General features: G+C 37.6%; 1 protein-coding gene across 5 annotated transcripts; it reads left to right on the top strand.

Annotated features, from left to right (window-relative positions):
• The first annotated feature begins 15201 nt into the window (after positions 1-15201).
• On the top strand, positions 15202-53210 carry LOC129887409 (uncharacterized). Of its 5 annotated transcripts, XM_055962494.1 has the most exons (6): positions 15204-15659; positions 15745-15938; positions 27673-27991; positions 40019-40114; positions 52775-52809; positions 52900-53210. In XM_055962494.1, exons 1-6 carry the CDS (start codon positions 15564-15566, stop codon positions 53063-53065), a joined length of 906 nt encoding a protein of 301 aa, XP_055818469.1. In that variant the 5' UTR covers positions 15204-15563; the 3' UTR covers positions 53066-53210. The 5 variants fall into 5 exon arrangements, with proteins under 5 accessions (XP_055818472.1, XP_055818469.1, XP_055818471.1 ...); XM_055962497.1 differs by lacking the exon at positions 52775-52809 and having other exon boundaries at positions 15202-15659; XM_055962496.1 differs by lacking the exons at positions 52775-52809; positions 52900-53210 and adding an exon at positions 51414-51662.
• The last annotated feature ends 18879 nt before the right edge of the window (positions 53211-72089 follow it).

The raw sequence follows: 72089 nt of genomic DNA, 5'->3' as shown, positions 1-72089 counted from the left end.
TTGTTAAGAGCATTCCTATCGTGACCCCAAGTCTATTATTACTTAATGGCACTGACTTTTCGGTTTAACGATTATTCTTTTGGGTTTTATGCCCATTTCCTATTTTGGATTTTTAAAATTTAAAAAGTTAATTATGTTCAAACTATCAGGTAATTGATCTCAGAATGAAATTCTGACGGTTTCATTAGCTTCCAAATTGTCATTTTAGGTTAGTAGCATAGATGGTATGAGTTTTGAGGCTTTTAGGGCAAGTTTGGACCATTAGACATTTTAGCCTTTGTAATTTGGCCTAAGTTTGAGTTTGGTCAATATTCTTGGAAAATGCGCTCGAGTGAAAATTTTGTAGTATGGTTACTTCTGGAATGTTGAGTTTGATCTATAACGACCTTTTATGTGCTTCCGGAGGCTTTCTCTATGGAATTAACTTAAAATGGCACCTGGGTATGGAATCAACTTTTTGTCAAGATGACCTCGTATGGAAATTTTTACTGCATTGTTGAGTTCAGAATGTCAAATTTGGTGGGGTAGCATAATTATTTTGCATGCATGGGGTTCAAACAAATCCCAAGTACCCCGTCAGAGGCTTGGAGCACTTCTAGAACTCAACTTGTGTAGTTGCGTCTAGTGCCTTCATTAAATTTGCCTTGGCTCACTTAAGCGACCCTCCCTTAAATGACTAGGGCATCGCTTAAGCGTAGGCACGCCCTAGGGTGGGTGTCTCTTTACAAATCAGGCCATTGCTACAGCGACCCTCATAGGTTGCCTTCATCGCCTAGCTATTAGATCCATATATAGCGTATGTATGACCCGCCTAGCGGGGTAGAGTCTACCTTGGAAAGTAGATTCTCATTTTTTTTTCATTGTATGAGGAGACAACGGGATTCCATGTTCTAGCTCACATAGTCTTATTATCGGTTATAGTTCGTATCCCACATATATATGATCTCTTATGTATGCTAAAGTGGTCAAGGACCCAAAGCATGGCTGAATATAGCTATGGACTTGAAAAGGATGTAGGTAGCAGTAAACTTGAACCACAGGTGCAAATAGTGGTGGACATAAACAACGACTCTAGAAGGCCTAAGACTCGAACTGAGGCTATAATACCAATGCATGGATTTGAAGCATGCCCGATGAAGTAAATAGGGACTCGAACAACAAATGGAGGCAAATTGGTTAGATATAGGATCAGAGGCCAAGAGAGCATCTTGGGGAGTACCCCCAAACCGAGTACCATCATAAATCACTCCAAGCTCAAACCAAATACAACCAGAATCAACGAATGGCTTTCGAATCAAGAATTAATACACCAAAACTAATGAAAATAAGGAAATTATGGATATACGCTTCCCAAAGAAGAATTACTATCTAGCTAAGGCCCAGAAATTAGGCTTGAGTCTGTTATATCATTCAACAGGGAGCTAAGCCATCCAAAGCGATGTTAGAGATTTCAAGGCCTATACTCTCCAAAAGTACGCAAGTATATGGAAATCACTAGTCTAAGCCTAGACTAAGGTCAAACATAATTTCAACAGTATACACAAGTCATGATAAAGGCACACCACAAGGTATGGATGATTAATAATACAAACAACATGCTTCATAATCTGAAATACCCAAAAATTGCCTAACACATGGATTTTATGAATCGAACATGGTCAACTACCGATTCACCCCTAAATTAACACAAGTCAACATATAATTACTCAATCATGCTCAGTCTAAGGAGAGGAAAGTTGCCACCACCCGACCTAGGGCCTAGTCGTAATATGAAGATTGAAACCCTGAAGGGCTCCAACCAAGCCTCTTGTATATATCATAAGCATACATAAGGTAAAGTAAAAATGAAAATATCATAATAGAGTCTAAACTATGAATAGAAATTTAAGAACGTCACATGACAACATAAACTCGAAACATTTGTCTAACTAGATGCCTTTACTCATGAATATGGACGAGGGCTAAGACATGTCCCTAGCTCACCCTCAATATAAAACATAGCAAAAGTCTTTAAAAATAATAACTAACTCAATAACAAGTCCTCGATAAATGAGGACTCACCATAAACACCGCTGGATAGGAAAGCTTAACTAGCTATGTAGATGAGTATGATCTTCAACCTCAACCCCTACATTATGAGATAATGTAGGCAAAAAGCATGCATTAGTACATTGGAATATACTAAGTATGAGGTCGTGATATGCAACATAAATCATAAAATACAATAGTCAAGTAAATCACATGATAAGATGAGGTAAGTAAAGTTATGAGAAAATTATATTGACCAAAGCATTTAAAAAGCATAATCCATGATTATCCTAAGCCTTGGTTCGAGCACTTATCTACTCCAGTCTTGGTTAAAATCCTTGAGGTTTCAGTTCAAGTCCTTAGATCCTATTCAGTTATGAACAAAGTTTCAGGCAATTAGTTGGTCTCAACTCTTCTGTACACCTGTCGAGCCTATGGGTGCCTGTTAGGTTTTTACTTAACTTGTAGATGAGTGTACCCATCGGGTTTATGGGAGCCCGAAAGGATTTAGTTAGTTGTTCTCTCTTTCTTTATGTGATGCACACATCCAGTTATATTTCTGTTCTTATTTCTGGTTGTGTTTTAAATTCTAGAATTTCATATTACTTTTAGTTTTCCTACTCAATCGGCCTATGATACTTACTGGGTACCTATTGTTTTGGTACTCATACTACTCTAGCATCTATTTTTGTAATGCAGGTCCGAGCACCAGCTACCAAAATTGATATCAAGCTACTACAGTCTGATCCAGCAGAGAAGATTAGCACACGATGTCCCGGATTTACCCATCTCCTACTGTATGTATATACTATGACTAGTCATTTGCTTTTTGAGACAATCTTGTTTCCGTGGTCCACTTTTGGGACTTTTATTCAATTTTTGTAGTATCTCTATACTTACAACTTCAAGATTCTAGGAGTGATCTTTTATTCTATGTGGTTTTTGGCTTACTTCTACTATTTCATTTGTAATTTCTACTATCTGCTTAATTTTGGTTTCGTTTTCTACCTTAATCCTATTATGTGCAGTTTCAGGATGTGGGTTGACTGGTGGGTTATAGTAGGTGTCATCATGACTCGAGGAATCGGGTTGTAACACTCTTCTTAGATTGAACTTGAATATGTGAAAACATGATGATTAGTTGGAATTTGGGTTGGAAAGGTTCTTGATTATTCTTGATGGTGTAGAAACCATGTTTTAGGCTATTTTTGGGTAAATTGGGAACTTATGAGCATGCTAAATTTGTTTATTGATCATCCATACCTTGTGGGCTAGTTTATTATTATTTCCTAATGATGTTGAGAATGTTTGTCCTTAGTCTAGGCTTAGGCTAGTGCTTGCCATAGACTTATGATATTTGGAACCTTTAGGCCTTGTTCTTACTATGACTTCGCCTGCAGACTGGTATAGAAGACTTGGGTCTAGTAGTCTAAGCCTTAGATTAGGTGTTTCCCCAGTTTTGATGACCTTCTACCTCTTCTCCCACTTTTTACAGACCATATGTTGAGATTTGAGATTTTAGGCGTCACATGAAGATTTGGGACTGGGTATGGTTTGATCTTGGAGTTCTAGGTTGATTATCTTAGAATGGATGTCGTTCCACAGTTGTTTTACGATGACAAGTTGACATGATATCATTTGGAAGCCATTATCATCGTGCAGTCAAGGTCTGATCATGTTAGTCTCTTATCGTCTATGTAGTTGATATGCTTCAGCTATAGTTATTTCCCTTTGATGACTGATCTTGGGCATATTTATGCATCCAATAGCCAACATAACCCATATTTGTAGGCGAGTTTGGGAATAAATTCCCTATGTTTATAGCATTTATAGAGTCATTTGGGTCTGTTTGAGCTAACTAACGTGATTAGATACTTTCAGGGCTAACAAAGGAATAATGGACCTTAAAAGGGCATTATCAAGTCACAAGATGAAAAGTACAAGCTTAAGAGTGAAGTTGGGAAGCAAAATTGTAGAATTTATACTGGCAGGGAGCAGTTCTGTATCGCAATGATGCTCCATGAGTGAAGGCCTAAAATTAAATGAAATCCCCGCTTAACCAATTGAGTCCACGCCAGGTCTATGCCTGAGCAGTCTAATTTCGCCTAGGAGTTGAAGATTAAAAAATGTGAAGGAATAAAACAAGTCCACATCTCAAACTTTTGTGTCAATTATGGATTTTCGCGACTTTAAATGGAACATTTGTAAATTTTATTATTCGTTCAGTATTTTCTTTGGAGAGAACAAACAGGAATGACGCGAGAGCGACTCTAGGGTTATTTTTCTCTTTCTCTTTCATATTAACTACAGTTAGAGTGTTATTAATTTCTATAAGACTGTCATTCAGACTATAAGTAGCTAAGTTTCCCTTTCCTAGGGATGTGTCTACAACATTACGGTATATTATTACTCTACTTTGGTTGATAATAGGACATTGTTCAGGATTACTTCTGCATTCTTGATTTTACTATTTTAATGTCTAGCCAACATTAGGATAAATTTGTTGTCTACCTTGAACTCGGAAAATAGATAGGAGATAGATCATGGAATGGAGGGAATATATTTTTTCTGGGGTTAACTAGGATGATTCGTGTATACAATGCTCGTGACACATACCTATACATCATATTTGGTTACTAAACTAGATGATAACATCAATGCATTTTTTTTGGCTCACATTTATCCCCACTTAATGATGTAGATAGTTTGTTAACAAATGTAGGCAATTAGATGTAGGAAGACCATGATTGTAATATCAACCTGTGAATCAGTAATTTAATGACTCATTGGATACCTAAGTAAGGAATATTAAGCCTAACATCTATAAATGCTACAAGCCTGAAATTCATTTTAACCTGATTAAATCTCCAATGAAATCATTGAATTGTCTTTAGTAATAGTTTTTACAATTGTTTGAAATTAGAAGTAACAAAATATCTCAACTCTTTACAACACACACATTTAATTTAGTTAATTGAAAAGAGATTAAAAGCCTAATTAAAGTCTTTTGGATTCGATAATCTAGCTCTAAAAAGAGTCACTTTACTACTTGTGAGACCCCATACACTTGTGTGTGCTTTGGTAGCAACAAGTTTTTGGTGCCGTTATTGAGGAATTTAAATTTGGCAATTCGATCATTTCAAAGATTCTTTATTATTTATGCTTATGTTGAAAACTTGATCTTAATTGTAATTTCTTGCAGGTATCCTTAAATAATATACTAGACAGGAGTGGGGAAATCTTAGAGCGGCTGGCTAAACCTAAAAGATTTTTACATCAATAAAGGAGAAGAGTGGTCTTCCAACCCTTTTCCACAAATCAAATAGGAGTTTGATCAAGAGGCACTTTTAGAGAGACCAAACGAGGCTCATGTGAATATGACAGCAAGAACATTTAGGGATGTGGAAATCCCTCAAAACCACAAATGTTATCAACAACATCCATAAACTGCCTGCTAGAGGTAGATTCAAGCTGAAGCAGAATATGGTGCAACTCTTGCACACTAATAGTCAGTTCACTTGATTGCCACATGAGGATCCCCAAGTTTATTTACAAAACTTGTTAGAAATCAGTGACACTTATACACCCACTGGAGTGTCACCAAACTATGTGATATTAACCTTGTTTCCCTTTTCTCTATTGTGGGATGAAAAACGTTGGCTAAAGTTGGAGCTGCCAAACTCAATCACTTCTTGGGATCATTTGGCCTGAAAGTTTCTAATTAGATTATTCCCATTAAGGAAGACAGCAAAGTTGCGAAGTGAAATTTTGAAATTCAAATAGAAATCTGGGGAAAATTTGTACCAAGCTTGGGATAGGTTTAAATCTTTACTCGTTAGTTGTCCTCACCATAATCAAGCTGACGAGGTATTGGTCCATACCTTCATTGAAGGTTTGGAACCCAACACCAAGATTCTTCTTGACTCTATTGCATGTGGGCAGACTTTGGAGAGGACATATGATGAGCTCTATGCACTGTCTAATCGTATATCTTAGGAAAATCCTGAGTGGAATGGAGAGAGCTTTATGCCTTGGTATAGAAGCAAGCAGGAATATGATGCCCAAACATTTTAACAACTTGGAATTGAGGAAGCAATAGGCTCCAGTAAATGTGGTACAACAACAACCAACATGGTGCGAGAGGTGTGGCAATAGTGAACACATGTCTGAGTATTGTGGAGTAAATCCAAAATTGGTAAACATCGTGGGTAATGAACCAAGGGGTGGAGGTTGTAAGAACAATGGTAATACTTACAAACCTAGTTGGAGGAAGCACCTAAATTTCTCATGGGATGGAAATCAGCAAAATCATCACCATGGGCAGACCCAATTCAGACCACAAGGAGGTAGACAACATTATAATCAGTAAGGGAGGGGTAGCCAACAAACATGCAAATAAGGAAACATGAGTGTCAAGAATATACTGAAACGAATCATGGATGACCAAGCTAAGTTGGCTCCAAAAGTTCACCAAAATCAGTTATCAACCCAAAACTTATAGAAACAGCTTAGGAAATTAGCTAGTGCTCAAAACTCTCTCTAGCTAGGTAGTTCTCTAGGTAATATTGACCCAAATCCCAAGCAGGTAAATATTATGGTTACCCATAGTGGTCATTCATTAGATGAGTTGGCTCCTCAAAACATAGTTGTTGAAGGGAAAAGGTAAAGAAAAGATTGTTGAAGAAGGTGAATCTAGCTTGCCAAGAGCTGATAGGGAACCAAAAGCGAAACCACCTCCTTCATCCCACACAAGTTCAAAAAGAAAAAGGAGGAAGAGTGCTTTGAGAAATTCATCGACTTGATGAAATAAGTACATATTAGCTTATCTCCGATTGATGTTTTTCAGGGTATCCCAAAGTATGCCAAATATGTTGAGGAGATTATGGCCAACAAGAGAAAGTTTGAATAATATGAGAAAGTGGAACTCACTAAGGAGTGTAGTTCTAGAAATCTGAACAAGGTCAAGCTTCTAGCCAAGCAGAAAGATCTGGGGAGTTTCACAGTACAGATAATTATTGGTAAGTGTAGCTGTGATAGAGGGCTCTGTGATTTGGGTGCAAGTATCAACTTGATGCCCAAATCTATGCTCAAGAAATTAGGTCTGGGGGACCCCAAGCTTACCACAATTTTGTTTAAATTGGCGGATCGCATTGTGTCTAGGCTAGATGGTATAATTTAGATATTCTAGTCCAAGTGGGATCTCTTATCTTCCCCTTGGAATTTGTCCTTCTAGACTTCGAGTCTAACCCAGATGTTCTTTTCATCTTGGTATGCCCATTCTTGGCAATAAGAGAGGCACTGATTGATGTAGCTACTGGAGATTAACTATGAGAGCACATGATGAGATGGAGGTGTTTGATGTCTATGAGGCATTGAAGTTTCTTTCTGTTTATAAAGAGTTGTCTGCAATAACTATGATAGATGAAAAGGTGGATGCAGTTAGCAAAAGAACCTTTGGAGAGAGTATTATTGGGTCATGATATTGAAGGTGATGTTGAAGCAAATAAATTGGCTAGTATGTTAGACATTCCAAATGTAAGTATGTTGAAGAAGCATGTGGTTCCATTGGATAGAATATTGGTTCATTCACCTAAACCATTAATTGAGGAAGGTCCTAAATTAGAGTTGAAACCACTTCCATCCAACCTAAGGTATGCCTTTTAGGGTGACAATAATACTTTACCTGCAATCATTTCTTCTTCTTTATATGAAGTTCATGTCACAACAACCTTAGAGGTGCTCATAAGGCGAAAGAAAGCCATGGGATGGAAAATGGATGATCTATATGGGATTAGCCCAGCTTTGTGTATGCATAGGATTTTCATGGAAGAGGGGCATAAGCCAGTTGCACTGCCACAACACATACTAAATCATGTGATGAAAGATGTGGAAAGAAAAGAAATAATCAAGTGGTTGGATGCAAGTATCATATTCCCCATTTTAGATAGAAAGTAGGTAAGTCCATTTCAGTGTTTACCTAAAAAGTTAGGATCACTGTGATCACCAATGACAAGAATGAGTTGATCCCCACCAAAACACTCACTACATGATGCATTTGCATGGACTATCACAAGTTGAATGATGCGACAAAGAAAGACCACTACCCAGTTTCCTTCATTGACCATATGTTAGATAGGTTAACTGGCCAAAAGTACTACTGCTTCCTGGATAGGTATTCGGGATATAACCAGATCACTATTGCTCCTAAAAACTATGAAAATACCACATTCATTTGTCCTTATGGGACATATGCTTTCAATCTTGTTCCATTCAGATTGTGCAATGCTCATGAAACTTTCCAAAAGTGTAGGATGGTGGTCTTCCATGATATGGTGGAGGATTTTATAGTGATCTTCATGGATGACTTCTTAGTCTTTCGGGGAGTCCTTTGAGTTATCTTTGCAAAACTTGTACAAGGTCTTAGCAAGATGTAAGGAGACCTATCTTGTCATAAATTGGGGAAAGGCCATTTCCTAGTGAAAGAGGGGATTGTGTTAGGCCACAAAGTGTCTAGACAAGGCTTGTCTAGAGATGGAAAGAACAAATATTGAGGTGATTGAGAAGCTACCTCCTTCAATTTCAGTCAAGGTTGTCTGTAGTTTCTTGGGACATGCTAGGTTCTACAAGAGGTTTATCAAAGACTTCTCAAAGATTTCCAGGCCCATGTACAACCTTCAGGAAAAGGAGGTAAAGTTTGATTTTAATGGCAATTATATGTAGGCATTTTAGCACCTGGAGAAGAGGCTGGTGAAACGTCAATCTTAATAGCTCTTAATTGGGAGTTGCCTTTTGAGATCATGTATTATTCCATTGACACAACAGTGGGAGTATACTTGGGATAGCGAAAGGAGAAGATCTTTCATTCTATGTATTATGCTATCAAGACTCTCAACTTAGCCCCAGGCAAACTACACTATCAGAGAAAATGAGATGTTGTCACTGTTTATGCATTTGGCAAGTTCAGGTCATATATGGTAGGTACTAAGGTTGTTGCATATATTGACCATGCTGCTCTTATGTACTTGTTTAAATGTAAATACTCTATCTTTTAATTTTATTTTGTTGGGTTGTTTTTGTTTATTTTGGGTTTCATGGCATTTTTTTTTGGTTCTTTGGCCATGGATAGTCCCATTGAACCATACAAAAAACAAATTAGAGTGTCGTAAGAATAGTAAGTCATAGTTGAGTAACATTGCCCTATGATGGATGGATGACGACCATCCTAAGGGTATTCGTCATGATTATGTAGTGTGTATGTAAGGTGTCTTGCTAGGCTACATAGCTGTATAATTAGTAAGTGACTTGTGAAAGGAATGACTAGTTCAAGACACCTAAGTTCTTTGTTAGACTCAAAGTGTGCGTGCTTAATATTGAATTCATGTGATTATTTGATTGAAAGTTCATAATAGTTGCCATTCTGGAATCGGGCATGTGCCATGTGTGTTAGGTTGGGTTGATATTCCATATTGCATCTTGATTCCTAGAACTTACCCGATGTGTGTGAAAAGCAAAATGAGGAGTTTAGAGTTTAGGAAGTGATCTAGGCTTTTCGTTGGTAGCCTCATTTTTTATACCACTTTGTTATACCCACCTTGATATATATCCATAGTTACCCACTTTTGAGCCTTTGACTTGTTTTGTTGGTATCTTTGTATGAAGCTTATTTCCATTCTTTCTTGAGACCATGAATTTAATCCAAAGACCCTAAGCCCTTCAGAAAAAAAAGTGAAAGAATAGGAAAAGTTACAATCTTATGCCCTAAAATGATAGTCATTGATGCTTGATAGCTAAAATTCCTGTTGTTAGGGAGTGCAAAAATAAAACCTTGTTGTTATGAAAAAAAAAGAAACAAAATGATTAAAATAGAAAACTCCCTAAAATGAGTGTTTAAGTGCTTAAAAAGAACGGGGTGAACTAAGAAGAAAACAAGGTAAAAATGAAGTTGTTGAGAATGTGTGTGAAGTTGTTAAATGTAGTGTATTAAAACGCTTGGGAATGTAGCAACTATTCATATACAAAAATAGCACCTACCCATCCCCTAGCCTACATTATAACACAAAATATCCTAAGTGATCTTTAACTCTTAACCTTCTTAAATTATGGTGCATTACACTAAGGGCAAGCCTATGGTTCATTTTGACTAACATGTGAATTCATTTGGGAGAGTGAGCGAACATTGTCTTTGATACCCATTTCTGTTTAAATTGATATATTTGTGAGTGAATATGGGTAAATTCTTTGTGGTGAGGGCACATGCTATTGAAGGAGTGGTAATTTTTTGTGATTCTTGACCGAGCAATTCACGTGAGTTTTCTGCATTATAGAGTCAATTCTTGAGGTTAGGTTGTGTTGGATTAGTCATTTTCGTGGGGAAATTCGAGCATGCTTGTTGTGATGTGAGCTTTTTATGCAATTGGTTGTGGCTGAGTAGGAATGCCTTATGTATATGTTGGTTTAGTGTTTCATGCATGTGTATGGGAATTTGTTTGAGGAATAACAAAACTACAAGCGGGGGGTGGTGATCTTGGATGTATTTATGCGCCCAATAGCCAACATAACCTATATTTGTAGCCTAGTTTGAGGTCAAATTCCTAAGTTTATTACATTTTAGAGTCATTTATGTTTGTTTGAGCTAACCAACATGATTAGATACTTTCAGGACTAACAATGGAAGAATGGACCCTAAAAAGGCATTATCAAGGCACAATATGAAAAGTAGAATCTTAAGAGTGAAGTTGGGAAGAAAAATTACAGAATTTGTATGGGCAGGGAGCACTTTTGCATCACGCTGATGCTCCTGAAGTGAATGTCTAAAATTAAATAAAATCCTTGCTTAACCAGTTGAATCCATGCCAGTTCCAGGTCGGAGACCTAATTGATGAGCAATATAGTTTCGTCGAGGAGCTGAAGATTGAAAAACTATGAAGGAATGAGACGAGTCTGCATCGCTGACTTTAGTGTCAATTATGGATTTTTGCAATTTTTAAGATTATAAATAGCACACTTGTAAATTTTATTTTGCATTCAATCTTTTATTTGGAGAGAACGAACAGGAACGATGAGAGAATGACTCTAGGGTTATTTTTCTCTTTCTCTGTCATATTAACTACACTTAGAGTGTTTATTAATTTCTATGAGATTGTCAGTCAGACTATGAGTAGCTAAGTTTCCCTTTTCTAGGGTTGTAGCTAGGGGCGGACCCACGTGTTATCTAGGGGGTTCATCTGAACCCCCTTCGTTAAAAAATTACACTGTATATATAAGATAAAGTTTTTAATTTATGAGTATACATTATTTTGTCTTGGTTTGTCTCTCAGCTCGCGGGTTCGAATCCAAATAAGCATATTTTTTTTCTTCTGATTTTAGGTAATAAAATGCTGAACCCCCTTCATAAAATTCCTAGTTCCGCCACTAGCTGTAGCTACAACATTATGGTATAATATTACTCTTCTTTGGTTGATAATAGCTCGTTGTTCAGGATTACTCCTCCATTCTTGATTTTACTATTTTAATGTCTGGCCAACATTAGGATAAGTTTGTTGTCTACCTTGAACTTAGAAAATGGATAGGAGATAGATCATGTAATGGAGGGAACATGTTTGTTCTGGAGTTAACTAAGATGATCTGTGTATACAATGCTCGTGACACATACCTATACATCATATTTGGTTACTAAACTGGATGATAACATCAATGCATTTTTTTGGCTCACATTTATCCCCGCTCAATGATGTAGATAGCTTGTTAACAAATGTAGGAAATTAGATATAGGAAGACCATGATTGTAATATCAACCTGTGAATCAGTAATTTAATGACTCATTGGATGCCCAAGTAAGGAATATTAAGCCTAACATCTATAAATGCTACAAGCCTGAAATTCATTTTAACCTGATTAAATCTCCAATGAAATCATTGAATTGTCTTTAGCAATAGTTTTTACAATTGTTTGAAATTAGAAGTAACAAAATATCTCAACTCTTTACAACACACACATTTAATTTAGTTTATTGAAAAGTGATTAAAAGCCTAATTAAAGTCCTTTGGATTCGATAATTCAGCTCTGAAAAGAGTCACTTTACTATTTGTGAGACCGCGTACACTTGCGTGTGCTTTGGTAGAAACAATGACTCATCCACGGTTCGAGGTATGGGATCGATACTTCTTATATGTGGTGCTATTATTGAATACTTGGAGAATATTATTGGATACTTTGAGATTCATCCACTGTTCCAGGTCCGCATACTATGCTCCTTTGTTAGACGCATTCATTGGTTACTTGGAGGCTATCCATAGTTTGATGTCTGAGCTATGCTTTTCTAGCTCTGGACTCATTGTTATGTATCCCTAATAGTTTTAGATATTATGTATACCTATCAGGTTTACGGGGGTCCGCTCGAGTTTTTATTTGAATTTGTGCATGAGTGTACCTTCGGGGCTTATGGGGGCCTAGTTAGGTTTAGTTAGTTATACTTAGTTTCTTCTAGTTCTTGTACACTCGGTGCATATCCTTTACATTCCATTTGACCTCTATTGTTTCCTAGATTCTATCTTTTCATATTGCTTTTAGTTTTCGAGCTCAAGAGGCCTATGATGCCTAATGAGTACATATTTTTTTGGTACTCATATACACTCTGCATATCTTTTCGTAATACAGGTCCGAGCACCAGCTACCAGCTTTGATTTGAGTCTGCAGTAGTCAGACTTTGGAGGCAAGGGTGAGCACATAACGTCCCGGATTTACCGACTCTTTTTGTATATAGTTAGCTAGTCTTTTGCTTTTTGAGACAAGTTTTTTATTTTCGTGGTACACTTTTGGAAATTGTACTCTTTTGTTTAGACAACTCTGTATATGTAACTTTCAAGTTCTAAGATGGATCTTTTCTTGTATATATTTTTGGTTTGCTTTCGCTTGTTCTGCTGTAAATTCTATTATGGTTAATTTTTTGGTTTAGTTTCTACCCTTAATCCATTATTTGTAGTTTTGGAATACGAGCTGGCTTACCTACTTGTGGGTTATATTAGGTGTCATCATGACTCAAAAAAACAGGTCTATAATGTTAACCTTTGTCCCAATACACTCATGAGTACTGAGTACCCAGTACTCAAGTATTCCATTGTTGTTTTTGATGATATGTTATATAACAAGGAGGGGAAAATTCCAGGTATTTGAGATGCTTAAGAAGGGGTTGGTATCTATAAATTTCAGTGAGCCCATAGTCCTGCACATGGGGCGCCATCTACCATCTATACTGCATTATTATTATTTTCTAGCTATGACTTGATATAGTCTACTCTGTCATTGAGGCTCCATCGATAGATGTTGTGTCATATATATTATGTAAAATCATTTCTTGACTTATTGGGTGTACTACTTTGCTGGTTAACTTTAGATCATAAACTTTATTATTTATATTATTGTAACTTCATTTAATATTTTTTTACCTTAATTATGCATAAATCGATTAATTACAATAAGAAGAGGCATATCGCATGGTGTAGTAGTTTTATACAGTAATGCGGCAACAACCTCGCGAACACTAAGGCTAGGACAAATGGCCTCTATGAACGCGACTGTAGGCACGTGAACGCGGAGGGAAATTAGAACTAGCGCAATTCGCAAAATTAGAAGCCTTTGCACAATTTACTTTTGATCTCGATAAAGCTATTACACTAGCAGTTGCTGCACCATCCCACTCTTAAGATTTGTAAAGGCTCTAACGGGGTTCTCCAGATTTATTTGGAACCTCGTGTGTGCAAGTGAGATATGCTACACCACCAAATTTAGTATTTCAAAATCAACAGTGATGTCTAAATTTTCAACCGAGGTCATCTCGACAAAAAGTGGGTCTCACATTCAAGCATCATTTTAAGTCAATTCCATAATGTAGCTCAGAATGAGCTCTGAAGCCTTGAGATCCGTACAAAAGGTGCTACTAGACCAAACTCGCCGTTCCAGGGCTAAAGGAACCATCAAAATTCCACTTTGAAGCCGTCTTCTTGAATTTTTGATCGAATTCAATCGTTCAAACTCTAGGAGTTCCAAAATATGTAACTTGCATAAAAATCAAATGAAACGACCAAACAACTGAGCTGTCAGTCCCAACAAGTTATACTTGGGATTGCTACAGGAAAACTCTAAACGTTGACAAGATCGAAATGGAGGAAATCACCTGGAGGGCCATTACAAGTTCCTTTCCTGATGGCCTAATTTTGGCAAGTCCAACGAACTTTTTCTCTAGTTTGTTTGGTTTGACTGGCGAAACAATGTCCATCAATTCCTTGCCTTTGTCATTCCCATCCTGCCTATGACTATCTTTCTTCCGGTCCTTGCCCTTCTCCTTTCTCTTACTCTTAGATAAAAGAGTCGGGTCAGTAGTGACACTGGTTGATCGAAAGTCTATCAAGGCATCTGCAGAATCAATTGCACTAGGCATATCTTGATCTTTCTGCCTGCGCAACTCATTTTGTGCTCACCCTTGCATTTCAGAAATGATTCCAGAAATGAAATTGTGCAACTTATCTTAGTCAGACATATTCTGAATGTCCAGCAACAGTGATATAAATTTCTTCACATATTCTCGAATATATCCTACTAGTTTCAACCGCTTCAACTTGTCTCTAGCAATCCAAGACGAGTTGCTTGGTAGGAATTTCTCACGCAGTACATTTTCTCATAAGTTACATAAGTATTACTTGTAGGATTACAAAAAAATATAATAAATACCATATAAAAATAATATATGAATATCTTTTATACAACATTTGGAAATCTACTAACCAAATATTGCATAAAATTATAACATGAATTACTTTTATCCTATTTGAAAACAGAACATGGTATAAAATTATTACATGAATAACCAAAGTTATTCATGCATTAGCTTTGGGCTTATCCCAGAACCAAACATCCCTTAATGATCTTTTTGATCATTTTCTTATTTATTTATTTCATCCGTCTCTTTTTAGTTGTCATGTATATTAAAAATATCTTTTTCAAAATATTTGTCAATTTAAACAATCAAGAAAAAAATAATTATCTTTTTCCAACTTTGCTGTTAACATTAAGAGGCACATATATAATTAATTTTTTCTTAAGAATTGTGCCAAATCTTCTCATGATAAATAAAATGAAACCAATGGATTATTTATTTTTGGCTATTTTGGGTTTTTACTCAAAAAGAATAAAAAAGAAAGTTATTGCCAAGTATCGTCATCATTAAATCAATACCGCAAAACTAGAGAATTACGTCGATTTTTTTAAAGAAGGAAAGGAAACCAGCACATCCCAGAAATCGGCTTTCCTTGCTCAGGGCTGGGCTTAAATGCAGTAGCAAAGAGGCAAGATTGTTAGTATCTTCATTAAGAGGAAGTGGCGTCGTCGCTTTGTTCCGTTCTTGAGAAGCGAAATCGGACCGTCGCTTTTCCGTCCTTTCAATGTAGAACCCCTCGCGGGCGACGATCATCCTTTTTCGCATCTTCTTCTACTGGCTTTTCTTCTCAGTTTAAAGTTTCCAGTGGAATTTCTTCTTGTATATGATGCTTTGTTCTGCATTTAGGACTCAGATACAAACGTGGCTACGTGATTATGACAGGATTCAATCCTTTGCAGTTATTCTCATCTATGTTCAGGTATTTTGTGAGTTGTTGATTTATCTCTTCTTTTGGGTAAATTGGTGATTAATTTTGTGGCATCTTTCTATTTTGATTGCTGAAGATTGGTTGTGCACTGATTGGATCTCTTGGGGCATTATACAACGGTGTTTCGCTAATCAATTTGGGTATTGGGTTATTTGCATTGGTGGCTATTGAGAGTAGCAGTCAGAGTCTTGGTAGAACATACGCTGTACTTCTCTTCTGTGCAATCTTAGTGGACATTTCTTGGTTCATTCTTTTCGCATCCGAAATCTGGTAAGTTTCATTTCATTCTCTTCCTACCATTTCAGTTTCTTCTTCAAAGGAGGAACCATTTAGTGAATTTTCAGAATGGTAATCTAGAGAATCAAGGGGGAAAGTTTCATTTGGAAAACCAAATAAATTTACAAGACATTATAGAATAATGAATCTTGAACTGAATGCAGGATTGTATGTAATTAGTTTTTTTAAAAATGGGACTATAAACCTCTTATAGATACTTCACTTGAATTCTTTTGTGGTTAAACATAATTCACTAACAAATTGTTAAATATCTCTAGAAGTTTGAAAACCGCCCTCTTAAGGGGGTCCTTACATCGAGGTTATTTTATACAAACTTGTTATAAACATTTTTGAAGACCAGAGAAGTGAAACCTTAATGAATGCAAGGAATGGTTTAGGGGTTCATAGTGTTTTGATAATCATATGATTCATCATTTTGAGTTTTTTTTTTGAAAAGAATAACATCTAATTTGACTTTTGATGATCCATTCTTTAGTAAGTTTTATTTCAATAAATTATGTAGTACCTCCTAATTGATATATGTATTTCTTATTTCATCAAAATAATGTCATCTATCCAAACTTCTTTTTGCTTTTCGAATTAAGTTATTTCTGAAGATGCAAATTGTTAGAGTTGACTATTTGTGTGGACAATTGGTCGATCAATAAGATATTGGACAAAAATGTCCTTTAGAAATGGAGTGAGTGGCCTATGGTTGAGCTCAAATTGATATGTAAATTATTATCTCTAGCTTTGATTTATAGCCCCCTTTAAACATAAATTTAAGGAATTTATTTGGCGTTGAAACCATCATGTTTGAGTAACAGAAAAGACTGTACATTTTTATACTCTTAGTTATAGTTGTAGATTCACCAGAAAGATTCAGTTCTATGCATATGCCAACATGGAATTTAAAATTCATGAGGATCTAGAATTAGAAACATACAACAACAACAACAAGCCCAGTATAGTCCCACCATGTGGGGTCTGGGAGGGTAGAGTGTACGCAGACCTAACCCCCACCTTGAAAGATAGGGCGGCTGTTTCCGAAAGACCCTCGGCTTAAGAGAGAAGAACAAGAGAGGAGAAACAAGGAAAACAAGGAAAAATAGACATAGGTCAGTAGAGCCAAGCATATCGAAAACAATATAAAAATATGAATAATGAGAGCGAGAAAGTCAGGGTAGGAAAGACCGGAAAGAAAGGAGCATTAACTACTATAGATAAATAGAATACCCAAAGTAAACCGGACCAACAAATATAAGCAGTAATCAAATGCAAAAATCAAATGTTAATAAACAAATGAGCAAAACTACGACTACTATGGAGAAAAGATAAGCCACCTAGCCCACTATCTTAGTCTGACTCTTCCATAGCCTCCTATCTAAGGTCATGTCCTCGGTGAGCTGCAATTGTGCCATATCATGTCTAATCACCTCTTCCCAATACTTCTTCGGCCTCCCTTTGCCCCTTCTGAAATCGTCCATAGCCAACCTCTCGCACCTCCGCACTGGAGCATGTGTCTCTTCTCTTCACATGCCCAAACCATCTCAGTCTCGCTTCCCGCATCTTTTCCTCCACCGATGCCACTCCCACCTTGTCTCGGATATCTTCATTCCTAATTCTATCCATCCTAGTGTGCCCACACATCCACCGCAGCATTCGCATTTCCGCGACTTTCATCTTCTGAACATGAAGTTTCTTGATTGGCCAACACTCCGCCCTGTACAATAGAGTTGGTCTAACCACCACTTTGTAGAACTTGCCTTTGAGTTTTTGTGGCACTTTCTTGTCACATAGCACTCCGGAGGCGAACCTCCATTTCATCCACCCTGCACCAATACGGTGTGAAACATCGTCGTCGATATCACCAATAGAATTAGAAATATGATACTAACTAATGTGGAGGAAAGCTGAAGTTTTCAAGAGTTTTCACAACTTAAATGCATTGATGTAAAATGGAAGATTGTAGCAATATAAGAGACAAATAATTGATATCTTTAGTGATATGCCTCTTTAGGGGATCTAAGGCTCTATAGAGACGCTCCAACTGTTACTTGTTCTTTCATTTTTCACACCAGGGTTAAAGTTGTGCTTTGGTACCGAAATTAATGTTGGAGAATTTTAATCTGGACTGACCTGAAATTTTTGTCTGAAAAAAAGAATTTGAAAAAAGAGATTTGGTTTAAAGACTAGTCAATGCAAGAGCCAAAGAATGAATTAACAGACAAGGAACTGATAATGGGTGTCAACTAGTGAAAAGAAATGGAAAAAGGGATATAGAATTCCGAGATTTGTTTAGCTCCCTGAGGATTATATTGAAGGATTAGAATTGCCTTGCTCCATTCAAGATGGAGCATTGTTTCTGTAAATTTATCGATTGACCGAATGAAGTGTAGCTTATAATGGTTATTCTCTGTTCAAAATGGTGATATCTTCTGATCCTAAATGAGAATTTTATTATAAAGAGTGCTGGTGTGCTCAGTTTCAAAAAAAACCAATTCCAATTTTAAAAAGAGTGCTTGTGAGGACAAAAGGATTACAAAGCATAACAAATGTTGAATCCTGGGGCTTGTTATTCCTTTTTCTATCAGTAATCCAGAAATTTTATAGATATATTAAAAATCAGACACCAGGAAGGTGATTGGAATGTACAAGGTTGGGCAGTCCCATACACAAAAATAACAACGAAGAAGGGGAAACGTCTATACAAACGATCCTATTCCTGAAGGAGTTAATGAAATCTATCATTTTGTGTATTTCATAAACATCCTGGAGTTTACACCAAAAAGCTAGCATTCACAGGCACCTATATTTCATTTCATGTACAGTGTTTGCTTTGCCCTCAAAGCACCTAGAATTCCTTTCTTCCACAGTACCCAAAACACACATGCTGGATAAACTCTCCAGATATCTTTTATCAGCTTGTTTCTTCCTTTAATATCCAAACCTAGTAGTAAATTCTTCATTGAGGTTGGCATGACTCATTTTAAACCAAAGAAACTAAGGAGCAAATACCAAAGCTGTCTGGCAACTCAGCAGTGAAAGAATGAGTGGGTTCCATTCTCTTCTGTTTATTGCAGAGGTAACATCAGTTACATAAAGGCAAAACCCAAAGAGGGGTCTTGATATATACCTGTAATAGATGATTTAAATGGGACAATTCCACTCTCTTTCCCATTCCATTTACGTGTGTTTGAGTTATAACACTAAAGTGACAAAGAGCCTTGGTCTTCGGCTGACGTGTCAGATTGTTCCTCCCTTTTTTTTTAAATATTTAAATTCAAGAAATTTACTTATTAAACACCAAATTGGTGTCAAAGAATATGTACAAATTATGGACCTGACTCAATTTAAGTTATCCACAGTTATCTACAAAGTTTGACCAGCTATTTTTACAACATGGTATTTTGTCTTTACCTTAAAAAAATGAAACAAAAAATCCCTAAAGCTTTTACATCATTCTCACCACTTTGAAACACTTTTCCTATTTCTTTGGATTTCAGTCCGTAGCTCCAAATGAGACAACATGGTGTTGTTTTCCTTGCTGTCTTTCTTTCATGTCGATCCTCAGTAATCTCCAATTCTTGATTGCTTCCTCAATTGTCCCTGGTAATGCCCATGAGTTGTTGAACAATGAGAATACAGGGTTCATGATCGAACCTACAATAAGAGATGATTAGTATTTTCTTTAAAGTTTTCACATGCAACTCCAACTCATACAATAAATCATCCTGCTCTTCTTTAGATTGTCTGCCTTTAAAATAGCGCCATCTATTTGCAAACCAATCAAAGAAAGCTATATTTTTTAGAGATTTGGTTTCTGCACCTTAGCTCCTCTTTCTAATAGATACAAAATAAAGAGATTGTAAAATATTTTGCCCCCCCTCCCTCCCTCAATATCATCGTATCTCTCTTAGTTTGCATTATTTTAAAGTTATTTCCCGTTTTCTTCTGCTTACCACAACATACCCAGTGAAATCCCACTAAGTGGGGTTTGGAGAGGGTAAAGTGTACACAGACCTTACCACTACCTCCCGGAGGTTGAGAGGCTGTTTCCAAAAAATCTTCGGCTCAAGTGCATCAAACCCAACTAAAAAAAGAAGAAAACAATGGAAGAAAGCATAGTGGTTAATAAGAAAAATAGTGCAAAGTCTACAAGAGAAAAACACTAACAACCTCAATAAAATGTGATAATCGAAATACAATAAAAAACATATGGCAAGAACTACAGGGTACAACTAGTCCTACGACAAGCACTAGACCTATGTAGGCAAGACAACACTCTACCCCTACTAACTTTCTACCATAATACCCGACCTCCATTCCTTTCTATTTAAAGTCATGTCCTCGGTAATATGAAGCTGCGCCATGTCCTGTCTAATCACCTTCCCTAATATTTTTTTGGTCTACCCCTACCAGTCCGCGTACTCCCTATCACCAGCCTCTCGCATTTCTTCACTGGGGCATTAGCACCGCTCCTCTGCACATACCCAAACCATCTTAGTCTTGCTTTCCTCATCTTATCTGCCACAGGAGCCACTCCCACCTTCTCCCGGATAACCTCATTCTTGGTCTTGTCACTCTTAGTATGCCCATATATTTATCTCAGCATCCTCATCCCTACAGCATGCATCTTCTGAACATGTGAGTTCTTGACTGGACAGTACTCCACCCCATACAACAAGGATGGTCTAACCACTACTCTGTATAACTTACCTTTGAGTTTAGGTGGTACCGTAGATTTTCTTTTGTATAGACAATGAAAAAAATTATGCATGAACTTCTGCTTGTCTTGTTTGATATTTTCGAACGCACCAAATCCTCTTGCTTTCATATCCTAGGTTTGATAGATTATCAGTGCATCATCTTGTGGGAGCTGTCACAACTCGACTCTACAACCTAGTCGAAGCACGATACTCGAAACTACAAGTAGTCCCAAACTAACCCTTGACATAGCATATCTAAGCATATCATATGAAAACTGAAGCGGAAGCTGTAAACTAAAACCATAATTGAAATAGATCTCAAGAATAAGTCTATTACAATTGAATACTAATGTTTGAAAGCCTCTAAACTGAATAAAACGATTTGCCGAGACAAGGCCCCCAACTAGACATAAAACAAGTCTGAAATAAGGATAAAAACAACTAAATTGTGTCCCCGAATGAGGAGGACTCACTAGTTGCTTAACTATGAATGACTACTCAATCCATAAGCTTGAGAATGATCACTTGTATCTACATCACATGAAAAATGTAGCGTAGAAGAGGTATGCAATCAGTAAAGGGAAGGTGGGAAGGTACTGTGTATGTAGGAACAAAACAAAATAATTAAATTCATATCTATCATAAGTTATGAGAGGGAGCATAATGAATCTTTCAATTATACATAAATATCAACGGAGGAAGAATGTAGTGAGAGGCCATAAATAAATATTTCTGAAAAGAAAATGTATATTTGAGACCATGCTTTTCGAAATCATTACTGAAAGGATGCATATGTGAAAATCATGCTATCTAACAGTATATCTATGGCAATATATGTGATCATATCTATTCAAACTTCAAAATATATATAAAAATATAATGTCTAAGTGGGGAGTTTCTCTTATCCGAAATACATAATGTGAGCTCATGATGCACCAACAAATGCCGCAGTTAGAAGGGTGCCTTATACTTTGCCAGGGTATAGAACCTATCTGTCTAATGTGGAGAATCCTCTAATGTGGATCCACTAATCTGAGCCTCTCAGGGCCAAATGGTCAACCGACAATGTGCTGAAACATAATCCTATGCGACACGTAGTTTTGGAACTTGGGCTATCTAGAACTCTCGTTCACTTGGTGCTAAATACTACTGCCAAAACATACTATCGATATAACTCATAAAATATTTGTTAAGCTTATCTAGAAGCTTGTCATGAGTCTTGCTCAAAATCTCTGTCTAAAACATATCTTGCTGTGAGACTATGCTCAAATCTATGAGACGAATCTCAAATCTTGCTTTGTAAAATCATATACTGAAATGTCTTCTAAAACATAGCTTTCAAATCGTGTTCACAACTTAAATCATGAGAAAATATCTAGAACATGCATATCTTATCATTTCTCAAAATAGCTTTCACAATAACATAAAGACTCTAAAATCATGCTTTGAAATATAATGTTCATGGGTCATAAACAATAACATGTCAAGAACTAATAAGGATGACATTGGAAAACCTTATTAAGTATAAAAAGGAAGTGCATTAGTAAAGAATCGATAATCATGAATAAAAAAGTTCAAGAAATCATGCATTTTGGGTCATAAATATGATGAATTCGAAAGTGGGTTTGATGACCCTAGCTATAGAATCAAGTTCATAAAAACTTAGGAGTTTTGGACACGAGGATGTAAGGAATTCCTCATTGAAGTTCGACATACCTTAGTGACGAAGTTTGATGGAGAATCTTGGAAGATGAACCCTAGCCTTGGTGTTTCTTAAAGTTCTTGATTGTAGAAATTTAGGAGTGAATGGGAGAATGGGAGGGTTTAATAATTAAAAAAAACTGATTTCCTACATATTTAGGGCCATTCAAATAACTCCCCAAAGGTTTTAGGACAAAAATACCCTTAAAATAATCAACAAATTTTGGCCCAACTCTGCATTGGCTCCGTGTAACGGAGCTGGAAGATAAAATTTTATTCAAGTGGATAGTGAGGTCCCCTTCCTCTCCATGAAACGCACCTGGTCGCGGAGCTAGGCTCGACCCTTTAGCCAAGTTAGAGCGAGCTTGCTAATCAGCTACAACTTTTTACTCCGGACTCCGATTGACGAACGGTCAACAATGTTAGAAAGAAGACTTGTAGACCTTTAATTTGATAGGTTATGGGTCAACTAACTCTTCATAATCTGAGAGATATGACCATTTTAAGTTGACCCTTATATGAATTCATGTTAAAACTTAGCCGATAGAAATGTTTTGAACTTGACTTGGTATTTGAGGTACCTTACGACCCTAAACCACATCTGATACACTTACTACACTTACTAAAGGATCTTAACATACATGTACTCTTAGAAATCATAGGGTTCGAGCTTATACGCATACAAAGGATGGTTTGAATCTTTGCTTAGAAGTTGCGGGGCATTACAAAAGCTTTTTTTAAATCTAGATGGTCTACTATACTTGGTAAAGGAGGTTCCTGGTGAAGCCTCCTCTTTTACGTTTTAAGGACTGATGTGATCTCCAAATTCATTTCTTCCTTATTTATTATATAACACTATCAAATGCTATTGAAGTAGTTTGAGCTCCTATTGCCCCGCGTTATTACTTTTCTAAAAGAATTGCCTTGCATATCTATAACATAAATAATCCTGGACTGATGATAAGTATTCACCTTTATCCTTTCCTATTTTTAAAGAAATCAAGTAATAGGCTGATAAATTGGCGTACAACAACAAACCCAGTGAAATCCCACTATGTAGGGTTTGGGGAGGGTATAGTGTACACAAACCTTACCACTACCTCATTAAGAAAGAGAGGCTGTTTGCAAAAGACCCTCGGCTCAAGTGCATCAAACCCAAGTAAAATGAAAAGAAAACAATGAAGAAAGCATAGTCATTAATACGAAAAACAGTGCAAAGTCTACATAGGAAAAATGCTAACAATAGTAAAATATTGATAATCATACACAATAACAACATATGACAAGAACTACAAGGGTACGACTAGTACTATGATAGACACTAATAAGCTAAACCTTTGCAAGTCAAGACATCCTCTACACTTATTCCTCTACTCTTATCCGCGACCTCTACTTCTTCCTATCTAGAGTCACGTCCTCGGTAATATGAAACTATGCCATATCTTGTCCAATCACCTCTCCCCAATACTTCTTCGGCCTACCTCTATCCCTGTGCGAATCCGCAACAACCAACCTCTCGCACCTCCTCAGCATCAGCGCACCTCCTCTGCACATGCCCAAATTACCTCAGTGTCGCTTCCCTCATCTTGTCCACCACAGAGGCCACTCCCACCTTCTCCCGGATAACCTCATTCCTAATCTTATCACTTCTTGTATGCCCACACATCCATTTCAACATCCATCTCAACATCCACATCTCCCCAACATGCATCTTTTGAACATGTGAGTGCTTGACTGGGCAACACTCCCCACCCCGTACAATAAGGACGGTCCAACCACTGCTCTGTAGAACTTACCTTTAAGTCTAGGTAGTACCCTTTATTTCATCTATGCCGCCCCAATGCGATGTGACATCATCGTCGATGTCCCTATTACCCTGGATTACGGACCCAAGATACTTGAAACTCTCTCTTGGAAATAGTCTGTGTGCAAGCCTTACTTCCCCATTCGATTCATGCAATGCATTACTGAATTTGCACTCCAAATACTCTGTCTTGGTCCTGCTCAACTTGAACCCTCTAGACTCCAGAGTCTGTCTCCGAACGTCCAACCTAGCATTAACTCCATCTCATGTCTCATCAATCCGTACGATTTCATCTGCAACTAACATACACCAAGGAATCTCTTCCTGAATAGACTGCGTCAACTCATCCATCACCAAGGCAAATCAGAAAGGGCTAAAAATGAATCCCTAATATAGCTCCATCTCCATTGGGAAGTGCTCCGAGTCACCTCCCACCGTTCTAATCCGAATCTTGGCTCCATCATAAATGCCCTTTATCGCCTTAATATAAACTATCGGGACACCTTTAGCCTCTAAACACCCCTTGAGGACATCCCTCAGAATTCTGACATATGCTTTTTCAATATCAATGAACACCATATTTAGGTCCCTTTTCCTATCTCTATACTTCTCTACAAGTCTCCACACAAGGTGGATGGCTTCAGTAGTCAATCATCCCCGCATGAATCCAAATTGATTCTCGAAAATGGACACCCCACTCGTACTCTCATCTTCACCACTCTCTCCCAAAACCTTCATAGTGTGGCTTATAATTTGATACCCCTATAATTGTTACAGTTTTGATTATCACCCTTGTTTGTACATAGAGAAACCATTGTCCTCTACTTCCATTCGTCGGGCATTTTTACCATTTTAAAAATAACATTAAACAACCCAGTCAGCCACTCTATACTTGCCTTGTTTGTGCTCTTCCAGAATTCCACTGGAATCTCATCGACACTGATCGCTCTTCCCCCGCACATCCTACTAATAGCACGAGCAACCTGCTCAACCCTAAAAAGTGCCTACAATACCCAAAGTCCCAAAGTCCTTCAAAGTGTGCCAATTCACCCAACACCTTGCCTTCCTCATTTTTGATGCACTTTACTCGATCCAAATTGCGAGATTTTCTCTCTCTCCTTCGCGAGCCTATACAACTTCTTATCCCTACCTTTGCCTCCTAGCTCGACATACAAGCGTTCAAAAGCTGCCATCGTAGCAGTCGTAACTGCTAACTTAGCTTCTGTAACCGCTAACTTAGCTTATGTCTTCGTCTTCTTATAGATGTCCTTAAGTATCCACTTCTCTTCCTCGGCTACACACTCCACCAACCTTATATATGCAACATTCTTTGCTTCCACCTTGCTTAGGACCTCTCTGTTCCACCACCAATCTCCTCGGTGACAACCCAAGTTACCCCTTGATACCCCTAGCACTTCTGTAGCTGCCTTCCTAATGCAACTAACTGTCCTATCCCACATGGTCTTCACATCCCTGCTACTACTCCAGGCCCCCATATTAGTCAACTTCTCCGCCATCTCCTGAGAAAGGGCAAGGGTCAAGCCACCCCACTTAATCCTCGGTCGGTCATGAAAGGTCTTCTTCCTCCTATCCCTCTAATCTCCAAGTCCTTCACCAAAAGCTTGTGTTGGGTAGTAAGATTCTCATTCTGAATAATCTTGCAATCCTTACAAAGGCCTCTATTACCCTTCCTGAGGAGTAAGTAATCTATCTGAGTCTTACCTATCGTTCTACGAAAGGTAACCAATTGGTTCTCCCTCTTAGGAAAGCACGAGTTGGCAATTACCAACTCAAAAGCTCTTGCATAAATCCAGAAGCGACATTCCACCTCCATTCCTCTCTCCAAAACCAAAGCTACCATGGACATCATCAAGCCCATAAAGGTTGGCCTAATATGGACATTAAAATCTCCACCAATGAAAATCTATTCGGTGTCATGTATACCTCGCACTCCCTCATCCAAATCTATTCGGTGTCATGTATACCTCCCACTCCCACATGAGGCGCATAGGCACTAATAACGTTCAGATTAAGCCTGCCAACGACTAACTTAATCATCATCAACCTATCATTGATCCCCTAACCTCCACCACTCTCTCCCTAAGTCCTCGTCTACTAAAATACCTACTCCATTTCTATCTCTCGAACCTCCTGAGTACCACAACTTAAACCCGTCCACATCTCGTGCCTTGGTACCTACCCATCTGGTCTCTTGGACACAAGATATATTTATCCTCTTCTTGAGAATCTTCACTAGCTCTATGGACTTCCCCGATAGCGAACCTATGTTCCACGACCCTACTCTTAAGCTTAGGAGAACCGAAAACCCACTTACCACTATTTCCCCCTTGTCCCCGGACTCAAACGAAGACCACTAGGGAGATGTAAACTAGACAAAAAGTAAACGAAACACAAATCTATTAAAACTACTGATACTAAAACCGGAAGAAAGCAAGAAACAATGTAATGTGTAGAGCAAGTAAGCAACACAACAATACGGAAACTCAGATACAAGAGAGACTGAACTCAGATAGACTACCCTATATGACAATCTATAAACAATGAGCACATCAATTTACCAATTGGAACAATTACAATCAGTCCAGCACCCTAACAAGCATGAGTCTACAAACTTAATACAAACAGAAGGCAGGACAAACAATGGTAGATATGCAACAACTTTCAATTTCTGAGATTATCAAGAACGATGCAAAGCTGAGAGAAATAAAGTTTAAGGGACCAAAACGAAGTAGAAGAATTGCAGCTGACAAAGAACTGATCAATGTAAATTGAAAATGGAGGAGAAGAGATAAATGGGTGATTTCCTAACAAATCTACACGCTACTAGGAAAACAAGAAATAGCAAGCAGCAATGGGCAAGAACAAACCAAAATTGATCAAGAACAGAGCAAATAAATCAGAAATAAGCAATAGGTAATTGAAAAGATATAAAGAAATCTGAAGTAAATAAAGGAGAATAAATCTGAAAGATAGCACTTGGAAGATCGAGGAAGCAGCAGAGGATAGAAGTGAACGTTATCGCTGGAGAAAGAAGATCGTCGCTGGTGGTGTCACACTAGAATTGGGTCTTTCTAGACCCAAACAAAAATACACAGCAGTAGCAAAAAGTTCAACTTCGCCAGAGAAATAGAGTAGTTCGTCAGAGAAATAGAGTAGTTCACCTGAGAAACGCCAAGCTAATTATCAATGACGTAATGAACTTCTAGCTTTAGTTCTTTGTACTCCTTTGACCATTAGTAATTCTCAATCCTAAAAATTTGGTTTAGCAACTTATTTGTTGTACTGTAAGCTGTTCTATTGGTCACTTCATGGATATTTTAAGTTTGACTTAGCAGCATCATTGGCTGCTGCATCACTGTCTAAGATTGCAGGTAGAGCCAGCCGTCACTCATACATTGTGCTCTCAAATATCCTTGTACAGTAAATTTACCACAGCTCTTGAAATGTTAGAAAAAGTGAAAGCTTTCTTCCTGAACTTCATTTATTCATGCAGGAATATTTCTTCTGGGATTTATGGAACCTTTGTTATCTTCTCGGTGAAACTCACTCTCTCCATGCAAATTATTGGATTTTGTGTGAGATTATCATCTTCACTATTGTGGATTCAAATGTATAAGCTGGGTGTTTCTTATATAGACTGTTCAGTTCCCAGAGAGGCAGATAGTGATATGAGAAACAGTTTTCTCAATCCTGCAACTCCTATAACTAGACAGCCATCCAATTCTGATGATGCTTTAGGTGGTTCTGTATACGATCCTGCATATTATTCCTCCTTGTTCGAAGATGGTAAAGACGAAATGTATTTTTGCAGGGTACGCAGCACCACTTTGGCACTTTCCTTCCTCTTTTTCTGTTATCCTTTTATATATAATTGAGCTTGTCTTGTTTCAGTTGCTTTGAATTGTTTGAGTAAGTGATGTGGACATTGAATATGATCTGTTTTAGAAGTATTTGAACACTCCATGGCATATCCTTCAACTAGTTTGCCTCACAAAATTTACAAGTGTATGGAACATAATGGATGTGGAATCTTATTAAAAGCATGATATAATTGGGATCTGTGACAACACGCGCACTTAAGCCCTGAAGCGAGGCTCAAAACGTGTTTAGCGCTCTGCCTCGCTCTATGTGCGCTTCAGTGTGGTCATCAAGGTTCTAAGGCAAACTTTTCCTTGCCAATGAGCCTCTTTTGAAGAAGTGACACTAAACAATTGATATTTCACTTTATCATACCTTTTTAAAATTTTTTTGGTCATATATTTGTCATTCATGTTTATAATTATTGGTCTTGGACTAAACATATATATTTGTATCTTTTTCTCCCTTTGCGCCTTTTTTCATTAAAGCCCACACTTTATTTGCGCTCTGGGCTTAAACCCCCATGGAAGTGAGCTTTTTTGCGCTTTTCGCCTTTGATAACTCTGATTGGGATGCTGACATGGTGAGTTGACCGGATGAATTGCTGACCTAGTTATGCTTGACTAGAGGAAAATAAAGAGGTGAAGAAGAAAAATATTTGCTCATATGCATAATGAGTTTATTGCTAAAAGATATATGTTTTGATTTTTATCTTTTACCTTTTCATCAAAAAAATGTGGTTTGGTTTTGGGACTGTTTAATAACAGGTATATGATGCTAATAATAATTATCTCCGTTTCCTGAATCGTCATTGAATATTTTAGTTTGATTTGACATAATTAGCTCGGTGACGATAAAAACATGTATGGCTTTTATATTAGAATGGAGGAAGAGGTCAAACTTACAACTTTACTTTTTTTTTTTCAAAGTATTACAATAACATATCGCGCAGATATTTGAAGTTGAAGGTTGCTAATTGATTGCATGATTGTTGTTATCAAACTTATAAAGGTTATTCGGAAATAAGTTAAATATGTTTGATGAGCAAAAACTTTCAACCTCGGAAAATGGGTGTATAATTTTGTGGCATTATACAAAAATAACAACATTTAATTAAAAGAAATCATTCTAAAAATTGATTGCTTTATTTTTGAAATTTAATCACCTTAACTTGTAGAACCTTATTTGTTGATTGTCAACCGATTTCTCCGCTAGTTTGTTTGATTAAATCAAATTCCTTAGTACCTGCTATGAGTTTCATGCATATTGTGGAGACTGTTTCCTAGAGCATGCCAATGTCTACAAAAGTCTCAGTAGATAAAGGATGAAAGCATAATTAAAATCTTGAAAGTTTAAGAGGAAAACACACAAAATTATAGATGGGGACTGGGGAGTGTACGTTTTGCACTTATGTTGACTATATGGGAGGATAGAAATAGAAAGTGTGTGAGGGAGTCAAAGAGTCGCCTGCGCAAATTCTAGAGGAACTTTTCTTGTATACTCTTGGAGCATCTCTTACATCTACATAGTCTAGATAATTGGATGCATTTTGTAGAGAATAATTTTTCTTGAAGAGGGTTTTCTAGTTTATGTATGCTACTTTAATGTAGAGGGTTTGCCTTTAGTAAAGAAATTCTTTTATAAAAATAATTAAGTATATCCCTTGGTGCTATTCCATCTTTTCTTATTAAAATATGGAAATATCTTCTACAACATTCATAATAATGGCATTTGAAAAGATTAATTGTCTTTCATTTTATTAATCTTTTCCCCATCTATGACTCTCTTTTCAAGTGTGACTCTTCATCAATTCTTTCTTCTTTAAGGGAAAGGTAACTATATATTAACAAAATTCCATTATCCAAACAATGATGAGAATGAGCACTTACATCACGTAGGGAAAAAATAGAAGGCCATAAGAACTAGTCTATGGAGCTTTACAATTTCCCTATAAAATCAACAAAAGGTTATATCCCCCACCATATCCTGTTTACATCAAAATTAAGAAGACTATTGAACATTATTGCTTTTGTCTACAAAACATCTTGCATTTATTTCCTTTCACAATGTCCACCAGATGCTTGCAGGAATCAATTCCCACCCCTCCTCTTCTAACTCTCTTCTTCCAATCTCTTTCCAGCAGTCCATCATACTTTTAGTAGTTTTGGGAATCACCCAGCTCACTACAAGTATACACAAGGACACATTCCACTGATTTTTAGTTGTTTTACGGTGCAGAATAGATGGGATGGAATAGAAAGAACATGAAGCGCCAAACTAACCACACAAAACAAGAAACTTTCAGGGGGACTTTGGCTTTCCAGATCAACTTCCAAGACCAGTTCCTAATTTGTAGCTGGCTAGTATTTCTCCTCTAGTAGCATGACTTCACAGTGAAAGCACCCCTGCTGTGAAGTTTACTGTTGAGGTGTATTGGTAAATTTCATCGAAATCATTTATCACCATAAGAAAATTTGCAACTTTTTGAACCTCCCAATCCTTTAGGCCCTTCTAAAGTTGAAGTTTCAACCTTGTGTGCTCCACATCTGAGCTATAGTGGCCTTAATCTGTTGACTGTGGAGGAACTAATCAGGGAAAAGATATTTCAAACTCCTTTCACCTATCCAATGTTCATTCCAGAACTCAATCTTCAGGCCATTACCCACCTTGGGTTGAATATTTTCTTGAAACTGGGGCCACAATTTCCAAATAGTCTTCCAGACACTACAACCAAAATTTCCAAGGATATCTTCAGTGATCCAGTGATTTTGAAGTCCTTATTTCTCAATGATGATTCTTTTCCATAAAGGCATATACTCAGTAACCTCCATAACCATTTTTGCAAAAGACGAGTTTTGGAGATTGAGGTTCTTAATACCTAATCCCCCCTGCTTCTTGTGAAGTGTTACAACATCCCATTTTACTACAAAGTTGTAATCTTTCCGCTCCTTGTTTCCATTCCACAAAAAAGTTCTTCTGAGCAAAATTATTCTCTTCTGAATAGGTATAGGAAATAGGCTCATCATATAAGAAGGAAGGGATCCAACATAGATTTGACTAGTTTTAATCTCCTTCCTAAGGACAAATATTGACTCTTCCATCTTGCCAATCTTCTATCACATCTCTCTAGCACTTCTCCCCAGACCTCTATCTCTTAGTTCTTTGCACCCAGGGGGGCATCCCTAGGTATTTTGTGGGTAAGGCAGCTACCTGGCATCCAAGAAAGACAATCCGGTAAATCTCTAAAAATACTCCCAGACACAAGTTTCGAGGAAAACACCTAAGGTCCCTTCTGGATCTTAGGACACCCATTTCGGTGGACTTCGTTCTTCGAAATTATCCCCCTTCGTTCCAACCATAGAAATCTTCCTTTTTTTTCTTTCTAACCATTATTTTCTTTTTGATCTATCAACATGGGCGACGATGTCACCTACTTCGCGATAGGTATCAAATCTTTTGACATCACAAGAAAGGTCTCAAGGGGTGAAATCTGGTACGACTGGGTCGAAAGGGGTCGAAACATGATGACTAGGGCGAGGTACAGTCAGAAGACGATGGAGTGGATTGTACACACTTCAAAGAAAGTTTTGAAAACACAAGGGAATTCCGTCAGGAGGTGGAAATCTCATGATGATTTCTTAGAGATCTTCTGCTCGAGAAACTTTAATAAATTTGGGCGTTATATTAGTATCATTAATATCCTGGGAAAGAGAGAAGAAGACTACGAACCAAAGGGTTGTGGAGAAACCCTACCTTTAAGAGGGTATGGGGGTTTTGGTCACACCAAGGTGTCAGGGCACGTGGGCACGTCATGTTCACAAAAAATTTAAATTCAACAGCTGGCCAAGTTTGCACGTGCACACATGAAAGAAATATGGGGGAGGGTTCCATTCTGAAGAAAGGAAATTTGGTTGGTTGGGGTAATTTGGGCTTCGACCTAGCGGTCCAAGTTGAATTAATTAAAATAATAGAACCAACTGATGAAATCCCATTTGTTCCTTTAATTAATGGAATTTTAGCTAATCAGAACAAAGAACCTTTTCCTCTACTGAATAGAGGAGAGCGTTCTTCTGATACCTATGCAGAGGAGACATGAGATGAGGGAGATGACACTAATCGGGAACACTAGAATTTAATGCAAAGAGACGACGACGCTATGTCAATCATTCAAGTGGACTCGAGACTCGACATAGAGGAACATGTAGAGCAGGAAAATATAGAAGTGGGGGCTCTGTATATCGAGGAAGTCGTCCCTCTCAACTCAGCAGAATTACCAGAAACAATTGAACCCCACTCTGATCCAGCTGTACCAATTTGGGTCCGACATAACATTCTACAACTAGGAAAGGAATTCGGGGTTAATTTTCATGGCTGTGATTGGCGCTATGTCAATTATTCAAGTGGACTCGAGACTCGACATAGAGGAACATGTAGAGCAGGAAAATAGAGAAGTGGGGGCTCTGTATATCGAGGAAGTCGTCCCTCTCAACTCAGCAGAATTACCAGAAACAATTGAACCCCACTCTGATCCAGCTGTACCAATTTGGGTCCGACATAACATTCTACAACTAGGAAAGGAATTCGGGGTTAATTTTCATGGCTGTGAGGAATTAGCGGAGAAATTGCTTATGAAAATAGATGAAAAGAGGAACTGCAATGGCGATGCTGCTAAGACTCTAATTCTAACAACTCCAAAATTGAAAGGATCAAAGGAATTAAAAAACATGGAATATGGAACCAAGTTTTTCAACTTGGTTTAAGAAGTAGAGGGGGATGCAATATCGACCTTCCTTATGAAGATTTATATTATTTCATGGAATGTGAGGGGTCTCAATGATGGGAGAGAGGCAATTGATCAGGAGTCTATTGCATAGTTGGAATGCAGATGTTTTTTTGCTTCCAGGAAACTAAATTGTATGGGGATATAAGGAACATAGTAAGAGAATTATGGGCCAACAGATGGGTGAAATATGTCTAATTAGAAGCCAGCAGTTCAAGAGGGGGAATCATCATGCTATGGGATGGTAGTGTTTGGGAGGGCTGTAGAATTACCAAAAACAATTGAATCCCACTCTGATCCAGCAGTACCAATTTAGGTCCGACATAACATTCTACAACTAAGAAAGGAATTCGGGGTTAATTTTCATGGTTGTGAGGAATTAGCGGAGAAATTATTGATGAAAATAGATGAAAAAAAGGAACTGCAATGGCGATGCTATGAAGGCTCTAATTCTGACAACTACAAAATTGAAAGGATCAAAATAATTAAAAAACATGGAATCTGGAACCAAGTTTTTCAGCTATGGTTTAAGAAGTATATGGGGATGCAATATCGACCTTCCCTATGAAGATTAATATTATTTCATGGAATGTGAGGGGCCTCAATGATAGGAGAAAGAGGCAATTGATCAGGAGTCTATTGCACAGTTGGAATGCAGATGTTTTTTTGCTTCCAGGAGACTAAATTGTAGGGGGATATAAGGAACATAGTGAGAGAATTATGGGCCAACAGATGGGTGAAATATGTCCAATTAGAAGCCAGCGGTTCAAGAGGGGGAATCATCATGCTATGGGATGGTAGAGTTTGGGAGGGGGAAGTATGTGAGGTAGGGGCCTATTGTATTACTTGGAAATTCACGGGGAAATCAATAGATTTTAGCTGGCACATGTCTGGTGTGTACGCTCCCAACGACAGGGAAGAGAGATGAGGTTTGATGGGAACTAACTTCAGTGAGAGGGCTGTTCTCAGGCACTTGGGTGGTGGGTGGTGATTTCAATACTGTGAGATATCCATCAGAGAAACGGAACTGCACCAGATTCAATAAGGGAATGCTAGATTTTTCCGACTTTATTGAAGACATGGAGCTAGTGAATCTGCAGCTAGCAGGTGATAATTTTACTTGGAAATGAGTGGAAAGACATGATTCGACAGCCAGATTTGACAGATTTTTGATATCCGAAGAATGGGAGACATCCTTTAGAAACATCAAACAATCCACATTACAAAGGGTCACCTCTGGCCATTGCCCTCTGATTTTAGAATGTGGGAACACAAAATTCATCTAGTAAGTGAGATCAAGTTATCCTCAGCTAAAAGGTAGGGGGTTTGGGGATAAGAAATCTTAAAATTCAGAATCAAAGCCTTCTAATGAAGTGGCTTTGGAGATTTGCATCACAGGAACAAGCTTTGTGGAAGGAAACAATCAAGACCAGGTTTGGTATAGAGAACAAATGGACTACCAACTTGCCAACACAACCCTATGGGGATGCAGTATGGAGGGCTATCAGAGACTAGTGGATCATGTTTGCCAACAAAAGCAAAATTAAGGTAGGTAATGGGGAAAGACTCTAATCTGAGAAAAAGCAAAATCAAGGTAGGTAATGGGGGAAAGACTCTAATCTGAGAAAATATGTGGATGGGATATGAAAGTCTGAAGAACAAGTTCTCTGATTTGTTCATTTTAAGTCTCCAAAAGCTATCCACTATCAGAGAAGTGAGAGACAGTTAGGTGTGGGACCTAAGGTTTAAAAGACATCTAAATGATTGGGAAATCAACAGAGTGGCTGAACCGTTAAATATTTTGGAACAATACAAAGAACTAAACTCCAATGGGGACAATTTATTTTGGAATCCTGACAAGAAAGGAAGGTTTACAGTGGGCTCAGCTTACAAAAGTTTACTGAGATCAAACTCACATGGTGGTAGTTGGCCTTGGAAGATGATCTGGAAAGTCAAGATACCTTTCAAGGTAGCGTGTTTTACTTGGCTTCTAGCCAATCAGGTTACACTCACCCAGGACAATCTAATGAAAAGAGCTTTTCAAATTGTTCTAGGTGCTCTTTTTGTGAACAATGGTAAATACGAGTGGAAGGATTAAGAAGCAAAGTCAAGGCCTAGTGGGTTTCTTTTCATGCAAGTGGGTTAGTCTCATCCATTTTGGCTGCAATATTGAAGTTGTTAAAAGAGAAATTGAAGGAATGGGGTTTGGAAGATAGAAACATTTGAAAACAGAGTGATGATATTTTGATATCAGATATCCATCTTGGAAGAGAGTCAGGAACTGAGAATTCCTCTGAAAATGAACTATCCAAAAAGCCCACTTAGCATAGAGTTTGTGGAAATGACTAGGAATGAGGAGATAGCTTGGAGGCAAAGATCCAGAATATAATGGCTTAAAAATGGTGACAAGAACACCAAGTATTTCCACAGATTTTCCACAACAGAAAAGATATCTAATTCCATTGACAATTTAGAGGAGGAAGGGGCCTCTGTTACCATCCTGAAGCTATTAAAATGACCGCCATCAACTTTTACCAAAATCTTTATAGAAATAGAGCAATGGAGACCCAATTTTAACCTTCAAGGGGTCTCAAGTATCAACAATAAGGAAAATGAATGGTTGCAAGGACAATTTGATGAAGTTGGAGTTCTAGATTGTATCATATTATGTGCTAGGGATAAGGCTTCGGGCCATATGGTTTTTTAATGAGCTTTTACCTGGCTTTTCGAGATATGTCGAGGGAGGATATTATGAACACTATCCATCACTTCCATTCTCATCAGCTGAGGGAGGATATTATGAACACTATCCATAACTTCCATTCTCATCAATTGTTTGAGAAGCTTCATATGTTGTTTTTATTCCCAAGAAAATAGGGTCTCTGAACTCGAGAGATTTCAGATCTATAAGTCTCATAGGTGGAATCTATAAATTATTGCTAAGCTTCTAGCAAAGAGGTTGAAGAGGGTAAGAGCAAGTTGTTGAACAAGCATCTATTATCCTTCACTAAAGGGAGAGAAATCATGGATACTGCACTAATAGCCAATGAATTTCTGTACTCTAGGCTCAAAGGTGAAGATCTAGATACTAGGCGTAAAGAAGATGTTGAGAAGGCTTATGACCATGTCAACTAAGAGTTCCTTTTCAATATTCTTAAGCAAATGGGTTTTGGTGAGAGATGGTTGAAGTAGGGGAGCCTTGGAGTAACTGGTAAAGTTGCTGCCATTGACCCGGAGGTCACAGGTTCAAGCCTTGGAAACAGCCTCCGGCAGAAATGCAAGGTAATGCTGCGTACAATAGACCCTTGTGGTCAGGCCCTTCCTCGGACCCTGCGCATAGCGGGAGCTTTAGTGCACTGGGCTGCCCTTTTTTTATGGTTGAAGTAGATTGGATTTCGTATCAAGACTGTTAGGTTCTCGAGCCATGGGAATGGAGAATCCTTGGTAAAGGGCATTTCCCCCAAACAGGCCCTACATGACGCGAATCCTTTTGATAGTCCCGATTTTAACCTTCAAGGGATCTCTAGTATCAACAATGAGGAAAATGAATGGATGCAAGGACTATTTGATGAAGTTGGAGTTCTATATTGTATCAGATCATGTGATAGGGATAAGGCTCCGGGCATATGGTTTTTAAACGAGCTTTTACTGGGTTTTTCGAGATATGCTGATGGTGGATATTATGAACACTATCCATTACTTCCACTCTCATCAGCTGAGGGAGGATATTATGAACACTATCCATCAATTCCATTCTCATCAATTGTTTGAGAAGAGCTTCATATGTTGCTTTTATTCCCAAGAAAATAGGGTCTCTGAACTCTAGAGATTTCAGATCTATAAGCCTCATAGGTGGAATCTATAAAATCATTGCTAAGCTTCTAGCAGAGAGGCTGAAGAGGGTGGTGAGCAAGTTGTTAAACAAGCATCTATTATCCTTCACGAAAGGGAGAGAAATCATGGATACTGCACTAATAGCCAATGAATTTCTGTACTCTAGGCTCAAAGGTGAAGATCTAGGTACTAGGCATAAAGAAGATGTTGAGAAGGCTTATGACCATGTCATCTAGGAGTTCCTTTTCAATATTCTTAAGCAAATGGGTTTTGGTGAGAGGTGGTTGAAGTAGATTGGATTTTGCATCAAGGTACTGTTAGATTTTCGAGCCATGGGAATGGAGCATGGCGCGAATCCATTTCGATAGTCTCGAGAAGGTATTGGCCACCGGTGCCATACTTTCGTAAAAGTACCATTGGGCGGTGGTTCCTCTCTTTCCCGTGGAACCTCCAACAAAAAATCAATCACGCTAGCTCGACTAAGAGTTCTGAATTGTAAAAGTAAATTGCACTTTACTTAAGACGAAGGAAGCAAGTGCCGAAACCCCCCCCCCCCCCAGGCTTCAAACTATTAGTCATTAAGACTACTATGAATGAAAAGTAAGGAAGTCCTTTTTTGACTTAGTAAGGTCTCATAGTCTCATATAGGGGGATCCTCTATCACCTTTCCTCTCCATGCTAACCATGAAGGGTTTCAACGACATGATGAAGGTGGCTAGTGGTTGAAAGGGTTCAAGTGAGGCAACAATTGAGGACAGGAGATGCATATATGCCATCTGCTTTATGCAGATGATACTGTTATTTTCTATGAAGCTAAGGCAGAACAACTTAGCTTTATGAGAATGATTTTGGTGATCTTTGAGGCTACTTCTGGTCAGTGTGTAAATTGGAGGAAGAGCAGTATATTTCCTATTAAAGTAGTATCACATATGCAGAGTCTGGCTAGCATATTGGAAAGTAGAATAGACCAATTCCCAATAGTGTATCTAGGCATGCCTTTAGGCAACAAACATAATAGTTGGAAATTTGTGATGGAATAGTGGAGAAAACTGAAAAGAAGCTATCGAAGTGGAAAACTCGATACCTTTCTGTAGGAGGAAGAATTACTCTGATAAATTCAGTTTTTGATCCACTACCAACTTACATAATGTCATTATTCCCCATTCCTTCCAAGGTGGAGAAGAGGTTGGATAAGTTGAGGAGAAATTTGTGGATGGGAAATAAAGAGGGCAAAGGAATACATTTGGTTAACTGGCACACTTCTTAGTTGAGCAGGCATTCTAGTGGTCTTGGTATCAGGAATTTGAAGGTGCAACACGATTGCTTGCTGAAGAAGTGACTGCAGATTTTCTAGGGAGGATCATGCATTGTGGAAGGAAGTAATTCATAGCAAATGCGGGCAGAATTACCAATGGTGTACTAACACAGTATCTAGCACTTATGGTGTTGCAGTATGGAGAACAATTGGGAATATTTGGTCAAAACTGGCAAGGAGCTTACATTATAAAGTGGGGAATGACACCAAGATCCTTCTATGGAAAGAAAACTGGATTGGACATGAGACCTTAATGAACTCATATCCAGATCTAATCACTTTTTAAAACAATCCAGATGCAACAATAGTTGACATATGATCTCCTCAAGGATGGAACATCAACTTTAGAAGACAGATGAATGATTGGGAAGTGGAGAGAGTGGTTGGGATGCTGCAAGAATTAAGTGGATTTAATGGTATCACTTTAGAGCCTGATACAATAAGGTGGAAGCATGACAATGAAGATAGATTTTCAGTGAATAGGCTGTTCAAGAAGTAAGGGATAGAGCAACCAAGTTGTAAGACAGGCCCCTGGAAACAGGTCTAGAAAAACCTTGGTCCAACCAAGGTAATTGTTTTAATTGATTGGTAGTTAGAAAAGCATGTCTCACCTGGGAAAGATTACAAAGTAGAGGTTTCCATATAGCATCTAGGTGCATCCTGTGCAATGTGGCTGAGGAAACTTACAACCACTTGTTCCTACATTGCAAAGTTATTTCACAGATTTGGGCATTATTTCTTAGCTTCGCAGAAACTAAGTGGATACTGCAAGAATATACAACAAACATATCTTAGCTACTGGATCAGGAGAGTAGGAAGAAAACATCAGAAGAAGTGGTGGAGAATAATTCCACCTAGTATATGGTGGACAATATGGAGAGAGAGAGAAACAATATATGCTTTGAAGATAGTTTTTCTTCCATTCAAAAGATTAAATGGAACTGTATCATAACCTTATATTTTTGGTGTAAAGAAGAAAGCGTAGAGCAAGTTGAACAGTTAATAGATCTTTTAGGATCCTTGTAGCTGCCTTAGTTATTGTTTTGGTTCACAATATTTTGGAGGTCTCCAAAATGTCCTTGATGCTGAGGAATACAATATTTACCAATTTCAAAAAGATAACGCCAATTATTTCTTAAAATTGGGGAGCTGAAAAGTGAACATCTTCAACATCTGTAGATACCTAAACTCTTGGAGAGTTTGAATTAAGATTTAACTATATCAATATTGAGATCAACACAGACTTATTGTCTAACAACATAATTATTGTCAGGTTCAACAAGCATGTTTAGATGTAATTATATTGATGGAATTTGGTACTCAAATCTTGTATCAATGTTTGTTTAAATATTTAAGAAAGTTAAGTCTTCATAATTTTTGTTGTGCAATATTGAAATTTTAGTATAAGAGGAATAAAATTTTCAAGTTGAAATCTTGGCTCCAGTTAAATTTGATTGAGGTTTATTGGATAAGTAAGAGTTGATGGAAAGTGACACGTGAATAGAGTGGACACAGATATGTTAGATTGCTGTACTGCCAGAAATCTAATGTTTTATGTTGCTGATGTTGCTAATCAGATAGATCTCAAAGGTCATATGTTCACTTAAAGAAAACAGCATAAGAGAAAATAAAAGGTAGCTTTGACAAATATTTTAATTATTGAGGCTATTAAATGTCTTTCTTAAAAGTTATGTAAAAACCTTAAAAGACAAAATATTAAATTAGCAGTTCAAAAGTTAATTTGATGTGGAAACACCTTGACTTAAACTTGAATTATTAAATGATAGATAAATTTTAGGACATCCTAAAATAGAAAGCGTGTTACATAAGTTTGGAGAAAGAGGAGTATTTCTGAAGCTTGTAAAAGAGAATAATACATCTCTGTAAATGTGGCGGGCGTTTGTTAAAAAATGCATGCCTACTGTGGTATTTACTCTGAGATTGAGTGCATATTTTACTCTATTTTGTGGTTTAGCTGAGTCATGCTTCACTATATGATACATTTTTATGTTATATTTGATGGTCATTATATTCTCATCCTGTTGTTTCTAGGGTAGTCAAAATAATGGCTTTGTGATTGGATCACCTTCTACGGCGAAAACAACTCAATTTAAGCCATCAATGAGCAGATCTATCCGCATCACTGACGTGAGTTGTCCTTAATATGTTTGACGTTTTCATGTTAGCTCCTCATAATGCTTAGTTTTAGACTTTATGTGCTCTAAATGTTGTTAAAGATTGCAATGCCCTCCTCTGTATTAGTTGGTATAGTTAACAATTGCTCAATGACATTTGTGAATCATGAAGAGCACTTTGAGTCTTGGGGACCTTATAGTGACGGGAAAGTTTAGTCCCATATATAGATGGCTTCCCTTGAATATTTTCATTATTGGAATCTTATTATTATATCTTGGAAGTTCTTCGTGGTCTCATAATCAGACTAATTTTTAGTGTCAATTGTGAACAACTTTAAAGTGTTCAGTTCTAAGCAAGAGACAGTCCTCTTGTGATTTCTGTCCTGTGTCTGTAATAAACTATTAATGTCTGAATAATTAGGAATCCTATCTTCTTTTTACCATAAAAATCCGAACTAAATAATTTCTGCCTCGCCTAATCATTGGTTACGGAGAGGTTAGAAGTATATCTTCGCTTGTGAGAAAGTGAATGCACATTCATTTGATCCTGATCCTTGTGGAATGATTGCAGATCAACTTATCCACTATTATTTAAGGTCTCAAATGACAGAAGATTGGAATATATATTCCAAACACCTTCTTGGTCGAGATTTTACAAGTCAGCCAAATTTCTACTATTTTAATATCACCAATTTTACAGCTGAAAAGGCTTTGGACTTATTTCCATTTATACCTCATTGACCATGGTAGTCTCTATTGTCATTAGTCTACAGCATATCTGCAAAACATTAGAGTCTGAGAGAAGTTCAAGTCTTTTCTGCTGCATTTTAACTGCTTTGAGCTTTCAATAGGAAGAAACTATGTATTTGTAATTGGAAGAAAACTATGTTTATTTATACAAGTTTACATTTTGCGGTTTCTTTTAATGTAAGTACTTACATCGATCTGGGGAACAGGGCTAAAATGAATCTTGTACTATCATCTTAGTTGCTAGCTAGTTTCTCACCTTTTGTCTTAGTTTCATCAGATAACATCTTTGCAGCACCTAAACTAGAAAGGTGCCTAGGTCCACTATTAATGCCCCCATCTTGTTATTTCCCCAAAGGACAAGTAAACATGATGTAGAAGTGTTGAAACGTTGGAGGTTGTCCTATAAAACTCCATCAATTGTGATGAAGCTGTTTGTTGAACTTTTGGAGATGAAGCTGTGTGTTATTTCAGTTTGACTTTGCCAACAATTACTCTTTTGGTATCTGAAATCCTTGTGATACTCTAGCTTTTTCCTTTGTTTTCCCTTTTTACTGCCTCTTCCATGCCAGTGGGGTTTTGACATATATGGAGGTCTTCCTTGTCAATTTGTTTCTGATAGCAGATTCCATTTTCTATTGTTTTGAATTTTTTTGTTTTGGTTTAAGTTTAATTTCTTCAACTGTTTTGAAGCCTTTAAAGTCTTGTTTCGTACTTGTTCAGCTTAGCCCGGTCTCATGAAGATCTTTGTGATCATCACCATAGCTCTGTCTATTCATGCCTTATCAAAAAAACATTCTCAGTTTATTCATATCCCTCTAGTTGGTGCACCCTGTCTCTAGTTTTTCAAAATTTCATTGTGGGTTGCCTCTCTTCTTCTTTCTTTTGTTGTCATCTAAAACAATAAAAAACAAAATACAATGATAAAAACATTAACTACCTGATTTTAGACTAAGAAAATTAAAATATCACAGAGAAAATACTAACTTATCTATCTAAACCTAATTTAAAGAAGAAAATGTTTTTCTTTTGTGAAATTCTCTTTTGTTTGAAAATGAAACAAATCCGGTATCCCAAAATACGGCATTGTTTATTTGTTTGTAATTTTCGTTTTTTCACTAGTAAAATGAAATAAAACTCGAAATATCGAGATTAGGCCTAAAAGAAATATTTAATGCTAAAATAGTATAAAACAAAGGGAGGGTCAAAAATCACATGTCTACATCTGCTCCCGTTTGATGGAAACACAGAGTTTCCAGACAGAGAAGTAGACAACAAGACAAGTTTTTAATATTGACTTTCATTCTTTTTTATTTTTTTATTTTTTTGGTTTCATTTCACTGGATAGTAGACCAAGAGTTTCTAGGGCATATTGATGCTTGCTTCCTTGATATTTCTATCTACTTTGATCAGGAGTGAACTAGAACCGCACATGCATACGAATGAAGGAGTCTATTTTCTGCATATTGATGTCAATTAATCTTATATAGTCTCTCTTTCCTTTTGCTGCCTTTTTTATTTTATTTTTATATTTAACCTCATTAATCATTTGTATCTACCGGTTAAAATTAACCACCCAATCCCAGCAGCTTTCCCCTATGGTTCTGTCCCCATGCCAGCCTCATTCCAGCCTCTCTCCTTTCTGATTTTATTTCAAGTATAACATGCAACAACTACAATTACATTAGGATTGGTTTCCTGTATCCTTGCCATCCATGTTTCTCCATCTAGATCCGTCAGTCCAACGTTATAAAAATAGTTTCTCTAGTACTGAAAGTTCTCTGTATTTTATATCGCATAAAAATCTTTTACAATACTAAAAAACTTTTAGTAAATATCGGACCTAAGGTGAACACATGGGTTAGATCCACAGTGTGGTATGTGGGTTCACTTCTTTAGGAACCAGTAGCGTTTGTCCAGACCTTGTATATGTGTTAAGAATCCTACTATACATTTATAAATATGACTGCATCCAATTGTTATTGTATATTAACTTTAGGTCGTTCTAGGAACCCACAAACTTCAAATTTTGGATTTGCCTCTGGATAAACATGTTAATCTAACTAATAATTTATTTACTCTTAATAAAGGTCTGAATTTGAATGATCGAGACCTCAAATGCTTAGGTGAATTGAGTTTTTTGTTTTATAATTTAATCACTTAGGGTTTGAATAGGTGTGAATCATTCATATCTTTAACAGAGTCTTAATACTATGAATAGACTATTCAAAGATTTTTGTGACGATGATTTTTCACTACCATTTTGTCCACAACCACTATCAGTTATTGTTTCACAACCCCCACCCCCACTGCCAACCACCATCACCAACCACCCCACTACCATCATCATAACCATCTCCACCATCACAACTATCACCACCAACATTGACAACCACCATCACCTAACCACCACCACCACCACTAACACTGACAACCACATCACCATTGTCGCAGCCACTACCGGTCACTACTTAACCATCATCACCAACCACCTCCTCTGTCACAACCACCAGCGTTGCCACTACCACCACCATCCACCACCCTCAGTCACTACCACCAGCCACCTCCACCGTTACAACCACCACTACTTCGAACAATGACCGTCGCCCTTCCTACCATACAACAATCACTGCCACCACCTTACAACCTAATAATTTGTGGACCACCTTACAACCTAATAATTTGTGCATATAGTATTTTAATTATCTTGTTTAAATTTCAATTTTAATAAATAAATTATGAACATTCAAATTTGAGAAAACAAATTGTCTATATCATTTATATTAAATACAACATCTAAATATTTATATGTATATACATATTTGTTTTGAGAAGATAACATTTGTGTATATTGACAAGGACAGTACATAGATTGTACTGAAAACCATATCTACAACATGTCAAAAATAAAGAACTAAATCAGCAATTCTAACAAGAGCCTAGGATATCAACGATTGACTCAGTATATTCTAAGTACATCTGTTTACACCAAAAACAAAAAAGCTTAATGTAGTTTAACTTGATCTTTTGTAGATCACAATTTTTGTCCTCGAAACATCTAGAATTCCTCTCTTTCCAAATTGTCCACCAAATACAGGGTGGGAAAATTCTCCATCTATCTCTGTCTGCAGCTCCTGTTCCTGCCTCCTCCCAGCTATATAATAGTTGTGTGATTTTGTTGGGCATAACCCAAACAATACCCCTGAAGCTGACAAAAATCCTCCATAGCAGAGATGTAATCCTGCACTGTAGAAATAGATGACTGACTGTCTCACCCTCTTCACCACAGAGGTAACATCTGGAACAGAGGGAGAATTTCCTTTTCTTAAGGTTTTCTTGAGTTAAAACAACTTCCCTTGCCAATAGCCTAGTGAAACAGACAACTTTGAAAGGTATCTTCACCTTCCAAATATGCTTCCATTGTTCCCCTTGTGGCTGCTGATTTCCTTGGTTCAAAAACTTATAGGCAGAGCTAACCTTAAAGATACCTTTGTTGTCCATATGCCTTTAAACTCCTCTAGCACTCTGAAGAATTCAACAACTCTATCAATCTCCCAGTCATTGAAATTCCTTCTAAATTGGATGGCCCATCCTTGTATTGTCCATAAATCTGCAATATGCAATTGTTGTTGGACTGTCACCTTATACATTAGAGGAAACAACCCCTTCGGACTATTTGATCCCAACCATTTGTCTTCCCAGAAGAAAGTCTTATAACCATTTCCTACCTTGATAACAATGTGATTCTTCAAAAAAAGGCCAAAGTACTCTAATAGATCTCCAGAGGCTAACACCATATGGGGTAAGGACCTCCTTTGTCATCCACATGTCCTCTTCTCCATATTTTGCTTTGATGACCTTGCTCCAGTAGGCTTGAGGCTCTTCAGAGTACCTCCAGAGCCATTTTAATCTTAGGGCTTTGCTTTGTAACTTTAGATTCCTTGTACCCAGACTCCCGTGTTTCTCCCCCCAGAGGACTTTTCTCCACTTCACTAAGTGGAATACTGTAGAGTCCTGTTCCTTGTTACCTTTCCAGAGAAAATCCCTTCTCACCTCATCCAATCTCTACATGATTCCGTCTAGAATGGGGAAGATGGACATCATGTATGTTGGGAGGGCATCCAACACATAATTTATAAGAGTGACTCTTACTTCCTGGGGATAGATATTGAGCTTTCCATTCGGATAGCTTTTTTTCACACTTCTCAACCACAGAACTCCAAATGTGTAATGACTTTGACTTGGCTCGTAAGGGCATTCCCAGATATGTAGTAGGTCCAAGACAGTTCTACCATGTTAGTTACCATATTGATTGGAAACAACATACTATTTCTCCAGTTGATATGTAAGCCAGAAACACCTTCAAACAAAACCAAAATTGCTCTCAAAATCAACAATTGACTTTCATCAGCATCACAAAAAATTAATGTGTCATCTGCATATTGGAGGTATGTGACTTCCATGTTGACATTTGAATTAGAGTTTGAGTTGATTGCCACCTCACAACCTCTAAGGCACTTATTACTTCTTGCAACCTTGATCATGTTGTTCAAACCCTCTATAACAATAATGAAAAGAAAAGGAGACAATGGATCACCTTGTCTTAGACCTCTCTGGGCAAGGAAGAATCCTTCAAGTGACCCATTGATCAGAACTGAAAATCTGACAGTGGAGATGCAAAATCTCATCCATTTGATCCATTTCATCCCAAAGCCCATACATGAAAGCACTTTCAGTAAATATTCCCTATTAACATGATCATATGCCTTTTCAATGTCCAACTTATAAAGTATTCCAGCCTTTGCTTGATTAATTCTTGAGTCCACCACTTCATTAGCAATCAAGATGGCATCCATTATTTGTCTTCTTTTAATGAAAGCCATCTGTTGGACATCTACCAACTTGTCTACTACTTTCTTCAATCTTTCTATTAGAACCTTAGAGATTAGTTTATACACACTACCAATGAGACTGATTGGTCTGAAATCTCTCAGCTCCTTTCCTCCTGTCTTCTTTGGTATTAGTGCAATATAAGTGGTTCCAGGAGGCACTGTGATATTAATGTCTCCTTTGCTGGATAAAAGAACCCACCTCCTTGGCACAGCATGTTCTTTCCTGCTTGAATTTCCTCCAGCTGTCACTGAACTACCCACATGTTCTCTCTGTGATGTGTCAGAATTGCACATGGTCCTTTGTCCTTTATCAACAGATATCAGGTCTTTTACCCGGAGGCCCATCTGATTTTTTGGACCAGCGGTTCCAGCTGTGTCATCCTTCATCACCGTCTCCGGTGACAATCTTTAGAATCGAACTCCTTTCTCCACCCATATTGGGATGGTGAATTTGATTCCGTCTCTTTGTATTGATATCCCATTTGGACAGTCCCCACCATCTCCTGTAATCTGGATTCGCGCCCATTTTAGATGATTCTTCAGATCTGTCTCTTCTTCAGTTGAGACCCAACCACCGCAAATATTTCCAATCTCTTTGAAGGTTTTCTCAGACCATAGATATAGCGGCACCCCTACAGCTCGAATCCAAGTGCTACTGGATTTTTGATCAATAGGGGAGCATCTGATAACTGGGTTCCACCAAAGTAGCCTAATTTTGGTCTTCTTCCATCTCCATTCCCTCTGCATAATCTGCTCTACCATATTCTGGTTCGGAAATTTGAAAAGGAACCTATTGTTAGCCATTTCGTAGATTAGATGCTGACCCCAAAAACTGCATTACATGTAATTGCGGACCACCTTCTGATATCTGAGAGTGTCGGGCTCTCTGTTTCTCCCTCAGGGAAGGATGCCACAATGCATCTCTTGAAAAGGCCAGTGTCTTTGGTTCCAGGAGGCACTGTGATATTAATGTCTCCTTTGCTGGATGAAACTGATGAAACACGGAAGATGTCAGAATGCCATTTACTCTCCCTTGTGACGTTAGCATAAGAGAGATTTGTCTTAATAAGTTTGGGTTATTCTGACAACAATTCATGGTTGGAGCATTGAATGAACCTTTCTATCTTAAATGCTATCTCATTCCACCCTGCATTTGAGGCTAGTTTTGGGGTAATAATTACCGATCTTTCCCTCCCATGAAGTGATAGAATGCTCATGTATCTACCGTATCTGTTAGCTTTCCTAGTGCAGAAAAATTCTGATAATTTCTCCTTGTTCTTCCATCTCCTTATCGCCATTTTCTCACCTTTGGAAGCTTCTTCGAGTATGTTGCAGATCCATTTCATGACCTTCGTGCTCATGGTTGATCTTCTCATCATGTTCCGGCTTCTCTCTAGCCATTCGTACCATGTGTCCCTACCCACTGTTCATCTGGTAATGTTGAAGGATTTAAATCCCACGTTAAAATATATTCTGTTTTGCTCCATAAAAAAATGTCTCAGGCTGTCAAGAAAAGAAAGAAAGAAGAGAAGGGGTTGAAGCTACAACAGAATATGGTGGTTAGAGACAAAAGAAGCTTTTTCCGGCTAAGATCATCGAAAAAGGGGATGAACCTCTCTCCTAGGAAGTAGGAGAGAGAGCGTTCTTGGGGGATGTGCCTGAGAGCATTCTTGTTAAAATTTTCATCTGTTTCTATATGTATATACGTATTTAGATATCTTAATATATCTTTTTAAAAATAATGTTCCTACAACTTTGTCCTAACTAACTAATTGGTGTCGCCTAAAATAATCTGTAGGTGATACCAATTAGTTGGAATTATATAACATGGACCTTGAGAATTTATGTAACCTATCCCAAGTACCCAACTTGCTTTGGATTGAAAGTAGTTGAGATTGGGTGGTTATATTTAGGTAGTGGATAAAAATGATTAATGCTCTTTTAAATATTGGGGGTAATTACTATTGTATTATATAGAGATTTGGGATTTACTAGTTATCGAACGCATGCGTTGCAGGTGTATCCCATGCTAAATAGTATAAATACTTTAAAGTTTAAGAATTTGAACTAATATTTTTTAGATGTTGTGAAGAAAACAATCGCATTTCATTTTTTGGAACTATTTGTACGTTCATTAATTTTATTTTTTAAGGTACAAACATGTTTTATATATATATATATATATATATATATATATATATATATATATCTGACTTACCATAGTCAATTGAAAAAGGTTTTCTTTTTTTTCACGGGAAACAAAACTAAAACTTAAAAAATATATTCAATTTGCGATATAATATATATAATCACATGTTGTATTTCTCTATCGTAATGAAAAAAGAAGTAAGAGAAAGTACCTGATTTTACTTGGTATGAATACATGTAAAATATAAAAAAGCGAGCATGTTATTTTGAAGCAGCCAAGAATATGTTCACATGACACTAACATTTAAAATTCTTGTAAGAGAATTTAAAGAAGAAAAATGTTGGAAAATGTAAAGATTTTAACCAATACATGTGCAATGGTAACTTTCAAATTCATGACAAGGATTTTAATTGGTTGAATGAAAACAAAAATAATAAATAAACATAAATTATATCATTGCAATAATTAATGAAACATGAACGTAGTTTTAGGAAAGTTGTATATATCGTATATATTGCATTAAAAGCATGACCTCAAAAGTGGAAAGTTAAATAAATACCCTATTTATAAAAGACATGGAAGAAAAAATGATTTGTTGTGTCCTTTCTCGGAAAGTGTCTTTTCAATTGTACAACTTTTCCTTCAAATTTAAACCGTTGACAACTTTAAGTATTCTTTAACCAAATATCAGTTCAAAGAAAAAAAATATGTTGTTTCACTAATATAGTCCCAACCAAGAAGAGAGAGAAAGAAGATAAGATATATTATCTTAGAAGTAAATTCACGTTATTGTTGATGAGGCCAAATCGATCTACTTTTCTAGGAGAAATGGGATTAGTGAAACTTACCAAGGTTTCTTAACAATTGGTTTCATTTGTTCATGGTTCAGCCAAATCCTAAATTAGACCAGAATATAGTATTAGTGGAGGCATGTACCTTGTTTCTACAGGTGTCAAATGGCCGGGTTGAACTGAGTTTGGGTGGGTTAAAATATGTTGAGTTACTAAATGAGTGGGTTATTGACCCGCCTAATAGCTCTTGGGCTGAAATAGATTGGGCTAAAATGCAGGTCATAACCCAACCCGCCAATTCTTTCTAAGTTTGAATTGCGTTATTTGTTCTTTGATAATATTTTAGCGTAAATAAAATTATTATTTTTCTTTATTATGACTATATATAACAAATCAAATAAAAAATAATTTTTTACAAATATTTTTGACAAAATTCTCATTAGTCGATTTTGGCTACATAACAACCCAATATTCAGTGGGTTGAAATGGGTTGAGCTAATAGATATTGGGTCAACAATCCGTCCAAAATTGAACAGGTTGGAGGTGGGTAGGTTGGGTTTGATTTTGCCACCCGTACTTATTCCATGCATATACACTACTAAGCCTGATTTCTTGTGATGGACAAGAAGCTTTCACTTTTTAGGTTACTCGAGATGAGAGAAAGGCAGTGTTGATCCCCTTGAGTATGTTAATATTCTTATACCTGCAAATTCAGAGCATCAAAATAGTGAAAAATTTCAGTTCTTAGCAAATTCAAAATTCCATGAAAAAACAAAAAAGCTGAAGGAAACCAATTGCAGATGATGAACTGAAATCTTTACTCATGAAGAAGCTTGGAGTAGTAGCCTTAGGATTTTGTGCATGGAGAGATACATGGCAAGGGAAAGAGGACTAATATATGATTAAACCACTCATAAAATCTGGGATAACAGACTCTATCATCCTCCTTTTTCTATAAGTGGTTTTATATCCTTTTTATTGAGTTTATATTTAGAATACTATACAATCTTTTTCTTCAACAAGTACACAATGTAGTTGTAGTTTATTTAGAGTTGAGAGAGAGATTATAAAACCTTAGATCTTGAAGTACTTCAGTATATTACTCAAATTTCTTCCTATTATAGGCGAGTATTAGAATAATTAAACCACACGTAAAGTTCGGGGGAAAATGTGGGACGGAACAAGACTTGATTCGTCCTCCATTCTCTAGTGGGTATATATGTTCTCATTGAGTTTATATTTAGAATACTTTACACTCTTTTGCCTCAACAAGTTGTAGGCAATGGAGTTCTTATCCATTTAGAGAAAGTGGGATTACAAAGGGATTATAAAACCTTGATTAATCTTGAAGTACAACTAAAGTATACTACTCAATCCTTCTCATTATAGGTGATCACACATATATAGCTGGAAGATTAGCACAAAAGAAAGATGAGGAAATTAGAGAAAAAAACTGAAATGTCATTTAACACGAAAGGTTTGAGTCGAAGAATTGATTGAACAACACATTGGCCTATCAGTGAACTTGCCACAAAATCACACTTCTCTTGAAGGTTAATATCAAATGTTAATTTTTGATTAGCATAAAGATGAAGCACTTATTTTTATATATAGTTCGCAACTTATAAATATGCAAATCATCTCTGCTTATTTGGCAATTGAGTTTTACAATGACCTTATAATATTTAGATTATGGGTGCTACTTTTCCTATTGGGTTAACTAGGTTATAACTTTCGTTATATAAAATGTTTTTGATGAATGAATAACTTTATGAAGAAGTAAAGTGTATTGGTCAAGAGATCATTAATGCTAAAATCTTGCCACCAAATATAGTTTCATGGTAAGTGTCACCAAAATTGCAAGGAATAAGACATGCTAAAATACATTGAATATTTTTGTGTATTCTTTATGCAATTTGTATCTTTGGACGTATCAAACACTAAACGTAAATGACCAAGTCATTATAAGGTTCAAACAATATGTATATCAACCTCATTCACTGTCAGGGAATAGTGGGACTATCAAAAATGCATAGTATTGATTCAAAAATGACTTATTCAATTGACAATATTCATGATTGTTGTAAAAACCATGATGCCACCACAACCATCCTGATTATCACAGTGCAGTCGAAACGGATAAGTGAATTAACATACACCAAGTATAACATTTATAAGTAAGTATTAGGTACGTTTTATCTATGTTGCTCGGACTTTCCGAAATGTTCCGCACTCGTGTCGGATCCTCCAAACATGCATCATTTCTAGAGTATCTGACATGCATCGGTCAATATTATTGAAGAGTCCGAGCAACAGTGTTAAGTTACATGTTTGACTTCATAATTTCAGATGATACCTAATCATTGACCTCGGCAACAAGTTACACTATGAGGATCCACATTGATCAATCATAGAAACTTATACTTTATTCTTTCATATATATATTTATTTATTCAAAGCTTTGTATTTAATAATATTGATATTATTATATCAAATATTGCATGATTTGGCATTCAGGTGCAACACACATGTTAAGAAACTAGTTATATATTAAATGCATGAATTGACAGATACATGAACTTTATGCCAATCTTCGCATTTCAAATATAGAGAAACTGAGAACTAACTTATCATCTTCCTCATCATTATCTTATGTATTGTCTTTTTATCTATAAAAATTGTAATTACAAAACACTATAAGAATGAATCAATTAATGTAAATTTCAAAATCAGCTTTCCAAAGAAACCAGCCCCCTCCTTTTCATAGCTCATGAATCTCTGCTAGCGATATTGATGGAAATAGTAGTCTTCAAATATTATCCCGTGAAAGTTGAAGGTAAGTTGAATCTGGTGATTATTTAATCCTTACATCTACATACTTTTCCATCTTCTATTTTCTTTTAGTTCATGCAAATTTTTCTTTAAGGGAAAAGAATGGAGAGGAAAAAAAGGAAAACGAAAAGGAAGGCCAGATTAAAAAAATCTGCTCAACAATAAAGCAACCTTGAGGGAAATAGAAACCATTGGTTGCCTTTATATAGTGTTTCTTGATGTTATTTGGAATTCCTTTTAACATATATATATATTGATTTAAATTAACCTACATTTAATTCAACAAGAGGTTACTAATTGAAAAGTCCTAGAATTTGAAAAACCAAGTTGAGAAAATGAAAAGATAAATTATAGGAATTGTGGAAGTTAGTGACATGATGTATTAATTTAAAGCAATTAATTTTGTGTAATATGAATGCCCTGGATACATTGGTGTATGAATGTGAAAATTTATTGGGGAAAAGTTAATATAAGGGAAAATGAAAGATAGAAATAATTAATAATAACTAAAGGGAATTTATAATGATATAACTAAAGAACGTAAGAGGATGTGAATAACGTTTGGAATAATTAGTAGTAATTAAGAGAATTTGTAATGCCACAATTAAATAATTAAAGTGCAATAGCTGGATTTCTAATTAATTATGCATTTACATATATAAAATAGGACTTTTAATTAATTAGATAGTTAATTAAAGTCAGTCTCTTTGCCTTTACAAGGTAATGGTAAGATATGCATACATTTTACTCTCCCTAGGCCTCACTTGTGAGATTTCATTGGGTATGTAGTTGTTTTTGTCGTATTTAGATAGTTAATTAGATTTTAATTTAGTGTAAGGGTAAAATGGTAATCCAACTTTGCACTTTGCAACTTTCCATATATATATATATATATATATATATATATAGCTTCCTTGCTCGTAGAAGATGCGGACTTAGAATTATCTTTCATTTTCGAAGGCATAACATGATCTTGTGGCACTTACCAACAAGGTCCTATCAATTAGTATTACTCTGAAGAAATCCATCATAGAAACTAATAGAATTCTCATATGTATTTGCCGCCCCTCTCCTTTCTTTTGAGTTCTCTCCCTGTTTCTTTCTTAGCCCTGTAGTGACCCTGACCCTGACATTGCTCCTTTAACTATGGTGCTACTTGACGCATGATTTTGATTCCAACACTATTTCTGCTTCTGATGAACTTCATTTTGCTGATTAAATAGTAGAATAAGTAGCTGCCTTATTGATCTCTTTCTTTTCAGATTGGCAGTGGAGGTATTGCTGCCAAATTGTCTTCGTGGGTGCTACGTAGAATATTCTTATTACGTAGTATTTCAAATCTGAGGGTAGATTATTTCCAAGTTCATTTATTAAGTTTCATTTGCAGGACGATGGTGCTGCAAGTAGTCCCCAGCATGTCTGAACTTGGTTGTTTTACTATGAGCATTTTGGGAACGTCCATTCTCCATTTTTTATCTGGAGATTTAGATTTTTCACTCGATTCTGCAGGTTTTGTGTATGGTAGTGAGCTCTGTACAGTTACCGAATGGTAGTATTTTTTCCAAGATAATTCAAATGATAAACCTTGTGTTTAGTCCTGTAAAGATAATCGTGTATCCCATATTCTGGGCAATGCAATTTTAATCTTTCAAGTAAACCTTCTTGAAGATGTCCAATATGAGATTCACCAATTGAAGATAGGTTGTGAAGTCTATCACATTGGTAATTGGCTCTATTTCTTCCCTTGTATCTTCCTCACATTAGCATTGGGCTTGATTGGTGTAACTCAATATGTCATTGGTAATGATGTCTGGGAAGTCTTTCATTAACATTAGACTTGGCAAGAGCTAGTGCAGTCAGCATTTTTTTATCTATTGTTTGGCAGGTATTGTCGTTGTAGCAGTTCATGCTTCATTTTATATCCGCTTGCAAATTGAACAGAAAAAGATGACCTTTTCAGACCTCTTTATGTGTAAGAATAAAAATCTCTCAAATGATATAAAATTAAAAATAAGTTCAATAAGGGCTATAAACTAAATCTCCCCTTTTCCCTCACTAAATGGAAAACTTGAGATAAATACACTAACTGTTATTTCCTTTCTCCATGTCAAGACTTTTGACATGGAGAGAGCAGCAGCTCAGGGTCGTTTAATTCCCCATGTCCTCATTTTTGTGATTTGCCTATTTTTGCTTTAAACTAAACTCTATTTCGTTAAAAAAAATTATTATTAAATAACATAGTTTTGTTCATTCCTTTTATGATTTGGTCCAATAAAGGAATTCATTTGAAAAAAAAAACGAAACAGATTGAATTCTTTCCTTGGCATTATTGAAGCAAAGCACAAACAACCAAACACTCTTAGGTGATCTAACTTTGGTTCCTTTCCATACAACAACTTATATGGTGACTTACCAAACAAAATTTTAATACCTTTTCCTTGTGGAATAGGGTTTTCCTCTTCTATATATAGGAGATTCCTTTACCCATATTATATGAGTATAAGAATCTCAATAATTCTCTCTATTTTTCCTCCCCTTTCTCTTATTTTACAACAAAAATAACTTTATAAATATTTTAGCTCGAAGGTTCCATGGACTTGAGGAAATATTTTATTTGACTACCAAAAACAAATTCGACGTCTCTAAGCCAACCTAATATAGAAGAAACAAGAGACCAATTAGAGATATCATCACATTCTTATTAGAAACGAAGACTTGATTTAAATGATTTAGAACTTGATTCAGTTAATAGAACTCTAATTTTAATTCATGATCCAAATCTTCTTGCTGAAATAAGTAGGGAATGTCTTCAAATTGGTCCTTGTCAACGTAAGGTTCATCAATTTCCTTAATCTATGTTTTTGAAACAATGTCCGTTTCAATTCTAAATGGTTTGAAGAATATGATTAGTTGGAGTATAGTGAGAATGAAGATGCGGCATATTGTTCGCCTTGTTATTTATTTGAAGGCAATAATATTCATCAAAGTAAAGGTGAAGTATTTTGAAGAACAATATTTAGGAATTAACATAGAAAAGATAAGCTTAACGAATATTGGTGGGCTGAACAACGTTCATAATCAAGCAAAAGGAAATTGTGATGATATAAGACAACAACAACAATCTATTTGTGCTGCATTTGACAAAAAATCTGATCAAATTAAACATGAATATTGGACTCACTTAAATGCTTCTACTATTTTGAACATTTAAAACTCACTTGTCCAAGCCGAAGTGTGTTTATACCTTAGAACGTGCAACTTGTAGTTGTACATGTTCATTATGATTCTCTAGAAAAATCATGTCTACTCCTGGCACTTGGATTTTTTTTAAAGCATATATAAGGGGGGTAGAGGTGTTGAAGGCACGCTACGGCGACTGCAGTCGGATGACATGGGTGTCTAGTGGGCACGTCGACGTGCAGCATGGGTGCATGATGTCATGCATGGCTAGTCCGTGCGACGCCATCGAGCACCTAAAAAATCACGTCGACGACGGCCCACCGGGCTGTCTTCGCACGTCAGTGGCAGCATTCTCGCGAAGGTCCATAGGCAATTGATGTGGAAAGGCGGCGCTTTCGGGCGTGTGGTGAGTTCTAGATGCTAATTGATAAGCTCTAGGAGTCGCTCGCACGGGACTAAGCCAAGTACGGTCAAGCGCCGACGGTCTATGCGGGGGGTGCCCGCACAAAAGCTTCGGCGTGCCTTCGTCACCTCTTATGGGATTAACTTCTCCCCTCCTCGGACGGGTTTGCATTAAGCAGGGCTTGCTTGGCCTTGCAACGTCGGCTTCTTCATTGGTGAGCGGCATCTAATGCTGAGCATCGGTGCTGGTTTTGGGCGTGCATCGACAAAGCATTCGGACGCGGGATGCATGACTGGTGCTAGGCTTGTGTGGTTAGGCTGGATCCCTACTCGCGCAGCGACGTCCTGACCCGCATGCCATCTCAGTCGCGGGGTGAGCACAATTCAGGCTCGCCCAAAGTCGATTTCCTATGTTGCATACCCAATGCCAAGCATTATCATGCACAATCGGTCGTCTTTCGCCCCTCGCACTCCGTGCATGGGGCAAACCCAAAAGCCGCTCCCGCGTCCCGCGCTTTCCTCTCCCCATTGTGGAGGACGCGGTCCGCGAGCAATGGTTCGATTTCTTGGATTCGGTAAACCAAGCGGGCACGGGGCCTCTACCGGCTCCTATCTTCCCATAACGATGCTTCTTGCGGACGAAGGTTGCGCCTCGCCTTGGACCCGGTCGCGTTCCTCTGGGGAAGGCCGGGCTTATGTGAAGCCAGCATTGCTGAAGAATGCTACTTGGTTGATCCTTCCAGTAGTCATATGCTTGTCTCAAAGAATAAGCCATGCATGTGTAAGTATGAACAAATTCAGACTGTGAAACTGCAAATGGCTCATTAAATCAGTTAGAGTTTGAGATCTTTAGTTAAATGTATAATGATTTTTAATTGTGCTTAGCCTTTTTTTAAAGTGTCAATACATTGCAATCTCTTTTAAAATTTTTAGTACACGATGAACCACCCAAGAATCAATTTTGTACCTTCGTCCATAATTTACCTTGTTATAGTAAGAAAATTCCAGTACAATAATCATAATTTTATAAAAAAGAATTTGAACAACGACCTTCTTTAATTTGTGCTGGAAAAGTGTAGCACAATGTTTTTGTGTGAATACACATATTTCATCATATATAGCACAAGAAATTTATAACAGAGAAGATGATGAAAATAAAAGAAAAAGAACTTGTAATGACCTCCAAGGTCATTTTTGTACTTTTGCGTATTTTTACCATTTTACCCCTTTTCATAGCTTTTTTATAGCTGTTATGTGATGTTTGGATGAGTGACACGCTCTCCGAGGTGGTTGGGTGAGCTTGGTGCGAGTTGTCCCCTTTTTAGAGTCTTAAAGTGAAAAGAGTTGACTTTGGTCAACATCCGGAGATTCAGCAAGTCGTATGAAAATTCTGATGGTTCCATCAGCTCTGAAAGGTCCATATTATTCTAGAAGAAAGGTTGGATTGGGTTTTGGAGTCTTCATTTTGAGTTTGTGCGAATTGCCATTTTAACTTTAAAGTTTTGGCCAAGTTTGACTTTGGTCAACATTTTGAGTAAACGTGCTAGGATGAAAATTCCATCACCGCAGTTAGCTCCGGAACGCCGAGTTTGATCTAGAGTGACCTTTGGTTCGGTTCCCAAGGTACCCGAAATGAGCTTTTGACAGTTTGAGCGTTTTGTGTGTTTTCCTTTGAAAGTGTTGACTTTGGTCAACATTTCAACGAGATGACCTCTGTTGGTCATTCTGTCTATTCCGTTGAGTTTAAAATATTTTTTTCAATCAAAATTCATATATGATTTACGTTCATGGGACTCTGCATGAGGCCGGAGAATCAAAATCAAATTTTGGCCTGTGCTGTCACTGTTCACCCAATTAATAAGAGAAAAAAATCAGTTCGAGGGTTCAGGTTTAGATCACGATTTCTCCTCTGTTTCTTGGACAATTTTGGGGATTCAACAGCCTATATTATGGGATTAAGGCCACACTTTTGTACTTTTGGCAAGATAGAAATCTGATTAGAGAGCTTCGTTCGAGGTAAAAGTCTCGTTTTTGCTGCTATCATAACTCATTTTCGAGCTCAATTTTTGGAAGTTGATTTCTCATTCATTTTGAGTCCGAATTCAGTGATTCAAGAGTCTAAATTATGGTATTTTTTGTGAGGAATGTTGTAGTGTTGTTAGAATTCGCTGTAGACCATCAATTTCTAATTAATTTTCTGATTCTAGCTGCTGTCTCATTTTTGCTCTTAGCTTAGTTTGGGTATTGTTGTTGCTTATTGATTTTGCGGTGTTTTCAATCCCCGAATTGTGTCTTAATTTGGGATATGAGTTTGGGAGGTTGATTAGGACTTGTTGTTGGTGTTAGTTCAGGAATTTTTGGTGCGCCCCACATTCCCGTTTTTGACCCTAAAATTTAGTCTGTCTCTGAAAATTATAATTTTAATGTCAAAATGACCATAACGACGTCATGATTCTGTTCTTGATAGAGTGACATTTTTCGGAGACAGCCCAAAAAGGAAAAGCTTTAATTTAGCGGTTCGTGTGCGGTTTTGTCCTTGAGGTAGACTATGACTTCTTCTGATTAGACTTACTTCGATTAGAATTGGTGTATTATGTGTAGTATTGTATAATTAGGTTGGTTAGAGGTGTTGGTAGCCATTTTGAGCAAATTAGGAGCCGATGGCCATCGTTAGTAGCTTGTTTAGATTTTAGTCATTGGAGCCTTAGTTTAGGTGCTTTCTCGACTTGTTTGCATCGCTTAGAATCCTTAGAACTTGATTCTAGGTGACTTGATCTTAAGATGCCGCTTGTTTGGTTTCAGTCGCCTATTTTGTTGGGACTTTTGGCTTATGCTTATGTCTTACTTGCTTAAGGCATTGAAATGTTGGGCCCAAGGCCGTGCTTTTGGTACACTAGAGTCTCAGTTTAGTGAATTGATACTTTGGTGGGTTATTTTGGGCGCTCTGAAATACTTTTGGGATTATTGCTATAGATTTCCTTTGTTATATTTATCATGCTCTTCTAGTATTCTCTGAGTTGAGTCAATTGTTGTGGTCACCAGTTGTAGTTGGGTTTATTTGATCTTGTATGTTCTCCCCGTACCCTGATGCACCCATAGTTATAGTTTATGACTCATTTATGTTCTCATTATTATCATCGTGCTGCTTATAAGTATAATTATTCTTTCTGAGCTCGGTCGGCCTATGATTCCCTTATTCTTTCTGAGCTCGGTTGGCCTATGATGCCCACTGGGTGCTCTAAATTTTGGTACTCATACTGCACCTCTGCATCTTTTTGATAAAGCTCCTAGTTCAAGTCACCCCCAGTGCGCGCCTGATCATCCGTAGCTGTGCCAGATCCAGATTGTGGTAAGCTCCCAACGTTCAGAGACTTGCTACCTTTCTTCTTTCGTACTGGCTTGTATTTGTTGCTCTGGACAACCAATTCTGTATTATATATATATATATATATTGTCAGCTTTGTACTTAGCAACTCCTATATGGGTGACTCCAGGTTCGGGGTTGGTCTAGTGTCAGTTATTCATTTTTGATCACTTTTGGGTTCTCTTTTGTATATTTTGTATCGTATTTACATATCTATACTTTGGTTTGACCTCTTTTTTCTATTCTTCGTGCTTCCTCCCTCTTATGCTATTATTTATTTATTTAAATTGAGGTTTGACTTCCACTTGAGTTCGGTTTGTCTTGCCTACTTGGGTGTAATGACCCTCCCGGTCATATTTGAATTTTAGCCTTCATTCAATCGTTTAGAGAGTTGCTGTAGCGATCTCAAGTCATTTATGACTTATTGGCACTGACTATTTGGTCGCCTGGTCTTTTGTTTAGGTTTTAGGCTCGTTTTCCTGTATTGAAGCTTTTATAACTTGAAAAGTTGACTTCGGTCATAACTTCAGGAAAATGACCTAAAAATGGAATTCTAACTGTTCCATTGGTTCCATAATGGCCAAATTAGACTAGTAGCATGGTCGGCATGAGTACCAAGGCAATCGATACGAATTTAGGACCATTTGGTGCGTTTGTCTTTAAAATTTGGTCTATAATTGACTTTGGTCAACATTCTTGGAAAATGCACTCAGATGAAAATTCTGACTGCATGGTTAGCTCCGAAAAGTCGAGTTTGGTCTTAAACGACCCTTCGTTCGCTTTTCGAGGCTTCTAGTCTAATTTTGAGGCCCATTATGAAAATAGGCTCAAATGGAACTTGGGTGTGGGATCCACTTCTCATTAAAATGACCTCATATGAGAATTTTGAATGCGTCATTGAGTCTGGAATGTCGAATTTGGTGGGGTAGCATACCTCATTTTCATGTAGGGGTTTTGAACAAATCCCGAACACTATGTTAGATGATTTAGCATGCTAAGATCATTGTTGCACTAGTTGTGTATGGTGCCCTCGTATAAGCGACCCCTGGTCGCTAAAGCAAGTGCCGTTAAAGATGCCAGGAGCTTGCTAAAATGACCAGCCTTTTTGGGCGGGTGTCGCTAAAGCGACAGCCCTGTCGCTTAAAACGACTAGTATCTTAAGTGACCAAGTGTCGCTAAAGAGATGCCTGCCTTTTAGGTGGTGTCTCTTAAGAGATCACGGGGGGGGGGGGGGGCGCTAAAGCGACATCAGAGGGTCATTCTTAAGACCCAATTTCCAGATTTTCCCTGTAACTTTAAACCTTGTTTTCTCCTTCAATTCTTTGGAGATTTGGGTGATTCAAAAGTCTAACTTGCATATATTTTCAAGGGAACCCATTGGTGTGTTCAGAATTAGGATTTGAGGAATCATTTGAGGTAATATTCCCTTTTTCTTCTGCGTTTCTAAGTTCTTAGGCCATGAAATTTATCATTTATGCATGTTGGGTTTGGGTTGGTTTTGATGTGTGAATTATTTCCCTTGTGGAAACTGAGCGGGGGTGGGTGGGTAATATTTGAAGCTTGTTCTCAGAGTCAATTTTGTGAATTACAGAGCGGGTCCCACAATTCTTGATTTTTGACTCTAAAATTGGTCCGTCTTTGAATTCGATAATTTTAGTGTCATAACGAATTAACATTGTGATTCTATTATTGATAGTGTGGCAGTGTTCGAAGGCCACTTAGAAGGAAAAAGCTCTAGCTTTATGAGTTGGAGCGAGTGCGGTTGGCCTACAGGTAGGCTACAATTTTTCTCTTGTGAGACTGAGTATGTTTAGGCAATTATCTATTGAATTGTATGAGTTGGAGGGGTTGGGGTGTTGAGCATGCTAAATTCCTAGAATTCATGTCCCAGGCACAACTTTGGGAAATTTTTGGACTGTTTAAGCATGATTCCTACTATTATAGTTAATCCACGCTTTGTGTTGTATGCTTTGCCTGTGGTTATATGTTTGGAAGCATGTTGGGCCTTAGTCTAGGCTTGGACTAGTGATTGCCTTAGACTTGCGCAATTTTGGTGCAGTTGGGCCTTAAAATTTCTCCGATGTCATTTCGGACGGTTAACTCCCTGTAGACTGATATAACAGACTTGAGTCTGATACTGATACTCTGAGCTTTAGCTAGGCCGTAAAATAGCTTGTACTTACCTCCATATTTCCCTACTCTCCTATCACTCCTGTATCACTTGGTTTTTGATTCTGGGAGTCTTCGCGATGATTCCGGTTGTATATGGCTCGGGTTAGAGTGATATACTGATGACCCTCGATTTGGGGGTACTCCCCGTGATGCTTGATTTGTCGCTGATTCTAATTCAATTCGATTCCTTAGCTATAGTTACCCGTTTCAAGCCCGCGGTCTAGCTTACTTGTGTTTGGTTCCTTAGCTATAGTTACCCAATTGAAGTTCGTGGTCTAGCTTACTTGTTTTCAGTCTCCTTAGCTATAGTTACTCGGTTAAAGTTCGTGGTCTAGCTTACCTGTGTTTGACCCTTTGGCTACAGTTACCCCGTTGAAGTCCATGGTCTAGCTTAACTATGTCAACTCATTAACTATAGTTACTCGGTCAAAGTCCGTGGTCCAGCTTACACGTGGTTCAATTCCTGATGCCCTGATGAATCTTCGGTTTAAGTCTTCATATACTCTCAGCTTTGGGTTGAGGTATTAGCGTTTGGGAATGGTTCGGTTCAAGTCAGGGAAATAGTGATATTATTGGAATCCTTTTGGCTCCATTCATTTTACTTCAGCTATCCTTGCACCTGCTGGGCTAATAAGAGTCCGTGCAGACGGTTCCCTTATACTTGTGCATGAGCATACCCATCGGATTTATGGGAGACCAGCGGATTTAGTTAGATTCTTCCTCTTTGATTGTTAAGTATGCTTGGGTACATACCTACATTTACTTCTTTTCCTTATTTAGTTATGATCATTTACTTGCAATTCGGTTTACTTTTTCTTATCTTGCTCAGTCGGCCTATGATGCCTACTGGGTACTTGTTGTTTTGGTACTCATACTACACTCTAGATCTATTTTCGTGATTCATTTTCGAGTACTAGCTTCCGGCATTGATTCGAGCCAACAACGGTCGTGATCAGAGGCGAGGTTGAGCACATTGCGTCCTGGATTTACCTGTCTTCCTCTGCATATATATTTTTTCTGTCTTTTGCTTTTTGAGATAACTCTGTTCCGTGGTCCATTTTTGGGACTTGTACTCTTTTACTAGAAGCTCTGTACATATGACTTCCAGGATTTGGGAGAGATCTTTTTGTTGTATATATCTAGTTGCTTCCGCCTATTCATGTATGCTCCTATTATTTCTTTACTGTTTTAGATTGAATTGCGGGTCTTCTACCTTGACATCCCATTACTCGTAGTTCCGGATATGGGTTAGCTTGCCTACTGGTGGGTCATAGTTGGTGCCATCATGACTTGAGGAATCAGGTTGTGACATTGAAGGTTATAGTAGGCGCCATTATAGCCCGAATTCGGGTCGTGACAGAGTGGTATCAAAGTTTAGGTTCACGGTCTCACTAGTATAGGAGCAAGTGTCTAGTAGAGTCCTACAGATCGTTACGATGACGTCTGTATCCAATCTTCAGGAGGCTATAGGGCATTGTTAGGAATTAAGTCACCATTCTTGTTTCTAATCGTACGCTAATGATGATGAACACATCTGAATTCTAATTGTTTCACTCTTTCTCAGATGGAAAGAACGAGATCTACTCGGGGCGGACGAGGACCCCCTGCGCCTATAGATAGAGCCCCATCTCGGGGTAGAAATTAAGGTCGACACAAAGGCCAGGGCAGAGCTCAGGTTGCAGTACCAGTGTAGGAGCCAAACATAGAGGTCGACCAATTCGAGAACCAACCGGTGGAGGTAGATCCAGCCTAGCCCCCACCTGGATTCGTGGCCACACCAGTATTACAAGATACTCTGGCTTGGATCCTCAACTTCATAAAGTGTATGTACTAAGCAGGAATACTTCTTAGCAATTCAGCCAGACCTTAGTTTTGAGAGGAGGCTTAGACTTCAGGACAGACAGGGGTATAATATGAACAAACTCCAGTTCTACAGCCTACTACTACAGCTCTCCTTCCAGTGATTCATCCTATTCCTACAGTTGTTTAGAACATGAAAACTAGGCTTATTATGACTATAGAGGAGCAGAAGATGTTGGGGAGGTTTATCAGATTGGGTCCTCCTAGGTTCTCCGGTTTTGATGTGTCGCCTATTTATGATATTTTCGACACTCAAAATGGTGAATTAGTGCGCGTTGCAAGCATGTTTTTGTAGATATGATGTGTGTTTTATTTATGTTGCAGGAAAACTAAGTCATGCACAAGTTTTTGACAATTTTATGGATTTGAGTACTATTTGGCTGAAGGATGAGGAATACGAGCCTCACCATGGACCGTAGTGCCTACACGGGCCGTGGTGGCTGGCGTAATGCTGATGAGCAGAAAGCTGATGCTGAATTTTAGTAAAGTAGACCTACACAGAACCCTTCACGGACTGTAATGCCTTACACGGGCCATGGTGGATGTTGTGATGCTGAGGCTGTGAAGAGGCAAATACTGAAAGTTGTGCAAGTGTAATTCCATGGAATCCATTATGGTCCATAGAGCCCACCGCAGACCGTAGTGGATGCTCGTAGAGGTTAATAGAAGAAATGTGAAAATGTCAAAGGATACCATCATGGAAGGAAATACAGAACGTAGTAAGCTCTAAGAGGCGTGATGGGTGGCCGTGAAGAGATGAAGGCTACACAACATGGGACAAGTCAAATACCATGGAAGAGGATCACGAACCATGAAGTTCAACACCTGAATTTATTTTATTTTTAGGGTTCAACATTTTTACTAATTTTTTGAGTACTTTGTGAACATTGTGAAAATATATTTAGTTACTTTTGGAGATTAACTCTTGATAAATCATTCTGATTTTCATCCTTTATTTGTGATTCGTCTGATTAATTCAAGATTGACTTCTTCATGTGCATAGGTATTAATTCATTAATTCTTCACAAATTCTTGTTCTCTTACTTACAAGTATGAGTAGCTAAACCCACAACTAGGGTTGTGGGAACTATGACAACTTAACTAACATAGGCGAAAGTAGGATTGAAATTCGTGAATTGTTTTTGCATGTATTGTGATTTCTTCATTCAAAAGTCTTTCTTATTGAGTGCACGCATTAAGAACTTGCCCGTATTCATTGCTTGCCAGGAGGGAAGTAATGATTAGGAAAATAAGTTCACAACAAAAATTTGAAGAGTATGGCTTTGAAAGAAGGGATAAACTTCGTCTAAGTTACTTGAGACCGGAATCAGATAGTGCATGCCAACCATCCAAAGCAAGGGTGAACCACCCCTTCCGTACAATCCTAAACTACAAAGATCAATTCGCAAGATAAATGCACAAGAGCGCGAGGCGCTAACACTGAGAGAGCTGGCTGAAAATCAAGTCAGGGATGGTGATGACAACAAGGATAAACTCAATGGAGCTTTGCTGGGTAGAGGTCAAAGACCTATGAACTTTTTTCTTGTTGATGATGATGCTGATACGAATGGCGCTGGGGCTACTAAAGCTATAGTCCTCCCACCACTACCTCCAGGTGTGAAGTTCACTATCGCTAGTACTATGCTGTGATGTTGAATTTGAAGGGACTATTTAGTGGAACAACTAGTGATGATGCTAACCATCACTTGATGAACTTCATCAGCACTTGCAAGTCATCTGAAATCCCTGGGGTTAGCCAATCAGTCGTGCGACTACATTTATTTCCATTGTCTCTGTTTGGGGAGGTAATGAAATGGATGAATGAACTTCCACATGAATCTATTATGATGTAGAGGGAGTGGAGAGAAGCATTTCTGGAAAGGTTGTTTACACCATCCAAGAAGCTGCAGATCAAGGATAAGAATAATGCTCATAAGTAGCGATCTAATAAAGCCATGCATGAGACTTGAGAAAGATTCAGGCAGAAGCTAAAGTAATGTCCAAATCACAATTTGACTGACGAGCACTTGAAAGAGATATTCTATATGTATTTCAACTTCGTGACCATGCCAGTGATAGATGCAGCTTATGGGGGATCTTTTATGGTTAGGACATTTTAGGAGGCCACAACAATTCTTGATCAACTCGCAAAGAACAATAGAGCTTGGTATACCAGTGATGCAGATTGTTCAGGATTCACATTTGAGATATCAGTAGAACAAAAGTGAAAAAAAAGGAGCGTGATCAAGACATGGCTCACATGAGAACGCAGATAGACTGATTGACCAACCGCCTGTTTGGTGGAGGATTAGAGAAGGTGAAAGCTGTGGATAATGGAAGTCGATATGATGAGACAGACTTTGTATTTGAGGAGGAAGCCAAGTTTCTAAATAGCCAAGGGAGTTTCCGAACATACAACTCTGGGAATCAAGGTCGAAACTTTCAAAGAGAAAACTACTATGACCGAACTAGAAATCATGATCAAGGAGGGTGGCAGAGAAAAGACAACTTCAAGAATGATAGAAATGGATTGTATGTGCTACCTATGAACCAAGAGAGAGTTGGTAACAATAATGGTGGATCTAAGCTGGAAGAGATGATGGCAAAGGTTCTACAAAAAGTTGAGAGAACTGAGTCTGGAGTCAGAGATATGCGAGGCGACATGTCTAATATTAGCTAGTTGGTAGATTCATACTCTACCTCTATCAAGCAATTAGAGCATCAGATGGGCCAGTTGTCAGCAACACTTAATCAGAGAAAGACTGGTACTTTACCCAGTGAAATAGTACAGAATCCCAAGAATGATGGGCAATGTAAGGTAGTGACAACGAGGAGTGGTAAGGTACTTTCTGACATTATTATTGCAGGCACTGAGTAGACTAAGGATGAACCTTCTAATACTTCTGATTAGGCCAGGCATCAGGCGGATAAACAACTTTGTTTGATGATGATGATGAGGCTGATAAGATATCATTGGAACAGAAGAAGGCCGAAGAGAACAGTGGTACGCAACAAACAGAAGTAGAAACACCTTACTCTTTGCCACCTGTTCGCAAGCCACCATTTCCATTCCCACATAGATTGAAGAAAAAGGACGAGGATGGCAAGTTTCTGAAATTTATTTCAATGCTTAAGGAAATATCAGTAAACATCCCATTGGTAGAAACACTTAAGAAAATGCAAGGTTATGCTAAATTCATGAAGGTTTTGGTTACAAAGAAGAGGATAGTTTCTTTGAGCCACCTGACAACTTACATCACTGTAGTGCCATTGTTACCAGGTCATTGGTGGAAAAGAAAAACGATCCGGGTGCATTCACCATTCCTTGCACCATTGGTGATTTCGATTTTGCAAGGGATCTATGTGACTTGGGTGCTAGCATAAATCTAATGCCGCTAGCCATTTATAGACAGTTGGGCTTAGGAGCCCCCAAACCGACTTCTATGCGGCTACTGATGGCAGATAGGTCTGTGAAACACCAGTTGGAATTTTGTGTGATGTGACAGTGGGTTGGTTTATTTTTCCTGTTGATTTTGTCATACAAGATTTCCAGGTTCCTATCATCTTGGGGAGACCATTTTTGGCGACCGATAGAGCATTGGTAGATGTGGAGCATAGAAAACTCATATTCAGACTCAATGATGAAGAGGTCAAGTTCAATGTATGTGCCTCCATGAAACAACCAATAAATATGATCGTAATGTCTGTGCTTGATATTAAGGTTGAAAGTGTCATTGATGTGCCCATTGAGAAAAGGCTCGGTGTTGAGCCTTTGGCAGCTGTACTCATGAATTTCAATGTTGATGGTATTGAGGGGTATGATGAATCTGTAAATGCTTCACATGGTGTGGGTTCACATTCATATGCTCTCAAAAAGCTTGAACTTAACTTAAAGAATAGGCCGACTCCACCTGCTAAACCATCCATAGAGGAGCCACCTGGACTTGAGCTCAAAGAATTGCTAGTCCATTTGAGGTACGTGTTTCTTGGTGAGCATAACACCTTGCTAGTCATTATTGCTATAGATTTGAGTGAAGAACATGTTTCAACACTGATGAAGGTATTGCAGAGGTATAAGAAAGCTATTGGGTGGACTATTGCTCATATCATAGTATTCCTCCTGGCATTTGAACCAACAAAATTAAGTTGGAGAAGGATTGCATGCCTAGTATTGAACACCAATGAAGATTAAACCTACCTATACAAGAAGTGGTAAAGAAAGAAATCATTAAGTAGTTAGATGTAGGTATGGTCTATCCCATATCCGACAACAACTGGGTGATTCTTGTTCAATGTGACCCTTAGAAGGCACCTCACTAGTAGTAGTCTCCAGTATTGATCAGTAGTCTGTGCAGGAGCGACTCTATTATCTGACGCTCCAACCGTCACTTTCACGATACGAATCTAGGTGTGATGATACTTATCCATTCTCACCAAATAAGTCAGCCTAAAATCAATAATTATGGAAAAATAATACGAAAGCAATTTAAATAGAATAGATATAGGTATAAAGTGGAGGTCTTAATCAACTAAAATAACCCCCAAAGATTGATTTTCACATCTACAAGCATTTAATACAACCGAGATGAAAAATAAGTATAAGTCTCAAAATCTTTGTTTCTCAAATAGAACATAATGTAATAAAAAGAACTAGGGTGTCATGACCCAAGCCTAGGGCCTAGACGTGACACGATGAATCAGACACCCGGAGGTACCTCACCCAAGTCTCTTAGCATTCATTAAGCATTTCATTGGTAATGATAAAAAAATCAAGCAGAAAATAAAAGGGAAGTAAGGACTAAGGGTCTTCACATTTAATAAGAGTCAAAGACAACATAACATCTTTTTCTATGCCCAAACATACCTTCTACATTAAAGACTTGGCAGGGGCTAAGACATGTCCCTAGCTCACCCTCAAAATAAGCGTCAAGAAATGCCTTAATAAAAATCTTAATGTTCTACATAACGTAAGCTTAGAATAAAAAGGATGTTGTTCCCGAACCATGAAAACTCACCACAAGCAATCTTCAAACTAATTCTAGCTAGCCACATAGAGGAGGTCGGGGAGCGATGTCAGTTCTTACATGGTGATATCATGTAGGCAAAAGTATGCGTTAATACTTTGAATGTACTAAGTATATGAGTATGCAATGCAATATATCATTATCTAATAAGGTGAAGCAATGGACTATGCTAGAACCTTGTATTCATTTGAAATGCAATTTAGAGTTATGAAGCTTAGTCAATGAAATATAGAAATCATCATCAATCATAAAAGAAACTTAAACATTTTAGAGGTGATCATGAGTCAACTTATGATCCTTTCCCCAACCCAAAACATGAACTCGAACCGGCTAAACAATCCCTTGGATGGTATTTTCCACAGTTTTGGCATGCGGGAAATGTTACACTGCTATCATTGTTAGCTTGATACCTAGGGTTAGGAATCTTATCATTTTGATACTTAGGCATTGAGGCACTATCAAGAGATGATCCATCATCAATCCGGGGCTTCTTGGTCACCCTAGCAACCTCCCTATGCTTTTCTTCTTCAATTTTCTCAACTTAAGTCATTAACCGGGAGATGTCCATTTTCTTTACCAATATGTCCATATTGAACTCCTTGAATACCAAGCTCGAGACACTGGAAATAAACTTACTCATTCTAGCAAGGGGGTCGAAGACCATGAAGGGAGCATACTTGGACAATTTTGTAAATTTGAGGGCATATTCCCTCACACTCATACTTTCTTGTCAGAGGTTGATGAACTCTTGGATCTTGGCCTCCCTTAACTCTAATGGGAAGAAACGGTCTAGGAAAGCACCTTTGAACTCTTCCCAATCAATAGACGCCACTTCTTCACCCCTTTCAACAACCTATTGCTCGTACCACACTCAAGCCACACCCTTGAGTTGATAGACTGCTAGCTCGGCCTTTTCATTCAATTGAACACCCAAGATTGACACAATCCAATACACCTCCTCAATGAACTCCATAGGGTCCTCATCTAGTTTAGAGCCATCAAAATTGGGCGCATTCATTCTTTAGAGCTCTCAAATCCTTGTGGATGGATTTTTCACTTAGGGAGAGGGGACACATTGACGCCTTTGGTTGACCACATCTTAAGCCAACAATGTGATGACGTTTTGAAACTCGGCATGGGTTACCCCTTCCTCATGATGTGGGATATCTGGAATCGGAGGAGGTTGTTCCTCATCATCAACGCTTGCCCTTCGAGGTGGTACCCTTGCCCATAGAGGTGGTCTTCCATGAGGCATCGTCTACGGAAAAACAAAATAGGTCATTAGTTAGAGTAAGGCTTAGGACACTCTGAGACATGACATGAATTTGAAAGAAGTGAAAAACTTTCCTAAACGTCTCATAGTTTCCCATTCATAATTGTGGCATGCTTCACAAACATGAATAAGACCCTATTTGACGCAGTATGTTAGATTCCAAGGAATATTTCAAAACCTCTTGCTATGATAATATGTTTTTCATGACCCAAGCCTTGGGCCTAGACGTGACATGGCGAATGAGACACCCGAAGGTACCTCACCCAAGCCTCTTAGCATTCATTAAGTATTTTATTGGTAATGATAAAGAAATAAAGTGGAAAACAAAAGGAATGTAGCGACTAAGGGGATTCACATTTAATAAGAGTCAAAGACAACATAACAACTTTTTCTATGTCCAACTATGCCTTCTACATTAAAGACTTGGAGGGGGATAAGACATGTCCCTAGCTCACCCTCAAAATAAGCGTCAAGAAATGCCTTAATAAAAGTCTTAATGTTTTACATAATGTAAGCTTATAATAAAAAGGATGTTGTTACCGAACCATGGAAACTCACCACAAGCAATCTTCAAACTAATTCTAGCTAGCCACATGGAGAAGGTCGGGGAGCGACGTCGATTCCTACATGGTGATATCATGTAGGTAAAAATATGCGTTAGTATTTTGAATGTACTAAGTATGTGAGTATGCAATGCAATATATCATTATCCAATAAGGTGAAACAATGGACCATGCTAGAACCTTGTATTCATTTGAAGTACCATTTGGAGTTATGAAGCTCAGTCAATGAAGTATAGAAACCATTATGAATCATAAAAGAAACTTGAACATTTTAGAGGTGATCATGAGTCTTTATAAGAAACAATAAACTTGCAAAGTACCATGAATCATAAATAAGTATACCATAAACCCTTTGAAAGAAATCTTTAGCTTTGTGAGAGCATATACTTTACTTTGTGTTAGACATAGAAGACATCATATGATATATCTTAAACATTGCAATAGAAACCTTGTACCTTTGTGAGAGTGACCGTTAACCGACATAAACCATGTGAACTTTAACATGGAGTCCCGATGTTACCCCTACACTAGAGAAAATAGAGGAGACTACTTGCCAAGGTAGACTCCATAATGGCAAGTGGATTCAGTAAGCTATTGTGTAAACCGGGTACTCACCCCTAGTTCTTAGACTCGGGTACTCATCACTAAGACTTGATATTTCGGGTACTCGCCTCTTAGAGATTGGGTATTCTCCTCTATCTCCTTTATACCTATGGTGGCACATAGTTCTGGAACGTGGATATTCGCCTCTAGTCCAGCTCGATGCTAGGTAAGCTCTCAGTAGAATAACATTTAAGTATCATAATACCATAAGAAATATATAACCTTAGACATCAAATCATCATCGGTGGAATAGCTCATTAAAATATTTCATTTGATTCACATATATGAGAATTGTCCTTTTCACATTGAATCCTTTCTTTGGTTGAACGCCCTTTTATCATCATTCAATCATTTCATAAAGACCCCCTTTCATAAGCATTTACTTCATAATATTCATTGGAGTTAAACTTCATTTCAACTTTACTTTATCATAGGAAATTAGGTGGGTTCATTTCATAGACCTTCAAATACATTTAAAGAATACTTGTATGCATGAGAGTGACATAAATACATCAAATCAAACATGTTAGAAACAACCCACCATATGTAATTTAAAACTACATTTTAAACCTTGATATAAGAACCTTGATAAATCATCTATTTTATGTAAATAAAAATCAACATAAGTCAATACAGACAAATAACTTCAAATACTCAAGAAATCTATACATTTGAAATTGTAGTATGAAAACCCATAAAAACTCATCACTTGAAATTAAGAGTCAATATACATATATATCAACAGGAGTAAATAAACTTAAAATATATCATAATCTATGCATTTGGAACCATCATGTAAAAGCTCATAAGATTTTATCATTTTAAATTTAAATACTAAGTTGAGAAAATATTTGAGCTCCATGGGTGGAAGAATCCATGGATGAAAACCCATATACCTTAGTGTGAAACTTTAAGAAAACTTGATTCTTGGTCTTTAATCAGGAGCCTTGAATCCTTTGAGTTTGATAGAAAAATTGGAGGGGATGATTTGATAGAGAGGAGGATGAAGATTAGGGTTCTTTGGAAGTGAAAGACTGAAAAGAAATGACCCAAAATGCGTCCAAGTTCATTTATATAGATATTAGGTAATTTTCCCAAATTGTCCCTACAAAGTCTGGAAAACTCAAAAAGTACGTGACAGGTCTGTGACATGGACGTGTCGCGCACCTTTCTGGTCGACAAAAATGAAATAGGGAAAAAATGTCCAAGTTTGCTGCAGGTCCGCAGCGCGAACTTGTCGCATACCTCTCTTGTCAACCATGCATAACTTTTGACTCCAAACTCGTAACAATACAATCCTTGTGGCTTTGGAAAGAAGACTCAAATACCTTTAATTTGATAGGTTATGGGCCACCAATGCATTATATTATAGGAGATATGGTCGTTTGAAGTTGACCCTTATAAAAACTAATTCAGAAACTTAGCCGATAAAAATTCTTTGGAATCGGCTTGGTGTTAGAGATCCCTTATGACCCTAAAACACATCTAATACTCTTAAAATACTTAGGAATTGATCCTAACTCATATATACAATTAAAAGTAGATGAATTCAATCCTATACGCCTAAAAAATGGTTTGAGTCTTGGCATAAAATATTTTGAGATGTTACTATATCTCCCCCTTGGGAACATTCATCCTCGAATGAGAATCACTAGAATAAAAAGGACATGGAACAAGGACTAGCAACCCAACATATATACAACGACACTTAAAATGCATCAAACATGAAATCTCTATACTTTAGCATAAATTCATAACTTTAAAATTCAACTTCATGAATATGCATGCACATGAGGACTTAGAAAAACTGAAACATAGGAGCCTTAAACACTTGAGCATGGATAAGTTAGTGCCTTCGGCTTGAGTAGAGTGAAAAATATGAAGGTAACATTTCATTGTATCCGTTTCCACTTCCCATGTAGCGCTTTCAACTTGTTGATTTCTCCAAAGGACTTTGACGGATGTAACTTCTTGTTCCTCAATCTCTTAACTTGTCGGTCTAAAATTTCAATCGGAACCTCTTCATAGGTCAAGCTTTCTTCAACCATATATAGAAGCAAAAGGTGCATGCAACCAATCCATACCAATTATTACCATTTCAAAAAAAAGGAATTCACACTTACCGGATGAGGTACC

This window comes from Solanum dulcamara, chromosome 4, assembly GCF_947179165.1.
Source record: "Solanum dulcamara chromosome 4, daSolDulc1.2, whole genome shotgun sequence".
In the NCBI taxonomy this organism is placed as follows: domain Eukaryota; kingdom Viridiplantae; phylum Streptophyta; class Magnoliopsida; order Solanales; family Solanaceae; genus Solanum; species Solanum dulcamara.
This window is presented reverse-complemented; position numbering and strand designations above follow the sequence as displayed.

What these genes read in the sequence shown, in the direction of transcription:
- LOC129887409 (XM_055962494.1), top strand. Translation starts at nt 15,564, where the DNA reads ATGATGCTTTGTTCTGCATTTAGGACTCAGATACAAACGTGGCTACGT. An exon ending in CTTTTCGCATCCGAAATCTG is followed by an intron (nt 15,939 to 27,672) that starts GTAAGTTTCATT and finishes TTATTCATGCAG; the next exon opens with GAATATTTCTTCTGGGATTT. An exon ending in ACGAAATGTATTTTTGCAGG is followed by an intron (nt 27,992 to 40,018) that starts GTACGCAGCACC and finishes TGTTGTTTCTAG; the next exon opens with GGTAGTCAAAATAATGGCTT.